The 69,987-nt window shown below is 51.2% G+C and overlaps 3 protein-coding genes and 3 non-coding genes across 6 annotated transcripts; 4 read left to right on the forward strand and 2 right to left on the reverse strand.

Moving 5' to 3' along the window:
- Positions 1 to 2,824: 2,824 nt before the first annotated feature.
- TRNAT-AGU (transfer RNA threonine (anticodon AGU)) lies at positions 2,825 to 2,898 on the reverse strand. Its single transcript has one exon. It is a non-coding gene; the product is annotated as a tRNA-Thr (tRNA).
- Positions 2,899 to 7,205: 4,307 nt separating this feature from the next.
- Positions 7,206 to 7,288, forward strand: TRNAS-UGA (transfer RNA serine (anticodon UGA)). Its single transcript has one exon. It is a non-coding gene; the product is annotated as a tRNA-Ser (tRNA).
- A 2,087-nt stretch (positions 7,289 to 9,375) lies between these two features.
- LOC132247475 (perilipin-3-like) lies at positions 9,376 to 14,891 on the forward strand. Its single transcript, XM_059720205.1, has 6 exons — positions 9,376 to 9,493; positions 10,580 to 10,667; positions 11,481 to 11,766; positions 12,571 to 12,770; positions 13,189 to 13,317; positions 13,426 to 14,891. The coding sequence occupies exons 2-6, from the start codon at positions 10,605 to 10,607 to the stop codon at positions 13,792 to 13,794; spliced, it is 1,047 nt and encodes a 348-aa protein (XP_059576188.1). The 5' UTR covers positions 9,376 to 9,493; positions 10,580 to 10,604; the 3' UTR covers positions 13,795 to 14,891.
- A 10,507-nt stretch (positions 14,892 to 25,398) lies between these two features.
- On the forward strand, positions 25,399 to 25,470 carry TRNAA-CGC (transfer RNA alanine (anticodon CGC)). The gene has a single exon. It is a non-coding gene; the product is annotated as a tRNA-Ala (tRNA).
- Positions 25,471 to 38,977: 13,507 nt separating this feature from the next.
- Positions 38,978 to 42,325, forward strand: LOC132247476 (olfactory receptor 2B6-like). Its single transcript, XM_059720206.1, has one exon. The coding sequence runs from the start codon at positions 39,392 to 39,394 to the stop codon at positions 40,427 to 40,429; it is 1,038 nt and encodes a 345-aa protein (XP_059576189.1). The 5' UTR covers positions 38,978 to 39,391; the 3' UTR covers positions 40,430 to 42,325.
- Positions 42,326 to 56,292: 13,967 nt separating this feature from the next.
- Positions 56,293 to 57,296, reverse strand: LOC132247474 (olfactory receptor 2B6-like; the record flags this gene model as incomplete). The annotated part of the gene is made up of 1 exon (XM_059720204.1): positions 56,293 to 57,296. A coding segment is annotated over one exon (1,004 nt), but the record flags the coding sequence as incomplete, so codon positions are not given.
- Between the last annotated feature and the right edge of the window lie 12,691 nt (positions 57,297 to 69,987).

A 69,987-nucleotide genomic window follows, 5' to 3' on the forward strand; every position in this document is an offset into this window, starting at 1 on the left:
TCTATGACATAGTTTGTTGTCCGCGAACTTTGCGCTTAATAGTTTGCTTTTAATGGTTTGCTAGTTTGCTTTTAATACCCGAATGCAAATCATTGATGAACATGTTCTGGTCTGAAGACTGAACCCTGAGGGATGCCACTGCTCTCCCTCCACCATGATGACTCAGTTCTGTCAATCAATACGCTCTGGGTCCTACCTCGTAGCCAGTTACCTCTCCACTGGACTTGAATGAAGTTGAGGCCACATTTTCCCAATTTTTTCATGCGGACTTTGTGGGAGACCAGGTCAAAGGCCTTTTTGAAGTCCAAGTATATGACATCAACCTCATTTCCCCCATCCAGGTGGTGAGTGACCTGATCATAGAAGGAAATGAGGTTGGTCTGGCATGACCTGCCGTAATGAAGTCATGCTGGCTGTCCTTCGGCATGCTGCCTTGTGCTAGCCTGTCTGCTATGGATTCTTTGATAATTTACTTCAGGCATTTATCAGGGATTCAGGTCAAACTCCCTGGCCTGTAGTGGCTTTGGTCCTCCCTTTTCCCTTTCTTAAAGATAGGTGTCAGAAAGACTCAGTCTCTCATTCAATTGCTCTCTCTTTCAGTCTATTTGTAGATGACTTTTCTTCACAGTGGTTTCCTACCCATTCTTGATCTGTGACCATTAAATGCATTTGGAAAAGTCCAAAGCAGAATGCCTCTTTCAGAAATGATGCCCCTGGGATCTGGATTTGGGCTCTCAGTGCTGCTCCTGGGATCTAGTTTGTAACAGACTGCCAATGTGGGCTCACCAGATTGGCTTGAGATACTTACCCTGGGCTAGAAACAGTGCCAGTGAACTCGGAGCGACCCCAAGGGTGGAGCAGGGCAGCCCTGCTCTTGGAAAAGGAGAAGCCAGTCAAAAGAAGGGGTTTTCAATCCCCTCATTCGCATGGGAGGGGGTGGCTGGGATTGGGGACCTGCCACCCTGAGCCCTTGTTGGCCGGTTTGCAAGCCAGGGAGGGACTGCCGGAGGGGATAAAAGCAGCCACTGAACTGGCATGGGAGCTGCTGACAGTGCCCTCTCTGAAGAGCTTTGAAGGCCCTGGGAGAAGAAAGCAGGGGCAGGTGGCCGAGCCTCCAGCCCTGCAGCAGAGAGGGAGCAGCGGGCAGGGCTTGGGGCAGACAGCTGGCGCCCCAAGCCCTGGTTATGTGATTGAAGTTCACTGGTGAATAACCTTTCCTATTATTCTTGTTTTGTAAAAAAAGTGTAAATAGTTAAATCAGTTAAGTGTTAGACCTTCGTGGGACCATGGGCTGCTCTGTGGGGAGCAGGGGCCGGCTGGAAAGTAAATTGGTGCTGGCTGGAAGCCCTCCTCTACTCTTACCACACTATCCCTGATATTGGGCAGGGGTGGCTGTCACAGACCAGCTGGGCACTGTGAGTGTTCGGTTCAGTTTCGGATCAAGGAGGCCAAGTTGGGAGTGAAGCAAAGGCAAATTTATTATAGCTTACACACACAACAGTTAACAGAAAGATAAATGCAATAAGCAGATAATGCAGTATTAAAGAGCTAATAGTAAATAATAACAACAGACAATAACAACAGATAGATGGATCGATTCTGTTGCAGGCCAACTGGGCACTGCGAGGGAATCAGCCACTGGGCTGTTTAAAACAACAGAGAGACAGACATGGGTTGGTAACTTATCGATAGTCCCTCGATGCCAGGTCCCTCGATGCCAACTTATCGATAGTCCCTCAAAGTCAGGCGTCCTCCATCGACACTGTCAGAGGAAGATCCCTTGATCAGGATCCGAATCTCACTCATACTGGGAGTCCGGAGTCCGGGCTTGGAACAGCAATGACCGTTCTGTTCCCTCCTTCCTTCCTGCTGGTCACCTGATGCACGTGCTTTTTATACCTAGTCTTATTCTAATCTGCTGGTTTTAGAGCCACTCATAATCTTGCCCTATAGCTGTTACCCTATGGGATTGAAAGGTGTTAAAAATTACTACCCAGACTTGGGTTTATCCAATAAGCAAATTACATGCAGCATCTTCACGTTTGAAATTAACATTACTTTGTTTAGCCTAACCCTTTTAGGTGTCTCAGAATATGCTTTCTTGGAACGTGCTTTTCTGGAATGTGTTGGGTGTGCCAGGTGGCTGGATCCAGTTTTTATCGTCAAGGCTGAACCCTGAGCAAAAACCATTAGGTCAGCTAATCTTGCAGCTACAGCTTTGCCTTTGAGGCCCAGTCAGTTCCACAATTAATACAAACAGTTAGTTTTATCGTTTTGGTTAACCTTATGACAGACAAGTTACATTTGTGGGTTACAAGCTCACAAGCTTTATATTAGCTAAAATTACCTGTTAGGAAAAATACTGAACGCGTTCAAGAAGCACATATTTATTCATTATTAATCCCTCTGGTTAGGGCCGTCACAGGTGGCAACTATTGGGCTGCCACCCGGGTTACAAGTTGAATTTCACTTGGGTCTTCCTGCATCAACCAAAGACAACCTTTGAAACATGAGACGGTCTCTTGGCAAGAAGAAAAAAGTCAGACCCATGGATTTCCTATGAAGAATGGGGGTTTACATTGCACAGGGCTGCAGTTCTACTTAGAAACAGGGAAGGGATCCCACTCTTCCTGATGGTTCCCCACTGTAAACACAGCACTTGACCTACCTCTCAGCAGACCCCATTTCTTGTTAATTGGAGACAGCTTTAGTTGTCAATCAAAGTCCCAAGGGGTGGGAAGATGGAGCCAGAAAGCTAGTATTGACTCTAGGTTCAATCCTGTTTTGATGGTAAGAAACCTTCCATTGTGGTGAGAAAGGAAGCAGATACTGCTGGGATTTGAACCCAGACTCCCCTATTTACTGAACAGGTGCTTTTACCAACTAAGCCACAGTGCCCACACATAGGAAATGCTCACCCACCCCTTTGAAAATCACCAGTTTGCTTTGGGAATTAAGACAGAAGTGTTTCTCACAAGTTAAAGAAGTTGGTGGTGGGGGCAGGTGGCCTGAGTTTGAGGCAAGGTCTTCACAGACCTGACCTGACCCCAGGGCCTGGCCCCAGGGAGTCAACGTGACTTCAGCCCAACCTGGCAGCTGCACACCCAGTGCCAGCAGGGCCCCGCTGTCTCCTCTCTGCTAAGCGGTTCCCTCCTCCCAGGCCCCTGCACAAGGTGCATGCTCCTGAATCCATGCTCCAAAGCCGGGCAGTATCCTCAAGAAGCCATGCATGCTCATGGTGTTGTCCTCACATCTGGCATAAATCACAGAGTGGCCCATTCCTGTGTCTTGATGGAGGATGAAGCGCTGGCTCAGGTTTCACAGGAGCTGTAACTTCACAGGAGGAGCGTGTCGTCACAAAAGGCACCAGGAGTGGGGGTGCGGGATTTGATAGTGTCAGAACGTGGTGTGCCTGGACCAGCAACAGAAGTTGCAACCTGGTCCCCGAGGCAGACAAGTGAGTTAGTCCTCACTCGAGCAAGCCACTAAGGGCTGCTATTTCCAGGCAATACCTTGCAGCAGCCACAACATGCTGTATGGCTCTTCTTCACCAGGCTTTCCTCAGAAGATGGCTTCCTTCGTCAACACGGGCGTAGCTTCTTATGAAGTCAGCTGCAGCCAGGAAAGCTTATGCCTCCTTGCATGAGTTACTCCCCCAAGTATTACCCTGCCCTGCCTTCTGCCAATATAGCCATACTGTCCCACCATCGAAGAGGGGACCATCCTGTCTGTGAAGCAGGCTGGGTTGAAGGTAAGTCACAAGCATAAAGGAGATGAAATGCAGCCATATGAGGAAAGGCTGGGAGAACCAGGTGAGGTTGGCTTGGAGAAAGTTCAGGGGGCACGTGAGGACAGTCAGTGATTTTGGACAGCTTGCCATAGAGAGGAGGGAGGAGAAGTTTCTCCCCCCACTGCAGAGGCTGCCGTCTGCACTGAGCGCTGAGACAGACGCTCCGCAACCCCGTCATAACAGCAGGGCCAGGGAACAAGGTGCCCATGGCACCCGTGGGCTCTGTTTCATCGGAGGCGGGGTAGTGCCTGGAGAAGGGCGGGTTTCATCCAGTGCACCCTGCATTTGCGCAGGATGTAGGAGTAGAAGACGATGGTCCTTCCCAACCTCACGACTCAGAGGAGACGCTGACTCCATAGAGCTGATTCATTATTGGCACTTGCCTGGTCCTGGCATGGGCAGGGAGAAGCCCCCTGCCACTGACATGCTGCTTCAGCCACGCGGTCCACACTGGACTGGAAACAAGTTGTTTTGGCCCACGGCTTGTAAAAGGTCGCCAGTCCATGCTCCAAGTCGTGTGGAGGCAGAGACAATTACATGTAGTTAGAAAAATTCATTTTCTTGAGCAGCTGTATCTATTCAGCCCCACTGGCCTAATAGCAAAGACACTGGTGTCTTGGATCAAAGATTCTGGGTTCAAATCTTCTCCCACCTTCTCCCCTGGGGCAATGCAAGGGAAAGCTTCTCCTACAGAAGTACTTACTGGGTCCTCTTCCTGTCTCTGTTGGGGTAGTGGAAGAGAGACCTCTGTGTCCATGTAGGTGGTGAGAGGAGTGTCAAGGGCTAGAAATATGTGGGGGTGTTGTGGTGCAGTGAGAGCATGCTTGGGTCTGTGACTTGTCATTGGAGCTTCTAGTTTCCAGGGCCTTCCTCACAGCTGGTGTGAGGTGAGCATAGCTGGGGGCTCTGCTCTTGGACCGTATTCATGCTTTTGCACGTATCTAGACCTGCACCATCTGCCTTTCAGGTTTCTTCCCAAATTTCCCCTTGCCTCATCTTGGCATCCTACAGGGACCTGCCTGGGCTCTTTCTGCTGCTGCTCTGAGCCAGGCTCCTTCTGCGGGAGCAGCTCTGGTATGTCTCGTTGTGTTTTCCTTGCACTGTCCCTTTACGGCTAACGCCCTCATGCTCAGCACCGCAGGGTTCGCTTTGCTTGTGGCAGTTTTGCAGCACTGGGGACTCCACGTTCTCTGCCCTGAGGATCCAGAGACATTTCTTGGTTCTTCTCTCTGCACCGGACTGGACTCTGTCAAGTCAGAGGCAGAGCAAGTACAAGATCTGCATACATCTACTGAGGCAATTGTTGAGATCCACCCTGGATATGATCCCAGAGAGTTATAATAGGAAATAACTGCTAGTTCAGCCCAGGAGTGCCCAGAGCATTGTTGCTGAACTCACAACATATTAAGCTCCCAATGAAATGCAGCAGCACAGTCTCCCAGCCCGAGGGACTGGGTTATCTCCTGGCTTCTCCCTTTTGTCAGCATGTGAGAGGAAGGCTGTGGTGGGTGCTGCAAGCACATGTCATCACCTGCCTCCTTGGGATGGGAGTGCAGGCAGCGATCAGGGCTGTGGCTGCTCGGCTCGTGGTGTCCCTCCATGGTGTGGGGTGGGAAGAGGCTCTGCCTGTTTGCATTGAAGGCAGGGAGGGGAAAGACAAACCTGATGAATAGGGGGTGAGGGCAAAGACCTTTCTCTTCAGCCACAATCCTGTCAGCTGCAGTATACCAGCTCTTGTCAGCTTTTAGCTGTGTTATGTGTAAGTTAGGCCATATTAGCAAATGAGGCAAAGGGAAGTAGAATAGAAACTGAGTCGGGGTAAAAGAAATTTCTTAAAAAGAGGAGCCAGTGTTAGGACATGAAATGTTAATTAAGTTTTCAGGTTAGCATCCTCTATCTCAACCAACAGGATGATGCAAGATCATCCCCTTTCTCCCCCAGATTGGCAAAGGTCTGTCTGGTAATGCTGGATGAAAGGAGGATAAAAGGAGTGGGATGGAAAAGGGATCCATTCCCTGTGATATGACACCCTCTGGTGTCCTTTGTTGAGGTTCCCACCTGCAAACCTAAGTGAAGATCTAATGCCTCTTAGTACTTAGTCTTCAGATTTCATAGTGTAAGAGTGATGTAGCCGTGACAGTACAGAGATGATGTGGGAGCCAAGGATCTCTCAGGGTGCTCTATCTCACTACACCTGCTGCATAGTTGGGATAGAGTTAGAGAAGCTTTCCAATGCAGGATATTCTTGATCTAAGGAAGACTGTCTAAAGATTCAAAAGGTGGTTTCCCTGTCTCAGCTATGAAGTTGTTCCAACGTAAGATATCGCCCTAAGAAATCCTTGCCTCTCTCCAAATCTGAGTAACACGTCCCCAACAAGCTGGACGGCTCTAGAATTTTTCGATTTTTGAAGATGTAAAGATTTTACTTTGTAAGACTGCTTATTTCTACTTAGATCATGAAGTCTATACACTTATGAAATGCATGTATGTGTATTTGTGTATGTGATTCTGTATTGGATAGCAATACTCCAAGATTTGCTAAAAGTATTCATAATTGGAGACTTGCAGTAAAGATTGCTTCCTCATTCACTCCATTGAAGGAGGCTAGTTTTGCAGGAGAACAGAGGCTGTCAAAAGAAACCCTCATACCCTGAAATCGCCTTTAAGGGCCAACCAGGCTTTGTGGGAGTTGGGAGGGAATAAAAATCCCTCTGGGCAGGAAACAAGACACACGCTTCCAGAGAGGTCTGGAGAACCACGGGGAACAAGAAAACCGTTGTTTGTGATCCGATGGTGCAATGTCAGTGCACATGACCCCACCTCCGAAGGCTGCGTCTCCAAATCATAGTGGGCTCAGGTGTTTCTCCTGGAGTTGTTCAGATCCTGTGAGGGTGCCACCTGGCAGTGGGGGCAGCAAGACACCCTCCACAGGATCTCATCATTCCCCACCGTTGAGAAACTCTGACCTAGACATGCTCTCCCTTGCCCAGCTCCTTTAGCTCCTTTGCTCTCCACACGTCCAGGGCCCTGTCTCTCCTTGGGTGTCTGCAGGTGCAACAGGAAGAAATGTCACATGTTCACCTGCTGTTGGAGTCCAACAAATATCTGTGCAAACGAAGCAGAGGTTTTCTGGATGCTTGACATCCTGGTCTGAGAGAGAGCACTGAAGTGAAGTGACAGCAGAGAGCTCTGTCTTTGCCCCCGCGAGAAGCAGCCTCTCTGGTTGAGGACAGCAAGATCGCTGCCCGGGTAACCAAATGGATGTGAAGTCGCTCCATGGCCACAGTGATAGATTTTGTTTCCAGATTCTGGACTTGGAGCGAGGCTTTTCTTCATCATTCATTGTCATCACTGCTGTCTTCTGCCTCTGGTCTTTCTCTTTTCCATGGGTTAGGGTTCCATACTACAAGACCCAGCTGTGGTGGCCGAGTGGTTAAGGCGTTGGACTTGAAATCCAATGGGGTTTCCCCCACGCAGGTTCAAATCCTGCTCACAGCGTCTGTCTTTGTTTAAGTTCATTCTCCATGCAATGCAATGAAATGTTCAGTTCTGGCTATACAATAACTTCTCAGAGGATGTGGAGAACTATCCCTTGGGCTCTTAAGGAAGTAAGAATATAGTCTTCTACCTGAGGTGGAAAGCAAAATTCAAGCTAATGAACTGGAAAAAAACAAAGTGATTTCTAAAAAAATACAGTCCCAAATTCAAAGACAGCACTGGGTCTACTATCCTCTGCCTTGGGGTTTTAGACTCCCCTTGTACTTTACAGCACAGTAAGATTCTTTTCACTCCACAGGCCAAGGGGGACACTGGGGAGGTGAGGAGGGAGGAGGTATAGGAAGATGGGAACTACCTGCTGCAGCCAGTGATGTCCCTGGCTCACCCCAGCTCCCCATGAAGGCAATTCCCACAGCTGGACTCCTCTGGTCAGTAGGGGAACTCCAGGACAAGACTACGAAGGACTTATTACAGCATGCATCCAACGCAAAAAGAAAAAAAATGGAACCAGTTTCTACAGGACCAACTTTACAAGCCGCAAAACAACCGTCAGAAGAACATCACCAATACGGTACACCATGTTAACATCATACTCGATGATCATCATTTGATCCAGTGGGAGCATCTACGCCAGATGCTTACCATGCAGCAGCCTAATTAGCTCTGCAGTAAAATCTCAGGCAGGACCCACGCGAGAAGCAGTTTGCCTTTTTAGCAACACAAAATGTGGCGGCACAAATCTGTGCCACTGTTTGTGCCCCAGTGCATGCCCCTGCCTGGGTGCTTTGCAGTAGGGCACATTGTCCCACTGTTCCACCTACTGCAAGGTGGGAGGAGGGGTGGTGGGGGCACAGGGTGCCTCGGCAGGCGCTATCTCTAGCCTGCACTGAGGCACCCTGTGCCCCAGCCACCCAGGCAGCGGCACGTGCTAACAGGGGAAGCAGGCAGCCCAGTGCTGCCTGCTTCTCCCTCTCCATGCACTGTGAACCCTTGCGCTGAGGCACCTGCACCCCGCGCACCCCGTGCAGCCGGTCCCCATCTGGCTGCTCCCCTGTCTCAGCGTTTCTCAGCGCAGGGACTCCACATGTCTCAGCGCGGGACCTCCACTGCGGCGCCTCGGCACTGAGGCATGCACAAACGGGAGCAACCAGCCCAGGGCTGCCTGCTCCCCCATTTGGAGGAACCCTGCGCCCCAGTCAACCAGGGACCAGCTTGCTGGGGCGCAGGGTGCCTCAGCACGGGGGCTCGACAGCGCACGGATATGGGAGAGCAGGGAGCTCCAAGCTGCCTGCTCCCCATCTCTGCGTTGGCCCTGGCACGTGACTTTGGCTTGGTTTGCACCACCTTTTTTCTATTTTGTGGCAAACGTTTCAATGTCTTTTACTTTCTCCTCCCACCACTTGTTCTTTCAGTCTCAAATTTTGCTCTGGGTCTCAGCTTTAAGCGGCGTAATATGAAAGCGAAGCAATTTAAAACATCTCGGAGTAGTGTTAGTTTAAGGTGCTGAATGGACTTTAAGGCAGCAGGAAATCCCGGGTCATGCAAACACTAACACAGTCGCGTTGACGTAAACAGGAAATGTTGTTTCCTCTACACACGGCCAAAGTGGTCACAAATTAATTTGCTTCTGTTTGAAGCTGATGTCATTCTGCCAATGCCTAGTCTCCCTCAACAGAATTGTATCAGGTGAGTTAAAAACCAGAACAAACAAGTCACAGTTATGACAGGCACCGAGGTGTGGGAGGCAGAGACAAATTAGATAGCACCTCTTTAGGAGACCAGGAGTTGCACATGATCGGTTACTAAATGTGCCATTAGGGAATGCACCTATTGATTGGCTTAACTATGTGGAAGGCTTTGGATCTGTGTACCCTTGCAGCTCCCTGTTCTGTTACCCAGGCTAATCACCTGGCTGAAAGCAAAGTTAATTAATTTATAATCACTGTGCCAGGTAGGAGAGGAGGGCCCCTTGAGAGCAACACCTAATTGGTCTGGACAGACAGTACCTCTTTCTGATTGCTCTGCAGAGCTGTCTGTCATGTGGGCCCTGCCTGCTGCTGACTTTATCCCAGGTATATAAGGGCTGGGTTGAGGCAGGTGGTGGTGTTGCTGCATGGTGAGAGATTTTGGGTTTGGGTTGTGTGTGGTCTGCTCTGAGCTGTGAAGGTGTTTATATCTTTCCAGTTGCTTTTCTTGGTTTCTGGGGTAAGAATATTTCTTGTGAGGTCTGTTTTGCTGTTCCATTTTTTTAGAAGATATTGGCTGGGCTGGGCTGGGCTGGGCTGTGCAGCAGAATCTGTATTAATAACTCTTAAGGGTGCAAGTTATTAGTTCTTCCTCTAATCTAAAAAGAGCTGATTTGTGCCTTGGGCTGGGAAAAAGTCTCCCTAGTAATTCCTTGGGTGAATTGCTGCTTGACCTAGGATAAGAGCAGGATCCTGGCTCAAGAAAAGAGCCTTAGTACCTAAAGGGGATAGTCTCCCTTGGTGGCTCTGCTCCCTGGGAAGAAGGAAAGCTGTTGCACTCAAGATGCAATACCCACCTGGGCTGTGCCTAGTCACATGGAAAACCTGTGTGAGAGGCAGGCTGTGCTTCAGCTTGTGGTGTGAGGTAATGGCCTAGTTGCCTATGCTCATGCACTAGGCAGTGCTGGTTGAGGTTTCCCAAGAGTGCTGATGACTTGGTGGAGAGGGCAGGCAGGGCTGTGCTTGGAGAGAGGGCGGCCACCAGGAAACCGCAGCTGATCTAGAGAAGGGAGCTGAGGGGTTGGCTTTCCCTCCCCTTCTAGCTCTAGGAGTGGGGGCAGCAGGTAGCTCTTCCATCCTGGCTCTCTGGGCAGCAGTGAGAAGAGGCTACCTTGTCTCATGTGCAGAGGCTGTGTTCCCCATCAGTGTGTCCTGGCCCTGCACCCCAGTGGGGTGTGCTGTTGCTCCTATGTTTCCTACTATGCAGTGGATTCCTGAGCAACTTGCTGTGCTGGTGAGCAGGAGTGAAGGCCCAGGCAGTAGTACTTGGCTTGGAAATGAGGTTTTGTCATCCCTGCCCTCAGTGCAGCTGGGCCAGGCCTGAGTGCTTGGCTGGAGTGGCTCTTGTGGTCCGCTGTCTGGCTGCTGGGCTGTCCTACCCTTAGCAAGCTGCATGCTTAGGATAGCCCCCACTCCACTTCAAGGCAACTACTTGTACAAACAGCTGTGCAGCTCCTGGAAATGCTGGGTGGGGGGCAGGGAAGCTGCAGTCTCTGGGGTACTAGAAGGTATGCTGCCTGCTTAGCTCCTCGCTGCTTTCTCCTAGTTTTCAGTGACTCTATTCCCCTGCCATGGCCTCCAAGGACAGTGATCCCCGGGCTGCCATCTCTGAGCCCCAGGGGCAGAAGCAGCAGGTAGGTGCACCCTGCAGTGCTGGGGCTGCCTGGGGTGGGTGTGGTCCTGCTTGGGACTAGGGACCCTGCTCCCGAGCAGCCCAGCCTGGTGCTGGTGCCAGCTGTTGTGAGCCGAGAGTGGGGAGCAGGCCCACCCTTGGCAGGGAGTGGGCTCTGCTCGGCAAAGCTGAGGGACTGGATGAGTCCCCCTCGGCCCCAGAGCAGTCAAGTGCTGGCTCTGCCCACCCTGAGACCTCCTCTTCCTGTGGGGTGAATGTGTGACCGTTTGAGCTCAACGGTGAATAAGTCAATGTATATGCCTGAGGGCAGTTGTCCTATCTGGCCATGTGGAGAAGGAGGGTCCTGGAGGTCCAGTTCCTAAGGTAGCCATGAAAATGGAGTCGGTTGAGGGTAAGTGGAGCTGAGCAGGAACTGGGGCGTGTAATCCTCCACAATGAGTCTGTGGCCAGCTTGTTACAAGGCTGGAGACTCAATGGCAGGACCAGTGAAGGCTGTGAATATTTTCCACAAGCCTTGGAGGCTGCAGCGGCAGGGGGCTGGTCAGCCCTGGTCCAGCTCTGCTTCCTGCTGCAAGGTTGGGAGGCAATGTCCACAATAATCCCTCTGCCCCATGGGAGTGAGGACCCTTTCTGAAGCCCTGTGGCTCCGTGCCACCTGTAGAGCCTCGGGAGGAGGCAGCCGTGAGGTTATTGCTGACAGAAGTCTTGGCAGCATCTTCAAGGAGGCGGACAGGCCCTCCTCTACCCAGCTCCTGTCATCTTCCCTATGCAGCCCTGTGCTTCCAATGCAGTAAAAACTCTCTCCCTCCCCTAGGTGCCTGCAGAGGCCAAGGACCTGGATGCAGCTCCAGTGGCAGTGGCCAAGGATGCTGTCTGCAGCACAGCTGCTGGGCCCAAGGCTGCAGTGTCCAGCATGGTGGATGTAGCCAAAGCAGCTGTCCAGGAGGGTGTGGAGAAGACCAGATTGGCAGTGACCAGCAGCGTGGATGCTGCAGCGGGCTTGTCTGTGGGCCAGAAAGTTACAAGTGACCTGGACCTGGTGCTGGGGAAGACAGGGCAGTGGGTGGACCACTACCTCCCCATGACGGCTGAGGAGCTGGGTGAGGAGACTGGTACCAGGGAGGGGGAGCTTGGCAGCTGGTGGCTCCATAACCAGGGCAGTGGGCATCCTACCCTTGTGGTCACTGAAGCTACTGACCTTCATGGCTTGAAAAGCCTTTCCCAGTCTTGTGGGATCTCCCTCTGGCTGCTCCTGGCACACATGGGGGAACTGGAGGACGAGTGAGGAGCTGGATTGATTCCAGCCTGTTCTCCTTCCCTCCAGGAGGGCTACCGCTTCCAGCGGGCAGTGCTGCACAGCCAAAAAGCTGTGCAGGAAGTGGCGACCATTGCTTTTTGCTATTTGAAGTAGTACAGTTGGGTTAGTGCAACACGAAGCGGCCACAAACACTGGGCAGGGGTGTCCTGGTCCAGGTTGCCCCAGCTCCAGTTATGCCATGGTGAGCAGAGCCTGGAGGCACTTGTGGTTCAGAGGCTGCTACTTGAGCCCTCTGAGGGTCCCACAGGCGGGATGACACTATGCAAGCCCCTTTGTAGGGCTTGGTTGGAGTTAGATTGTTTCACTGGGGTGGAGGGGTCCTCAACACTTTGGGGGCAGGGAGGCTGTGCCAGGCTTTGGAGGCATCCTCCTAACCCCCTAGCTTACACCCTCTCCTGCTCCCCCCCCTAATGCAAGGCAGCTGTGCCATACTTGCTTTCCCATGGGTTCACTGTCCTCACAAGCTCCCTCAGGGGCCCTGACCCCCCTTTTTCTCCCCCCCCCCCCCCTTGCCTGGGCTAATGCTTGAGTCTGCAGGTCCTGACTGGTCCCCACTGATGGGGTGGTTTCTCCTGCTTTCTTCCAGCTGCACTTGCTGCCTCTGTGCAAGGGGCAGAGGTGGCTCCACTGGAGCAGCAGAAGCAGCAGCAGAGCTACTATGTGTGCCTGGGCTCCCTCTCTACTCGCCTGCAGCAGCGAGCCTACCAGCACTCCCTGAGCAAGATGAGGAGTGCCAGGCAGAGCGCCCTGGAGGCCCTGGTCCAGCTGCAGCAAGCTGTGGACCTGGTAGGGCCTCCCTTCCTGCAGCACCCCTTCCTCCTCCCAGGGTTCAGGGCGTTGCAGGAGTTGGCTTGCAGGAGCTGGCCAGCCTGGATGTGTACCTGGACAAGCGTGCCGGCAGGGGCTGAATGTGCAGGGTTTAGGTACAAAAGGATCCTGAAGGACCTGTGGTTCGGGTGTCCCCTCCCTGCCCCATTTGGGCATGGGATCAAGTGGTCCCTCTTTCCCTAGCCCTTAGCTTGCCTGAGAACCTAAGTCTCCAGGGCCTGCTGCTTGGGGAGGACCTGCCTTCCAGTGAGGCCCGGTGGTATCTCTGCTCTAGTACCATTGGCTCCAGAAGGCATCTGTGGCTGCCTAAGTGGAGGAGGATGCTGTGGGGGTGTTGGCACTGTCCTGCCTTGTAACCTCATCTTGTGTGCCCTAGATTGGCTCAGCCAAGCAGACTGGGGATCAGATGGTGCACGACAGCCAGGAGAAGCTGCAGCAGCTGTGGCTGGAGTGGCGCCAGGGCCAGCCAGGAAGCCAGGAGGGGGACAGCACCCCACAGCCTGAGGTAGGAGTGCCCCTGCTCCAGAGCAGCCTGGCCATGCCCTGGGGCAAGTCTTGCCCCTAGGGAGCCTGCTGAGGCTTTCTCTCACTCTGGCTCCATCTCTCCCTGCAGGAGATGGGATCCCAGGCTCTGGCCACTGTCCAGACCCTCCTCCAGCAAGAGCAGGATGCCTGGCAGAGCCTGATAGCCAGTATCCAGGGGCTGCCAACCAGCATGCAGGAGCAGGTCCAGCAGGGCTGCCAGCACCTGGGGGAGCTCCAGGCTGCCTTCTCCAGTGCCCCGTCCTTCCAGGAGCTGCCTGAGGGGCTGCTGAGCCAGAGCAGGGAGAAGCTGGCCAAGGCCCAGGAGTGCCTGGATGATCTGCTGGAGTATGTGATTAAGAACATCCCCCTGACCTGGGTTGTGGGGCCACTTTCTCCTGCTGGAGGCTCTGCAGAGCAGGTGGAGGAGCCTGCAGGGGAAGGGAAGGTGGAGCCCTGAAGAACTAAACCCCTCTTGGGTTATGCCTAGTAAAGGGGTCCTTTCTCTCCAAGGGATTTGATTCAAGCTGTGAAGGTGGGGTAGTCTCATCATCTTCCTTCTGATGGGCAAGTCTTTTGCCCTCCCCACTGAGCTGGGTATTCACTTGGGTGTCCCAGAAAGGGCTGCCTTTCCCTGGATGGCTCTAATCCTGCTGTACCAATTGGCCTGTCAGCTGCCTCCTGATCGAAGGCTTCTTCTGCTCCAAATCCCTTGCCTGCCTTGTGCCTGTTTGGTTGCTGGCTTAGTGTTGATCACTGTTGCATTCACAGCCTGTCCTGAACATGTTCTTCCACCAAGTTGCAGGGAGGAAAGGAGTCCTCCTGAAGCAGTTTTGTAGAGGGGATGGTTTCACCTGCTACTAGAATAAATGCTGCATTTGAAAAAATGCTCTCCTAATTGGCTTCTAATTTGTTGGTCCCCAGCAACTCCTGTTCCTGCAGTGTCTCCCTTCCCCAGTTGACTTCCTCATCCTACTGCTGGAAAGGAAGCAGCTCATTCTCTTTTTTTCCTCGTGGCCTTGTCTCACTTGTTCCAGCTTCCTGCGTTCTATTATTCCTTGCTCCTGTTGTGCTTCTCACTTCCTCCAGTTCGTTACAGGAAACAGGAGGAGGAAGCAAGGCACCTGGTGTCCCTCTGTGTTTTGCCCACTTCCAGGAAGCCTGCAGGAACTATGTATACTTTTTGCCCTTTTCCCCTGCCTTCCTTTCTTCCCTAGTGCAGCAACTCCTTTCCTTCCTAAGAAGTCTCGGGGCTGAAAGCAGGGCATGTGGCTGAGAAGCTGGGTGGGGATCTGCATCTGAGGGCGGGAGGGCTTGGGGCTGGGACCAGGATGATGGGTTGGGAGAGCATGGGGCTAGGGCCTGAGCAGGAGCCGTAATCTCCTTGTTCCATCCTTGCCTGTTGAACTGATGCTGGTTGCATGGTGGGCCGCAGCTCTGCCCCAATCCAATGCTGTTACAGCCCCATAATCACAACTTCTGGTCTCACTTCCTTTCCTGCTTCTGACTGCAGTTCTCCACCTGGCTACAGCCCTATCCTAATACCCCAACCCATCTGCCTCACACCCATGGCTGGGGGTGAAGCCTGTGTGGGCTGGGTGATCTGTCCAGTGGAGCCAGGCTAGGCTTCCCACCCATCCCTAATTGGGTGGGACAGTCCTGGAATGAGAACACCAAGTCCTAGGCTGCATGACTTGGAGATGACACTTGTCTGGGGTTCACAGCATCAAGCAGGGATGTGGGGTTTCTGCTCACCACAGGAGATGATGGGCTTCCTCTTGTAGGCTGGCAGTGTTCTAGTTGGCAAAGGGCTGCCAGGAGCAGGCTGCAGGGGGGCCACGTGCATGTGTGGTGCATGGGGTCTGGGCATGGAGTGGGTGGAGCCCTGGCCAGTTTGCTGTCACTGTGTGCATTCCCCAGGGTGGGGTATGGAGGGGACATGTGCCCCCTCCAGATTTCTGTGCAGGGTGGGGGTGGATGCAGGCTGCCTGCTGCAGTCTCAGGGTTCCCTGCTCTGCTGTTGTCCCCTGGGAACCCCACATAGGCTGTACCACCATGGCAAGGTAGTTGGAAGGAGCTATTACCAGGGCTGCTGGGAAACGGAATCAGGTAGCTGTACTGCCCCCAGCCTGCTGCACAGGTCGGGGTGGCAGGGCTGGCTACATGTGCCAAGGCCTGGGCTGCTCTCCATGCCTGGACTGAGCAGGGCTGAGGGCCCCATTGTGGGCTGGCCAAAATGCCTTGACACAGCCCACAGTCCAGATGCAGTGTGACTTGCCTATCCCTATTCTAGGAGCCTCATCTCTTTCCATTGCTCCCGCCTGCCTCTCTTTAGAGTGAATCCTTCTCTGGTGCTGCGGGGGGCCTGCACTGCTCTTAGGTAAGCAGAAGGATCTCGGGCTGAGTTGCCCTTTTCTTGCCTTGAGACCCTTGTATTGCCCCCTGTCCCTTCCTCGTTTTTGAGGAAATGCTGAACTCCACCCTTCCCAGCTCACTTTAACCATGGGCAGTTCTCGGGCTCATAAAGAGATCAGATGTTTTACTCCATCAATGCCAATGGCCACAAGGGGCAACCTGTGCACTTTTGCCTGCCTGGCAACACAGGGACCTGGAGAGAAGGGGTGGAGCTGCCAGATCTCTTCTTGTAACCTGTAACAAATGCTTGCTCCAAATTACTCTTGTACTGAGCTGAGAAGAGTGCAGTGACTTGATGTTTCTGGCTCTAAGCTGGGCCTACCCTGAGAATTAAAAATGCATCGGACCAAGGGAGCTGCTCTGAGCCCCGGTGAGAAGCAAACAAGCCTGGTCTGTGATGGCACCTGGCACTCGCAAGGAGCAGTCACGCTGGCTTTTGGGAGGACAAGACTCCCTAAGGAGTGGTGTCTCTGCAGCCACCTGGTGCTAGTGTTATGCTTCCCAATCATTATGGCTTCCCTTCCCCACCTCATATGCCTGTCCTTTCCTTGTCTCAAAATACCCAATGGCCATGTGAATTGATATAAGCAAATCTCTTCCTCCTTTCGGTGGTTTCAGACCCCAAGGAGCTAGTGTGTGTGTCTCCAGCATGGAAGCCAAGGCTGGCTGCAAGGGCGATGGTGAGCAACAAGGTAACTCAGGGCAGCTCTAATCAAAGATGATTCCTTACCCGATATAGAGATGACCCTGGCTGCAGTGAGCAGCAGTGGAAGAAAAAGCGCTTGGAAAATCTTCTGGTTTGACTTCACCTTTCTGTTTAGATCCCATCCAGATTTCTTTCAGAAAATAGCTGCTGATACTGGAGTGAGTGTCACCCAAAGCCTCCGGTAGAAATGGGGGATCTCTGCAGTGCTGTATGCCACTTTTCATCGATTTCCTCCTTATCCCATGAGGAAGAGGAAAGGGAACAAGAAGCATTGTCGAATGTGCCTAACACCAAAAGGAGTGCACTGCAGATGTCTCTATGTGGCCAACTGCTCGAGGCAAGCGTGGTTGTCCACCTAGTACAGGGGTGGACAAATGGCAGATGTGGCCAGTGGCTGGACTCCACTTCCTAGCAGCCCCTGCCTGCACCCCTCCTTGCTGGTCTCAGTGGAGACCCCGACAGCAGTGGGGCCACAGGGCCTGGCCCTGTGCTGGCATAGCCCCACACTGTCAGGGCCCTGCCACTCCTGTGGTCTTCATGGAGGCCAGCTAGGAGGGGCATAGGCAGGGCCCGTGGCAGGGCAGGAGCTGGGCAGGGCCCAGGCCAGGATCTGGCAGTGGGCATGGTGTGGGTATGGGGCTGGAGCTGGGGTGGAGCTGCAATGCATTCCCTGCATGCCTCCGCCTCTGGAGCCCACGCTCGTTGCAGGGGCATGCGGGCAGGGGATAGCAGCTCTGCCCTGACCCTGGCTTCCCCAAAACTGTATTCTCCCCATCCATGCCTGTACCTCTTGCTCCTGGATACAGCCACATTGTAGCTGCCTAGCCATGCCTCCTGCTCATGCAGGTCCCACCTCTGGCGGTGGGTGTTGCAGGGGAGGGAGCCAGGGCAGCGGGGCTGGGTCCAGCAGGGACAGCCACAAGGAGCTGCTGCCATAGGCACTGCTGGGCAATGGAGTCTGCTGTAGAACAGAAGTTACCCACCCCGATCTAGTAGCTTTGCTTGTGCTATCCGTACACCTAGGAGCCCCAGACATAGGCTGGGACTGCGCTGGGGTTAGTGCTGTGAAGGCACCTGGTACAGAGGTGGTCCCTGGTACTTGCGTTCTGTTCTAGTGAACGTGGACCTGTGCACATGAATGTGTCCCCTGAAAGGATGGACCCAGGCATCTTGGTACCCATGATGCTTCGTGATGTTCTCAATAAAAGAAATCAGGGGTAAAACTCCCCCAAACGAGGATGGTCTGATTCACACGTTCCCATTGATTCAAATTTGCCCACAGGCAGGTTTGGCCATACATGGGTCCATCAAGGTGAAAAACTACAGCACTGTCTCTACCAGGATCTTACTTTCCTAGTCCCTATTGATGTCCTCCCTGGAGTGTGTGATCTCAATGGAAAACCCACAGCTTTGTGCAGTGGAGGCCAATTTTAGCATGATCCAACATCTGGGGCACGGTGAGAAGAAGAAGAAGACGCAATGGGTTATGGAAAACTGCAGAAAATAGAAGGGAACCATAAAGAGCAAACAGGTTCATGTCAAGGAAGCAGCCACAGCTGCCCAGCAGCCCCAAGAAGACTGCAGCTGTCTGCTGCCACTATTTGTTCAGTGAGGGGGAATCCAGTCTCCATGCTCCAGGCCTCTTTGGGTGTCAGTCATGTCACAGATCAGGGCATTTTATTTGCAAATACAGGTGAGTTTTCAAGCTGAAGATGATTGGAGGGTGTGTGGGCAAGCAAGGTACTGACTTGCAGGGGTGGAAGATGAGAGACTGCTGTCCCTGTCCAGAGCACAGAAACTGCTTGTGGGGCTTCTGGATGTTACTGTCCCTGTTGGAAAATGATAGGTGCAAAGACCTGCACCCACAGGGCCTAGGGAGGGTCATCCTCACCCTAATGGCAGTCTGGGGGAGCTGGTATAATAAAGCATGGAGAGGAGCCTGTTGGCCCATCTCCCATGTTGGGAAGACCCTCATGTTTCTGCGAGATGTTGATTTCTCTTTCAAAAGCTAGCTTGCAGTTGGGGTGTTTCAAGGTGGTAGATGGAGTTAAGATATCACAAGAACTGTTTCGAAGTGGGGAGTGGAGTGAAGATGGTGCAGAGGCAGCTTTGATTCAGCGATCAGAGTAGAAGCATGATCAGAGTAGAGGCGACAGCAGCTTTGCTGAGGTGCTCCCCTGAAGGCCTCCCTAAGTGGCACGTGAGCTGGGATTGCTCTGGCTGGGAGAGCCCCCAAGGCAAGATGTCCCTCAGGGGTGAGAGAGAGTCTGGCCCGGACTTCAGGCTCCATCATTTTGGGCAAGGAACAGAGTAACACAGGACAGGAAGAAGTGACTCTCGAGCTCAGGGGCCACCCACAACCCGGTGAGGAAGATTAATTTTAGCAATGTGTTCAGCTGGCTTCCCTGAGTTGGTGCCATGCTGCTTTCCTTCCCCTCCTAGTTCAGCCCTGTTTCTTTGAACCCTTAGACTCATTTCTGGCTAGTGGAAAATGTTGCTTGTTGATAGCCTTCTTTCTGTCCCCCATAACCAATGGTGACATTTACTTTCCCCGGCTCTGGCCAGCACTCAAACTGGCACGTGGGTTTGTCAGGACGGGATGCCTCTGGTTGAACAGGGCTTCATTCACTGCCACAGGGTGCCCAGCAGGAACAGGAACTATCTCTGCCCAGGCCTGCACTTCTGCCCTAGTGCAGAATATGTGCCCAATAGGCTGTGTGCTTGTTCCCCTGCCAGCTATAGGGACTATGCAAATGGTCTCCCTCTGCCCCCTCTCCCTGCAGGGTGGCGCACACTGTCACTGAAAAACACACTCGACTTGTTTTCTAATCTCACCGAATGCTGTTGGTGCCTCAGGCCTGTCATTTGACTGGCCTTTCTTCCTTCCTTTCTTGAAGATTGGCACCGCATTGGCATTGGCATCTCGACACAGACTCTATGCCAAAGTGTGCAGGAACATCTAGCGCAAGGCTTGAACTGGCACGCTGGTCACTAACAGCGTGTTGCACTTTGGCAGGGGAGTTCTCTGGTTACAACTTTAGATGGCTTCTAAACTGGTGCAGCAATGAGCAAAAGATGATTAGCAGATCCCCACTTCAAAGAAGTGGTTAGTTGAAAATCCTGATGAATGACAATATTATAAGGGTTCTGATGGAAACAGGACTCAATCCTCAGCTGCTATAAATGGGTGCAACTCCGCTGAAGTCACTGGGACAACAGCCAACCAATTTAAAAAGCATCACTGGTTACCTGGTCAGAGGAGCAGGGGCTTTTCCCTCCCCCACCCAGGTGACCAGAGGGACCACACTCTCGGCACCAGGCTTTTGTCACGTAGGCAGGGAGGAAAATTCCCCCCTCCCTTACAAATTCGACCCCAGTGTCCCAAGCTGACCGGCACAGATTTCTGGAGGGAGATGCAGACGGTGGCATTTCTGCCACACTTCCCCTCCTCCTTTAAAAGCTCGGGCACAGGGCTTCTCAGGGCCATGTGCCTGGGTGTGTTAGGTCAGGAAGTTCACATGGGATGCCTAAAGAAAAAGAATACCTGACACATGAAACGAGTTATAGCAATAACCTAAAAAAAACATAAAACATGTTGGGTAGTCCCCACACTAGAGATCACTAGAGATCTCTCCGGTAGTCCTGAGGAGCCGTTGCCCAGAGTCCTTTCATGACAGGGCAGCCGCTATCGCATTCTGGCTCCCCTTGATGTGTTCAATGGTGAAGTTGAACTCTTGAGGCTGCCAGGCCCATCGTTGAAGCTTGGTGTTGGTATTCTGCATCGTTTGCAACCATTGAAACGGAGCATGATCTGACAGGACGATGAACAGCTGCCCCCACAAGTAGGGCTGTAGCTTGTTCAGTGCCCAGACAATGGCCAGGCACTCCTTGTTGGATGAAAGGTTCTGCTCCTGCGAGATCAACTTCCTGCTCAAGTAAACCACGGGGTGTTGGTTTCCCTCGTGTTCCTGTAAAAGTATTGCTCCCAGGCCTGTGTCAGAAGCATCCGTGGCCACGGAGAATGGTTTCTCGTGGACTGGTGCCTTCAGGATCGGTTGCTTGGTCAGGGCAGCTTGTAGGGTATCAAATGCCTCTTGGCACTCCTGTTTCCAGGTCATGGGGTCAGGACTGCCCTTCTTGGTCAGCTCATGCAGCGGAGCTGCTGTTGCTCCAAATCCAGGGACAAATCTCCAGTAGTAGCCTGCCAGGCCAAGGAAGGCTCTGACTTGCTTCTTTGTCTGTGGGGGTGGCCAGTCTCTAATATCCTCAATCTTGTCCCGCAAGGGAGCTATGTGGCCTCTGCCCACGTGATGTCCCAGATAAACCACCTCAGGTAGTGCCAGCTGGCACTTCTTGGCCTTCATGGTAAGACCAGCTTGCTGTATCTTACCTAACACAGTGGCCAGATGAGTCGGGTGCGATTTAAAGTCCTGACTATAGACGGCGATGTCATCGATGTATGCCATGGCGAACTGTTCACAACCGTGCAGCAAATTGTTAATCAGTCTTTGGAAAGATGCAGGGGAGTCGCGCATCCCAAAAGGCAAGACGGTAAACTCATAAAGTCCCACAGGGGTGGTAAAGGCAGATTTGGCCACGGCATCCAGGTCCAGTGCCATCTGCCAGAACCCCTTGGACAGGTCGAGGGTCGAGATGATGTTGGCTGGGCCCAGGTGATCAAGCAAAGAGTCCATCCTGGGCATAGGGTAAGCATCAGGGGTGGTAATGGCATTCAGCTTCGTGTAGTCCACACAGAGCCAAATGGTGCCATCCTGCTTCCGGACGAGTACCACCGGGCTAGCCCAGGGACTCATTGAAGGCCGGATCACCCCCAACTCCCTCATCTCTGCAAGTTCCCACTTTATCTCCTCCATCACCTTTGCATTGACTGCGTAGGGTCAGGATTGGATAGGGCAGTGACTACCTGTGTCTATCGTGTGCACGGCCAGGTCCGCTTTACCTGGCTTGTTGGAGAACACCGTCTTGTAGTCCTTGAGTACGGTGAGCAGCTTGTCCTTGTCCTGGGACGGCAGATGATCCGGCAGGCAGGGCTCCTTTATCCCTGCCTCTCCGTCCCAGTCACCATACATGACCGGCTCCTCTGGGTCCTCGGGTGAGCAGTCAGCTGGGGAAACCCAGAACACCATCTCCCCTCGGTCAATGTAGGGTTTCAGCATGTTCACATGCACTACCTTAGGCTTCTTGTGGGACCCGCTCTTGCTCACCACATAAGTCACATCATCCAGCCTGTCCAGGATGAGCCGGGGACCTTCCCAGGCCGCTCGCAGCTTGTCTGATTTTAGTGGCAGGAACACCGTGACCTTGTCGCCTCGCTCAAAGGTACGTAAGCGAGCCTTTTTGTCATACCAGACACTCTGCTTCTCCTGCGCCTGGGCCAGGGAGTCTCGTGCCACTTTCGTCATGTCAGTCAGTTTCTGACAAAAGTTAAGCACATACTCCACCACAGAGGTCTTGGTGGAAGAGATTTTCCCTTCCCACTCCTCTCTCACCAAATCAAAAGGACCTCAAACTCGCCTCCCAAACATCAACTCGAAGGGCGAGAACCCAGTGGGCTCCTGGGGCACCTCCCAATAGGCAAAGAGCAAATGCGGCAGTTTCTCATCCCAGTCATTGGGATTAGAGTCCACATAGGCCTTTAGCACCCCTTTCAAGGTCCCATTGAACTTTTCCACCAGCCCATTTGTTTGAGGATGGGAGGCTGTGGTCTTGAGGTGTTTCACCCCACAGCACTCCCACAGGCACTTCATCACCTCCGCCAGGAAGTTCCCACCCTGGTCAGTCAAGATCTCGGAGGGAAAACCTAGCTGGGAAAAGATCTTAGTCAGGGCATCTGCAACTACAGGTGCCTCGGTAGAGGTTAAGGCAACTGCCCCTGGGTACCGTGTCGCAAAGTCCACCAGAGTCAAGATATATTTCTTCCCTCTGCAGGTCCAATGTCTCAACGGGCCCACAATGTCTATACCCACTCTGTAGAAAGGTTGATCAGTGATCGGGAGGGGCTGTAGGGGCTGTTTGTCCCCACTCTTGCCCGTCGGCTGACACGTCTCACAAGTGTGACGGGCTAGCTGGCAGTGACCTAGCCCAGGGGTTTTGAAAGGGCAAAAGATGATTAGAGGACTTGGGATTCCCTTTCCTCACCAATCAGGCCCCAGACACTAGCCCCTCGTGTCCCCTGATAGGTCCTTTGGGTCACCTGGAGGGGGATAAAAGGGGCAGCACGGCTGACTCAGGGAAGAGACCAGCGAGGGACCACGAGGAAGGAGCTTCAAAGAGCTGGGCCAGCGGGGCAGAAGCAGTTGTCCCAGAAGAGCCTGAAGGAGCAGGACCTGCAGGCAGCAGTTGGACTTTCAGCAGCACGGCATGTGGCTGGCAGAAGAGGCTTCCTGCTGGGCTCCAGGATCACCTATGAAAGGCTGTGGCCAGCAGGAGAGGCTTCCCTGCTCCAGCAAGGATCTAGCAGTGACCTGAGAGGTTCCCAGCTCTGCTTCCAGCTCCTCCAATCAGAGGCCAGGCAGCCCTGGGGCCAGGGCTCCAGGAAGGACAAGACGCCTAGCAGGCTGGTACAATACTGGCGCTGGTGGCTGTGTGGCAGTGTTTCTGCTTACCACATGGGAGATCTGAAGTTCAAGTCCCAGCTTGGGTGACTGGGGGTGAGTGAGATACCTAGGAGACCTTCCTCTTGCAGTGGGAAGGGGGACTTTGAGTTTTCTCCCCTTCCAAGCACCTAGGCCCTATATTTCTTTGTCCTTTGACATTTGTATTTTGTGCCTTTTTATATTTCCCCAACCAGTATTGTTTGCTCTGCTGTTTGTGTTTTGTAAACCCAGTCTTGTGTCAATTATTGTAAGTGTCTAACCTTTGTTGAATCCTGCCCCTTGAGGCATTGTGGTGTCCACTATACCCCCTAATTCTGCCTGTTATATTCCCAGTATTGTTCCCTCATTAAAAGGTATATGGTTAAGTCCCCAGTGGTGGTCTGGCTCTGCTCTATAGGGGGGGGGGGAGAGTCCCTACACCTACTTTACAAGGGATTCTTGCTGAAGAAGCATCCTGTCTTTTAATCTGTGTCTGTAACTTCGGTCGGAGGAATGTTTGCCTCTAAAGCCAATGCCGGATCAGTTTATGCCTGGGTACTTCTCCAAAGGGCTCTAACTTTTACTGAAGGCAAAATAAAAAACATCCATTCTCACAGTCAGGCCCAAGCAGGTGGTCTCATCTATCTAGTTATGTTATGGAGCCCTCATTTAAACCAACTCCAAAAAAAAAAAAAAAATTCACTCAAGTTTGAGATTGCACTCTTTCCCCTGTGGCTTCCCCCCATCCTTATGCATGCTAGAGGGTGCAAGTTCCTTGGTTGTTCCTCTTATGAATCCCTGTTAATAGCTGGGGAGTCATGTGCAGGCTGTTTCCAGGTTTGCAGCAGAGAATGATGGTCAGAAATATTGACTGACCTTCTCTCCAGCAGATCCTTGTAAAGTAGTCCGTCACGTTCTGGGCAATCCTGGGCCAATAGAAGTTCGGCTGCAGCCACTGGCGAGTCTGATCCCTGCCCATGTGACCGGCACAAGGTAAATCATGAGCCAAGGAAAGCAACTGTTGCCTGAACTTTCGGGGTACTATGAGCTGCCAACAGGGCTCCCAGGTCTGGGCCTGGTTCTTCGGTATCCACAACCGATAAAGGAGTCCCTTGTCCCAGACCACCTGTTCCCTCTTTTCTGGAGTGAACTCCGTCTCTGACTCCTGAGCCATCTGCCGGAGCTCCTCCAAGCTGAGGTCCACTAGAACCTCCTGCTTGAACTCTGCTTGCCCCGGTAGGCAATCAACAGGGAGTTCAGGTGCTCCTGCAAGGAGTGCACCCCCACCCTCAGGGATTGCCTCAGACTCCTCCCTGGGAGCCTCAGTTTCCTCTGCCCCTGACCGACCAGACTCCTCCTGGGGACTGTCACTTAAGTCGACCTCGAGGTCGCCGGTTTCCCCGATGGCTGGGGGCTGCTTGCAGTCAGAGGGAGTCAGAGTCTCTCCTTCCTCCCCCTCTGCCTCAGGAGCCAATTGGGTGACCAGGCCTTGGGAAGTTTCCACTCCTCCTGCCTTAGCCTTTCGGCTCTGTTGACGAGTCACCACATTAACACGGTAGGGCTCTAGCTCTAGGAGGTGGCCCTCCTCCCTGTGCAGGTATTCTAGCTCCATAATATCACGTCCCACCAGGATGGGGACAGGAGCCCCTTCCAGCACACCCAGTTCTATGCACGTCCCACAGCCTCTCCACTTGATGGGGGGACGTGTTACTGGTACTACAAATGGCGGGGACCCCACCCCTTGAATGGGAAGGGTCCTCCCGGGATTATATCTGCAGGTGACACAAGGTTAGCATCAATTAATGACACACTGGACCCCGTGTCCAGTTCCCCAACAAGGGTTGTCCCGTTTACCATTATCTTAGTCTGGTGGAAGGCCGTCACCTCCTCTGGGTTTGTAATCCTGTAGCAACAGGCACACTCCTCAGAGTGGCTTGGGTCTCCCCCCTCACTGCTTACAGCTGTTGCATGTCTGACAGGCTTGGGTTTGGTGCTTAGCTTTGGGCAGTTGGGCTTGATGTGGCCTGACTCCCCACAGTTATAGCACCCCCTCTTTTCCAGATTGGGTGGTTTGTCTGAATCTGGGGCCACCTTGCTCTCAGCAGCAGGTGGCCCTCTTTCCCCTTTTGACAGTCAGTAAATTTAGGTACAGTTTGCAACCCTGACCAGGACTCAGCATGGCCTTGCCCTACACCTGGGCAACATTCAATGCAGACAAAGGCCCAGGTCAATAGGAAGGTGAGCGAGGACTACAGCTCTCCAAACATGGATTCTAGCACGTGGCCACTGGGCTACAGGTGGGGGAGAGTGAGAGCGAGTGAGAAGCAGAGCTCAATGTAGGTGGAGTGGGGATGTAGCTCAGTGGTAGAGCGCATGCTTCGCATGTATGAGGTCCTGGGTTCAATCCCCAGCATCTCCATTTTTTCCGGTAGACAGGAGGTCCCTCCATACCGGGCGGACAAAAACTGTCTTGCAGACAGATCTGGCCTTTGGAGGGGCTTTATACCACCCATAGGGGTGGAGGAGACCCAACACATCACAATCCCCCATTTCCACCTGCACTGAAGCTTTCTTCTCTGTAAGTGCATCTACATGAGACATTTACTGTGGAGTTGCCTAGGTAGTTGTGCAGTAAATGTCTCTTGTCTACACATGCACCCCTATTTGGCTGGACTAAATTAACTAACTCTGCAGCAGAGTAGTACTTATAAATTACAGTACAGTCAGACCCCGAGTTACGCGGGGGACACGTTCCTGAAAAACACCGTGTAAGTTGAAACCATGTGTAACCCGGGCGGTACTCCAAAAGGTACCCCCTCTCCAATTGAAGGGATCAGAGCAGGTGCACAAGCGCTGTGGGAGGTGTAGGGATTCTCCTCCCCCTATAGAGCAGAGCCAGACCACCACTGGGGACCTGAAGAAGCTGCTGCTGCCATTGGTGGTGGTGGCAGGAGATGGGGGTGGGTAGTGAGCGGCTGGACGTGGAGCCTCCGCTTTGCCCAGCTCTGTGCTACCGCTGCTCTGCCCAGCTCCGCAGGGCCCTGCAAAGCACAGGGCCCAGGGGGGTTGCCCTGATTTCCCCCCTGCTCTCCCCCGCGCCCCCCCCCCCCCCCAACCGGGACAGCCCTGCTCACCGATCCTCGTTTTTGGTATCCTAGGCCAGGAGCTTCACACTACACTTCTGCCAGATGGGGATTTCACATGGGAAGATGGTTGTTGCATCAAGAAGCAGGAGCTGCAGGGAACTACAAGGCTGGTGCTTGGTGGCAAATCATGGTGACAGCCCAGGACAAGGACATTTCCTTGGGAGCCCAGGTCTTTTCTGATTCAAACTCCCTGGGTTTGAAAAAGGGAAGTGTCCTTAACTTCCCACCAAGCATCCAGCAGTGCTAGCACATTTTGGATCTTTTCTTCATCCCTTCTTCACATCCTTTGAAATACTCCAGTTGGCATTTGTAGGCATGGGAATCTGCACTCAGGGGGTTTCTGAATTCAAAGGAAAGAGCCTAACTTGGTAATGGCAGCCTCCCAAGAGTGTCTAACTGTTTCCTCTGAGCCTGTTGGTAGGCCCACCCAGAATAGGCACCCAGTGAAAAGGATGGAGATGCAGCATGGCAGAAGAGTAATGCTGTTCCTCCAACTCTACAAGAGCTCGCAGTTGACAGTAGCATGGCCTGGCCCGTTGGACAGGTGCCTTGGATAGCCCACAAGGGACGGTGGCCTCAGGAAGGGGAAAAAGGAATTGTCAATCACTGCCCTGAAACCTTGGTTACAATTATACCTTTACCAGTGTGTTTTCAGTGCCAGGCCCCAGGGGACAGAATGAGCCGGACATCCTGCTTCATGGTTCAAGGGTTTCCCCGTTCTGCAGGCATCTCCACCAAGTGCTACAGAAAACCATTCCAAGGGACAGGCGACCACTGCCCAGAGCAGCTCCATGCAGCTGAAGGGATGGTGACAAACAGCCAGTGTCCATCTGAGAGACCAGGAGGAGTCCCTGAGTTCTGGGGACTTCTTCAGAAAGACGGCCATGGGCTGTCCCTCAAGCCACAGTAAAACAGTGCGCCATGCTGTGTGGTGCTCTGTGTCCTGTGTTGGGGAGCCTTGGGGACTTTCTGTACAGTTTCTGATGCCTGCCACCATGTATTTTCCCCCAGAGCCCCATAGCTCATTGGCTGTCAAGGGACACAGCTCCTTAGCTTGTGGGTGTGGGGACTGTTCCCTTACCCTGCTCCCACTTTGGGGATTCCAGCTTCCTTGATCCCACCCACCTCTCTGCCCACATTGCTGCTCTGCAGCCACTGCTTGTGCCCTCCATCCATCCTTCTCTCTTCTCCAACTCCAGGCATGCTGCTCTGGCCTTGCGGAGCTCTTCACGCGTCCTCTTTCCCTACTTCCTATTCCCAGTCCCAGTCAGTGTACGGGCTCCCGCTGACCTCATGCATGACTTACTTGGGGTCGGCTGTGCTCCCCTGTCACAGTCCACCCAGCTCATGCCCTGGAGCCCCATTCTGTGGGTGGTGCCATTGCAGGTGGCAAGGAGTGAAGCCCTTTGAGGACTGTGTTTCGCACAGCCATGGGGCAGAGGGTACCCTCTGCTAGGTGGTATTGGCTAAATGTGAACTGAGGTCCTTTTCAAACCTGAAATGCTATGTTTCTTTCAGGCTATGATTCTACAGAGGAAGGCAACCTCTCCACCCAGGCCATACCACTGAGCAAAAAGGAAGGCCCTCTTTCTGGAGCATGAACTACCAGCTTTTTCAGCAGGTGCATTGGCACTGTGGCAGAATGCCACCTCTGTCTCTCCCCAAAAACTCTGCTATGTGACAATTTGGTTAACATGGCCCTGGAGAGGGAAGACATCCCATCTCTTTAGTTAACCCTGAGTTGTAACCTGAGCTGGATACATTGCTGAGGGAGTGGGGAAACCTGCTCCCTCTGCCTACATGGCTGGCATCACATTCAGGGCTTAGCCTCCCTATTGTTCCAAGCAATGCCAGTCTACCTGGCCACCAGTGATGCATTTCAAATTCGTTGGCTGGCAGCCAACAGGTGCTGGCCTCCATTGGACCGTGTAAATAAGGTCATAAGGTTTACATAAGTTAAGGACAGACCAGGAGAAGGGGCAGTAGTCATTATGAAAGAACTCAGAGAGAAAAGCTGGACCATCTGAAATTTGCTCTCTCTCTTGAAACTCACGATCAATGAACTGCCTGCCTCCAGAGGGAATCCCCACCTGCCTCTGGATGATACTCGTGAGTAAGCTACCTGAGATCTAACTAGATATATACCTTGCAGTAACTCAGATGCGTGATCAAAGGCTACAAAGCCACCCCGTTTGCTCTATGGGATTTCTTTGATATGACTCTAACCTGTATCCTATTCCAAACCTACTCCTTGTCACCAATCAAGTTCTCCTGTATACCTAGCACGGGAGACTTAATGGGACAGTAGCTAGATTTCTGCTGCAGATGAAGGGAAGCACCCCAAGTTCTTGAAGTGGGTCGAGTACCCTCAAGGGCTACTAGGCCTGTGTTTCCCAGGGGGCACAGAGCCAGGATCAGTCCAGACCCTGGGTGGTGGCGGCGTTACCCCCAGGGTAGCGGCTGTGCTCCAGGAAAGGGGTCGGCCAGACTTGAGGCGCTCCCAGGGAGGCACTCGGAGCCTGGAAGGTGATCGGGTGCAATGAGGTGGGTGGCTCAGCACAGGAGCTCCCCCTACTTGCCTGCCACAGGCACATCCATCAAAATCCCCAGCCTTGGCTCCAGTCAATACGTAATACTTCTGAGGAAGGCTTAAAAATGTCATGAGACATGTAGTTGAGAGTGGGGCAGGAGGCAATGAGCAGAAGCCTGGGAAATACCCATGGTACAACATAGGCATAGCTTTTCCTCGATCCTCTGTGAGGAGTTGCTGCACAACCTCTTGAACAACTCCACTGATGCAGAGTCCACAACTTCCCTAGGCAGGCTCTTCCCCTGTGGAGAAACTTTCCCTGATATTCAACCTAATCCTCTTTTGCTACAGCTTCAGAGCATTGGCCTGCATCCTCCTCTCTGCAGCAAGAGAAAAACAGTGCTTTCCTTCTTCTGTATGGCAGCCCTGCTAGTACTGCAAGACTGCCATGATATGCCCTTGCTTCTACAGCCTCTTATTGTATGATTTGCTGTTGAGGTCTTGGACCATCGTAGCTGCCCACCTCTGGACCCTCTCTAACTTCTCCCTGTCTGTTTTAAAAGACAGAAGCCAGAACTGTTCACAGTCCTCTGGACAAGACCAAACCAAGTTTGAGCCAACATGCACTAAACACTCCCTAATCATGCCCACCTCTTTTTGGTGAGGCATTTGAACTTGCTTGCATGCTTATCCCTGCAGACTCACAGGCACTCTAGAGATCTACCAAGACATCCCAGTTATTCATCCCTTGTTAGCATGCTCAGCCTTCTTATACTTGTATTTATGATGTCCTTTTTTTTTAAAGTTGAAGTTCCTTGAACTCAGTTCTTAAAAATAAGTACAGACCAGTTTGCCCAACTCTGACAAGGCCAATGAGGACATACTTTTCTTTTCTGCGTCTGGGTTAAGGATTAGATCACTGCACCTCAGGTGGGGCATGATGCCACAACCCCTGGCTTTAAATGCAAGTATCTTATCCATTAGGCGACTGGGGCTGAGGCTCTGGCTGCCCCTACTACATAAAAATTAGTTTCCTGGGTCAAATCACAGATCCCTCTTGTTCAGCATCCTGTGTCAAGCAGTGCTTGACTGTGGATGCTGAAAGGCAGTGCAACCAGGATCAGACCAAGGTATTTTGCAATTTTCCTCTCCGTCTTGCAGCCTCCAGGGTTTGCAGTCTAGGAAGCTCTGATTCAGAGGCTGCATGCTTTAGAAGCAGTTGCTGGGTTGCCACCATGCTCTCGAGGAGGGGAACATGTCTCTCTTGAACTACAGAAGCCAGGTTCTGTGGTTGCTGGACATCAGCATGTGTGTCAGCCGTGTTGCGCTGATCATCCTCTATGCCATCCTTGGGGAAGCCAGGCACCTAATCAGGGACAAGGTAAGCAGAGGGTTGGGCTCAGGGAGTGGGTGGGGGGGGCATAGGGCCCCTCACCTCTAGGCTACTTCATCAGACTGCCACTTGGTGGCCTGGGGAAACAAGTGTGAAAGCAAATGCGAACCTTGGAAAGTGCCTTTCAGAAAGGAGTTTGTTCAGCTGTATGCTCAGGATGGCACCAGTCTGTCCCCTGCACAAATACAGCCCCTTCAGCTGCAAATCTCTAGGCAGGACCTATGACAACACATAAAACTCCATCAGGAGAAGCTGCCATGGCCTAGGTAAAGGGGGAGGGTGGCGTGGCGAGCGCTGACCGGGGTCGTGGACCACCCGCAGATGCTGCCAGCAACATTGGCAGCCTCCAGCAGGGATCGCGGACTGCCCGCAGATGCCGCCAGCGGCGTTGGCAGCAGGGTGGGGAGCGGCAACTAGCCTGCAAGCACCACCGACAGTGTTGGCGGCACCTTTCTGTAGGGGGTGCACCGCCACACTCAGGGTTTGTATGTACAGCCACATGCACCCACTACGCGTCACCCTTGACTCAGGCAATACCTTGTCAAGCTGGAGGACTTCTGGAAACATGCCACAGATGTCATCAGTTGTGCTGAGACATGCATCCCTGCCTGTGCTACAGCTCTGCCATGGGCATGATCCACTGACACAGGCTCTTGTCTCCCTATGACTGGAGCTCCCCCTGCCCCCCTACTCTCAGGTCTCCTGCCCTGAGGGGAGCACTCCCTGGGGTCCCTGGAAAGCTCTTCCTCAGGCAGGAACAGAGCCTGAGACGGGGGTGGGTCCATGGTGCAGAGCAGTGGTGTGTAGGGGCTGGTGAATGCAAGTAGACATAGTTTTGTATATGAGGTCATGGCTTTTTGCCCCCCACCCCCAACCCTCTGTCTGTCCAGCTATGTCCGTGCTCCACCACCCCCTGCTCTAATGACTAGGCCCTCCTCACCTCCCAGACCTTGGCAGAGAGCCCAGGAGTCCAAGCACCCAAGCCCTGCCTTCTCTAACCTCGTCCTTCTCCCCAAGACCATTTTGACCTAGCTCACTTGGCACTCACTGGTCTCAGTACAAGTTGATGCACACTGAGTCCACCCGCCCAGGCTGGCCCTGGCAGCCCAAACCCCAAACCCCAGGTCCTGGGCTCCTGCCCTTCCTCACAGCTGCGAGGGTCCTGCCCACTGGTGTCAAGTGGCAGCACTGCAGGGTGTGCAAGACAGCAGACAGTCCCCAAGGGTGGCCCTTCCCTCCACTCATGCCGTGGAGACCGCCAGGAAGAAGCCGAAAGGATTTGGCCATGGCCTGCTGCAGAGTTGAATGAACTCCGTGTGCAGATGAGATGGGATTGTGGTCTGGGGGCAAGGGTGGTGACATTTGATTTAGGAGGCAGCATCAAAATGCTTCACAGAGAAAATCCCATGGGACAGGGAAGGGAGGCCAGAACCGGAGAGCGACCTCTGACCCACACAACAACTGACCCCAGAGCAGAAGGATCCGACTGCCTGAAAAATACCAACAGTGCGGGGCCAGGAGTGAGGAAGTGACCCTGCAGAGCAGAGGGGCAGCCCCACACCAGATTGGGGTGCCAGGGCTGACACAGGGAGCAGTGACGTGGACACGCAGTGCATCCCATCTTCATCATTCAGTGCTGAGGAAGAGCTCTGCATCTGTGATAGAAACACGTGTGCACATTAGGGTGAGCATTGTACTGGGGTGTAGCTGGGAGTCCTGTGGATTTGCTTGACAATACATTTTATCAGTCAAACCCCAAACTTAAGAAATGCAGCTGACAAGCTTTTGGGCACAAGATGCCCTTACTGAATCTGCATCTTACTTCTCCACCACCTCTGCCCAGATTTCAAGTCCCTCCAAGAAAAGATATTCTCAAAATTGTTTTTGCTCCTAGTGTTATTGTTCATATTTAACAACGCAAACTGAATGTCATTGGAAATATACAATTTAGTGATTACTTATTGATAACACTTAAGCAGTCATTGCTAACATGTTGATTAATTGTTGGTGGTATAAAGACTGGGTAATGCAACAAGTTCCATGGCCTTGTAACATCTCTCCCTACTCTTTATAGTTTCTCGCTGTTTTGTCCTCACTGTTTTGTTGGTTCAACCTGGGCCTTGAATGGGGACTATTTCCCCACGTGGAGGGAGCCTGGAGCACGAGGGTGAGAATCACGTCCTCTGGGGCAGGGATCTGCGCTGCTGGCCTCACCGCCCTTTGTTGGGAGCTGGCTGATGTCACAATGCTGCCCGGCTGCCCTGGTGCCCACTGCGACCTGGAGTGCCCAGGCGAGGGCAGCAGCCCTGGTGAGCTCCTGGCAGTCTCCTTTCTTTAGTCTGCTTGTTTTCAGGACTGATGGATCCGTCTGGGCACACGGTGCCCCCAACCGAGTGTGAATCTGTGGGGCAGCCTCTGGGTCCATTTCCAGCCCACAGACTGTTTCCTCTCGTCTGTGACCATGATCCATCCATGCCCGCACGGCCCAAGGACTGGAAAGAGCTGGCCCCTAGGGCAGCCCTGGCTGAGGTGAGGACTAGAGCCCAGTGGCCCTGGTGTGAGGAAGGAGAAGGGCAATGCCAAGGAGGGTGGAAGAAATGGCTGTGATGAGAGAGCCGAGTGGCTGTGGAGAAAGGGGCAGGAGCTTTTGCCCCCTAGGGGACCCCAACTCTGATCTGCCTCAGGGGAGGGCATTGCCTGGCTCTGGGGCAAGGCATGGGGCGAGGGGCCTCCCCCTCCTGGGCTCAACTCACCCATTCTCTACATACAACATCCTCTCCTCTCTTGTCTGCAGAGACTTCAGGATTTGTTGTGCTCTTGGGCTAGACTGTGCAGAAACAGTCATTTTTTTCCACTCCTGGGACCCAACTGCTGGGAATCCACTGATTTTCCTTAGGAAAGTTGCAGACAGAGAAGGTACTGGGTGGAGTAGGGGTGGGACATTGCATTTACTTACTCATCAAATTATAGGCCTGGAAGGACCCTCAGTATGTCCTTTATTTAGAGCCCAGCCAGGTGTGGGGTGTGCTGGATTGAGGCTGTGTGCACGGGTCCCTGTTGTGACCTAGCCAAGTGACTATCTAAACTGCTCTTCATTTGCACACTTGCTAACTGCGCACTCAAATCCTTCCGCCATGTTCCTGTTCCCTGACCATTTCTATCAGCCTGCTCCTCTTCGCTTAAGTCTCCCACTCTTCCCCCACCCCATTTGGGGTCTGTAAGAGACACATTGTGACATCATCCCTGGTGTCCTTCCCTCCCGCTGACTGGTTAAACTCCCATTGCAATGTCAATGTCACCGTTTCTTTTCCCAGCTTCCCAGTTTGGAGGTCTCCAACACACCCATTCTGACATTGTTATTTCCCCCTCCCCGCAACTCCCTGGTTTGGTGTTTGTCATAGCGATGCATTCTGACATCACCCGTGCAGTCTGCCCATCCCCCAGGCTATTTGGAGGTCTGTAGTAATTGTGCATTATGACATCATCCTTGCTGGTCCCCATACCTGGATTTGATGGGCTGTAATGGGCACAGGTTATGGCAACACCCTCTCTCTTTTCCTCCCCCCATTCCCTAGTAGGACATCATCCTTGTTTTTTTTCCCTGTCCCCCATCTGGTTTGGTGCTTTGTAACAGATGCTCCTTCTCATGTTACCCATGGTGCACCCTTCGCCCCACACCCTCCCGCCCCTCCCCGCTTATGTTTTATCTGCTGTAATTTGTATAACCTCCTCCAGGTATGTCATGGCTTGTTGCAATGGAGGGAAGGGAAAAGGCATCCATTCAAGTTAAGAAATTGAATAGGTCTGGGCCTAGGCAGTGTTGGCTCTAGATTGTCTACCAATTAGAACCGCTCGAATTGAAACACCCTCCCTCCGTACCCAAGCATGTCTATAGGCAGCCTTTGTGGTTTTCTGACATTTTGAACACTTGATACTTTGCCATATGCTGTGGTCATGTGCAGCTTAGCCACAAGTTGGGGGCTGGGGGCAGGAGTCACAGGATGGGATTCTCTGGTCTCTGTTACATGGCAAGTCAGGGAAGATGGTGACAATGGGACCTTCTGGCCTAAATGCTGGGGAAAGGGCAAGAAGGAAGAACATCAGGTACCAGCTTCTGTTCTCCATCTCCACATCAGCATAACAAAGCACCAAGACACGTCCTTTGGAGCGCAGAAAGAAGCCTTGGGATGCTGCCTTGCTCTGCCCCTCTGCACTTCGTGTCTGAGACAGTGAAATCAAAGTCATCAATTGTTCTGCTGCATTTCTCAGTTTGCCTGTAGTACTCATTGTTATCTTAACAAGCCCCAGTGGAGCTCATTTATAGGACAAATAATAATGCCAAGGGCCCAGGAGCTGCTCCTTTTGGGTAACCGGTTCCAGGTGGAAGGAAAAGGAGAACAAATGCTGGAGAGGAGTCTGTTTATTAAACTTTTTGGCAAACTTTGCTTCAGTGTGCCAAATCTCTCTCTAGTGCTTCCTGGCCATTGAGATCAGGGATGGGAAGTAATGACAACATCCTGCCCGCCCCTTGGCTCTGCCTAGATCCTCTGCTCAAGAACATTCCCAAATGTGTGGTCTTGTCTCCTAGTGAATGATGTAGCTGATGGGACAGCCGGGATTCACCATCTTCAAGTCAGAGAAATTTTCACCTGGTAAAATCAGGAACAAAACTCCCCCTGGCTTCAGTAGGAACCTGATTCCATACCCCAGCCCCAACGCCCTAATATTGTGGCACCCGTCCATCCTTAATGCAAGGGACATCATAAAACTCCCAGCAGGCAGCAGCCTGATATTTGTAGCAATGAGGACCTGGGTCCCAGGGACTGCTGGAGGCCACGTGGGACGGTGGACACTGACTGAAGGGGCAATGTGCAAACAAGGAGGCCCTGCCTCTATTGGGAAGCCAACCAGCTGCTGCTGGGAATTGCTGCTGCCTCATGCACTACCACTGTCCAGTGCACAGAGCCGCCCTCTTAGGCTCTGGTGTAAGGGGCTCAGCTCCACTGACGTCCCTAGGGAATCATCTCCTTTTGCTACCAGAGAGCATGACTCTGTGACACATTTGACCTATCCCACTTCTTAGGTATTGCACACTCTTGGGCCAAAGTGTTCAAACACTGGTGTCCAGAGTTAGTTGCCCAAGTACAGCCTGTGACACCTCCATAAAAGTCACCTGGTTTTCAGGGTGTCTCAGGCCACAGTGGCAGGAGGAGAACTGCCCTTCGCACAACCATGTCGTCTGGTGAAGTAGCCTCTGGAAAGGTTTAGTTACCCAACTCCAGGCCCCCAAGCTGGAGGGTTTCTGCAGGAGTTTCTGCACTCCCTGACCCCTTCCTTGTCACACTTTAGGCAAACAAGTGCTCTTCACTTGGGCTGTTCTGCCCAGCAAGCCAGGTGCCGTGCGCCGTGCAGGACACAGCGCCATGGGCTGCCCAGCCTTACCAGGCTGCTTCACTATTCCTGTAGCTCCCATGAGACAGCCGGATAATTAATTTTGGATTAGCGCTCTGTGCACGTGTGTGCTGGGTGGAGCTGTTAGGGTAGATTGTCACATTTCTGCTTGAGGTTGCACCTGCCTGAATGCGCATTATAGTATTATTTAAACTTTTGTTTTATATTTAGCCTTACTTTACCATTGCTTAAGTATTGTATAGCCTTATTATTATTGGAACTTGTCATTTTCCCGCTGTCTGCAATATCAGCTGGCCTTGAGCTGTTCTCACATTACAGCCTCTTGCAGGAAGCTGATGCCCTTGAGTTTACTTGCATGTTGTTTCTTTCCTTTTTATCACTGAGAAGTTTGTCTAACATAACATAGTATTAGCCTTGTTACCAGCTCAGACTAACTGAACTTGGCACTAACCAGCTGAATCAGAGGGTTGAAATGATTGGATGTGTTAATGAAACGTGATGAGAGGAGACCAATGGACAGCAGGCAGATTGGGACACTGGAAAAAGACCAAACTGAGATGTGGACATGTGATGGGTCTGTTGAACCCAGTCACAGGATGGGATTCTCTGGAAGCAAAGAGTCATCAGAGAAGTGAAGTTGAAGAAAGCATAAAATGGGGCAGCAAGAAAGTTAAGGGTGTCTCATCATAAATCCAGCCTTCAACACCTGTCTGAATTTTACCAGCCATAAAAACGTTCCACTGATACAGCCTCTGCCTTCAGGAAGTGACGTGCCACCGTTTCTCTGGAGCAGGGTTACCATCTGGAAATTGGGTGACCTCATTGTACTAAGTGTTTTTCTCTCTCTTGGATGGCACCAAATTATGGGGAAGCGTGGTCACACTTGAAGATAGGCCACAGATATAGGTGGACCTAGATAGGCTGGCAAGTTGGGTTGATCGGAAGCACATGAAGTTCAACATTGAGAAATGTAAAGTGCTCCATCTGGGGACGAACAACCCCCTACACACCTACAGGCTTGGCGGCACCAAATTGACCAACACTACGAAGGAAAGGGACCTGGGGGATCTGGAAAAACGTCTTCACAGTTAGGGTGTCCGGACTGTGGAATAAGCTCCCCCCAAGAGGTGGTGCAATCGCTTACCCTGGAAATCTTCAGGAGGAGACTGGACAGTCACCTTGCTGGGGTCACCTGACCCCAGTTACCTTTCCTGCTTGGTGCAGGGGGCTGAACCCGATGATCTTCCAAGGTCCCTTCCAGCCTTACAATCAATTAATCTATGAACCTCTCACTAGATAATGCCCCCCTTAGGCAAGAGGTCACAAAGAATGCCCTCCATGTCTATAGCATACTTCGGAGATAAAAATTATGATGCAAACTTTCCGATTCACCCTCATACAATATCAGCATACGTGCCCTTGTCCACCAGAGGAAAAAGGCCATTGTTTGAGACGGGGCTATGTTGGAAAATAGCTGTGCGTTCAATATCAATGCATACCTTATCTGTGCATAGTTAATTCTTTTTTTTTGATAATATTAAGAAAACAGGAGGAATTACTTTTGGACTGACCATTGTAGTAATGCATGAGACATTTCTATTCTGTCCATTGTGTTCCCAGCATCAAACCCAGTTATGTGGCTACCTCACGGTATAACGTACTGTGAGTTCACAGCTTATCCCGTGTTTGTGCTGCAAATTAACTTGGAACTATCTCTACTCAACGTGCAGTTTACAGCTGAGTTAAAAAAAGAATGATTATATCTTAATGTGCCCTAATACAGAAAGCTCCAAAAGAGGTTTCTGAAAGGAGAATAAAGTGAAAACAACACACTCCCTTCAATTATGGGGTTCACAGTAACCCTAAAGAGCTAATCCAAAAGAACTGTGTCGTCCTAAGTATGACGTATGATGAGAGCTATCTACCATCAAAACTATGCCTTGATTTAATTCTGTGTTTGGGACACCATCCCTGGAGCATTCTGCATCTCTCTGAGCCTAATAATACAGAGCTGCATTAGCAGGTGCAGCCTTCTTTCAATGGAGACTCAAATGGTTAATCCTTTGGAGTCATTCCAGTAAGATTTTCCTTGTTTCATAGCATCAGCCCTTTCAGACAGTTGCGGCATCATTAGTCAGTCTGCTCTGAATCTCCGAGTTTCTACTTAATCTCTGAGTCGACCCACTGTTTATGTTAGGTACATTGTAAGCCCATCATTTCGGCCAGATGAAGCCGTCTGCAAACCCAGGATTGTAAGTGGCTTTCACCCTGCTCAAATGCTGACATCTGAACTAGACTGCATGGTAGCAGGTGAGTTGAGATTCCCTTTGATTACCTTTTTGTGCCTGTTTCTGTCTCTGCTGACTCTTGGGACTTCCAGGGCCGGCAGTCTGCACAGATGAGGGGCTCTGTCCTGGCTGGCACTGTTCTCCCTCAACTCCAAATGACTTCCCTGGGACACAGCTCAATGAGGGGCTGAGCCCACAGCTTGTGGTCCTGTGAGTCTAACAAATCCCAAGTATACAAAGAGCTATGCATGGCCAGGGTGTGTCCGGAGCAGAAGTGAGATCCATAATCTTTTCCAAGATTGCTGTGTGAGGCTTTGCTTTCTGTTCCTTACGAGGAGCACCGAGTCTCACCAAGTCTCCTCCATACTGCAGCAAGTGCTCTCGTGTGTGTGCCAGGCACATCTGCAGGGGAACAGCACTGCCATGATCCACTTCAGAAACCAGAGCTATTCTGCTTTTCTGAATCAAAAGTCAGACTTGCTTTGGCAACATGGTCCTAATGTTACTTGAGACATTCGAGTGATCAGTCACTTCCTGCTCTTGGCTTTTCCCCTAACGCTGCACAGAAAGCACTGGCAGACTCTTCAAAGTTAAAGGCAGAAGAAGGATGTGCAGTGTACCTTCACAAACAGGTCACCTTTCTGCCTAGGGTCCAGTCCAGGATATGGGATGCTCTCTCATCTCTGGTCTCTTACAGTCAAATTTGGATACCCAAACTCATTCTGGATAGCCCCTTCCTCCATTGAGGTGCATGGAACAGTTCAGGATGGCAGGGGTGCTGAGTGTGTGAGGGGCCATGGCAGTCTGGCACACCCTGTGGTGTGCAGAGAGGAAAGTGAGAAGAGCAAATCACCCCACTAAAATATCATCAGCTCTACAGAGCTCCCTATGTTCACTCACTGTGAGCCAAAATCTCTCACCCTTCCTTACTTTGGGAAGTACCGCTGCAGGTAAATGGCTGCTCCACGTGTAAGCAGGAAGTCATGGTCCTGCGGAGTGTTTCTTGGCTGGTTCGTTTGGTGATCTAGAATGAAATTCTCAAAGCATGTACTCCGGGAAGCTAGGGCAAGAGCAAGGTTGTTTTTTGATTGAGAGAAGACGGAGGAAAAAAATCAAGAGAGAATATCATACACAGCATTTGTTTTTTGTTGTGCTGAATGCAAACACTGCATGCATGAGCTAGGTATAATCTGGGGTCAGTTCTGATGCACTGGGCATATTATGCTTATGGTAGTCTTTGTAAATGATTACCACACTCAGACCTGGGCGTTCTTTCCACCTCTGGCCGTGTGTCACCGCTCAGTTCAACATCCACCAAGTCCCAACAGGATTTTTGTCTCCCTTTTCCAGCTGATATGCAGAGGAGGTCTCTCAAACTGCATAGTTAAAACCTGTGTGTCCAACTCAAGAGGTGACAGGTTCAATCTTTTCCCCTACCCGTCGTGCAACATTTAATAACATCAGGGTCTATTCCCATGCTGTCATTCTAACCCACAATTCCTTTTGTCCCTTTCTGCAGGCCTGTGCATATATGTCCGTCCACATTTGGCCTACGCAATTCTGGGTCTAGCATGGAGAGCAAGGTGGGAAAGAGGAATCACAGCATGGGCAGAGAGGTCATTCTGCTGGGAATTTCTGACCAGCGAGAGCTGCAGTGGCTCGTTTTTGTGGTGTTTTCCTTGGTCTATGCTGTGACTGTGCTGGGAAACCTCACTATAATCACACTGGCCTCCTTGGACTCTCAACTGCACACCCCTATGTACTTCTTCCTCAGCAACCTGGCCTTCTTGAACTTGTGCTATGTTTCTATTGTGGTCCCGAAAATGCTGACTAACATCCTGACAGGGAGCAAGAGCATTTCCTATGAGCTGTGTGCAGCGCAGGTCTGCATCACTTTGTTCCTGGGCTCCACTGAATACCTCATCCTCATGGTGATGGCTTTTGACCTCTATGTAGCCATATGCAACCCCCTGCGCTACAATACTGTCATGGACAGGAGAGTGTGCATCAACCTGGCAGCAGCATCATGGGCAATTGGCATCCTGGCAACAGCCATTCCTTCACCTTTCTTGTGGCCAGTGCTGTGTGGCCCCAATGTCATCAATCATTTCTTCTGTGAAACCCCAGCCCTGGTCAAGTTATCCTGTGCGGACACCTCCAGCACAGAGAAAATGATGTTTATAGGGGGTTTCTTCACCCTCATGTTCCCTCTCTTCCTTGTCCTGATTTCTTACATTGGCATCATTCGGGCTATACTGAAGATTGGCTCTGCTGTGGGGCGCAAGAAAGCCTTCTCCACATGCTCCTCTCACATGACTGTGGTGACCATATTCTATGGGACGGGGATGTTCATGTACATGCAGCCCCAGGCACAGCACTCCCCAGACAAGGACGAGGTGGTTTCTGTCTTCTACGCTGTTCTCAACCCCATGCTGAATCCCCTTATCTACAGTCTGCGCAACAGGGAGGTGAAGGGAGCCCTGGGCAGAGTGCTACAAAGGTACGAGGCCTTTACTGGGACGGAGATGGGAGTCAGCTGTGAAATCAGATTCAACTGCGCCCCCTATAAAACCTTGGGCGTAAGGAAAGGACAGGACAGCAGCAGTTAGTGTTGATCTCACTGTATGTTTGGGAGACAGTCCCTGCACATAGTGCAGGGGGGGGGTGCGGGATTTCTGCAATTGCGCGTCATCAAAGGGTCACCTGGCTCAAAGAGTTCATTACTTGGAATTATTCCACTGTCTTGTAACATCGGTCCTGTTAGGGTGCCGTGTCAGTCAGATGCGAGTGCTGCGGTCCTAGGATGAGCTGGTGGGCATTTTGGTTGTGTTTATAAGAATCCCACACTTTTGGCCAGGAGAACCCTCCAGCAGGCACAGCATAGGATGCTGGTTGTCCCAGCTCATCTGAAGTTGCAGGTGAGTTGGGACGCTTTCCAAATCCCATTTTGTATCCCCTCCGTCGTCTCTGTTGACTCACTCAACTGGAGTGCTTGGGACACAGCCTGTTGAAGCCACCAAAATGTTAGTCCCGTGAGTCTATTCTAGTCCTCACTAGCAACACCTCAGCATGAGAGCGGGGATTCCCTTAGATCTCCTTTTTGTGCCTGCTGCTCTCTCTGATGACTCTTGGACCTTCCCGGGTCAGTAATAGGTGCAGATGTGGAACCCCATACTGTGAGGGACTGGACTCCTGCAACTCCCACTGAATTCCCAGGCTGGGGACTGAAAAGTCAAAGGGACTGAACATCATAGCAGGATACTTTTTTCCACTTGGAGCAGAGAATTGGCTAATAAATAGATGTGAGACTGCAGAAATAGCGAGGGGCTTTGAGAAAAGCTGGGACTGCTCACGGTACCTGTGGGGGAGATGGGTAGAGAACTAGACAGCTGTGCCTGTACAATGTCCCTTTCTCTGTCTCCCCCTCTCTCTTTCTCTCTCTCTTACGATCTGTTTTGTCTGTCTGACTGTTGCACAGAGGCTGTTAAATCTCTGATCTTGTCCATCTTTTCCTTGGAGGAAACAAAGTCTGGGTAGGAGCAGACACTTCTGAAAACTGCCCTGGTGGGAGAGAGTGGGCAGTGTCGTGGCAGGAGCTGCAATTGAGAGGTAGCTCCAGATCAAACGTTGTCTGCAGATGCAGGTGGTGGACACCCTTAAAGACACCGATTCCTGCCATGGAAGGTGTCTTGGAGAGAGGGTGTGAGAACCTTGAATTGGGATTATTGTGGCAGTAGCAGGTTTTTCTTCTAGCACCTCTGCTCTGCTCACCAGGGCACTCCAAGGGAAGACAAGATCCAACAGCCACAAACTCCTGGAAGACCATTTTGAGCTGGACCTAAGGAACAACTTCTTTACTGTCTGAGTCCCCAGGGTCTGGACTAGACTCCCCTCCAGATGTGGGGCAAACACCCGCTCTGGACACTTTCAAGAAACACTTGGATTCTTGCTGGGATCGTCTGACCCCAGATGACTTCCTGCTCCTTGGGTGGGTGGCTGGACCAGGTGATCTTGCGAGGTCCCTTCCAGCCTTAATATCTATGAAATCAATGAAAACCTGTGCCTACACCATGCTATAGCAAAAACCTCTCTCTTGCACCATGCAAGCTGGCTGTAGCAGAGCACCTCTGCTTTCAAGCAGCTTGACCTCATACTTTTGGGTGTGCAAGATGAGGTGAAGTGTCACAAGGCCTGGGCTGTGCCCTCCTGTACACGTCCCAGTGACCCTGCAGCTCCACCATTTTTGGCTCCATCTGGCAAAGCTCACAAGCTCTTGCTTCACCTCTCGCACATGCTCTGTGGGGTCTGATCTGAGCTGCACTAACGCTGCAGCTGCAAAATGGTGCCCTTGTTGTGTCTGGGTGCAAATGGCCTATGAGCACAGTCCCTCTTTTTTGGCATAGGCAAGGGTCCAATCACATTTCTCTTGCCCTCTCTTTTTGCACCCTGGTCTCCCAATCTAATAAATGCATTGTGTGCGCTCTGTGCACCTTAGTGTATTTTTCTGTGCATGTTTTCTCCATTAAACTTGTTATAGTGTTTGGCAGTTGTTGTTTGTCTTGATCTGTACAAGGGTTGCTAAATCTATACTACACCAGTATATCAGGCGTTTAAGAGGCAATCAGCTGTGTGGCAATATCAATACCATATTTACTCAAATCCAAAACAAGGCTTTTCCCCATTCAACATGGAGACTGAAAACCCTCACTTGGATTCAAGTACCAGCTCGAGGCAGGAGGCTGCTGCAGGTCCGGCTGCCGGCCCGGGTCACGGACAGGATGTCTCATGCAGCAGGGGTAGTGCAGGCGTGAGCGCAGGGTGGTGGTGGAAGGAGAGAGGGAGAGATCGTGTAGTGTATGGCCCGGGTGAGTGCGAGGGAGGGGGTGTGTGGTGGGGTTGTTGCACAAACGGCTAGTTTCGTGCCCCTGGAGGCTTTTCCAATATACCTCAAGGAGAGAGTCACACACACTCAGGCTGGATCCATCTTGAGTTTATTTGTTTGCAAACAGATCGACAAGGGAGTTCAATGCTCAAAGCCGAGTCGACGCCTAGCCACGCCCGAAGTTACATTTTTATACCTCTCATGAACAAGATTCCATTGTGGCAATCTGTGATTTGCTACGTTTTTCTGCAAAGTTTAGTACATGCGTAGTCCTAAAACGAGCAAGTAACAAGGGTTGCAAAATTTATGTGCAAAGCAGGCAGTAACTAATCTTTGTGTTCCCACAGGAATCAGCCTTATCGCAAACCGAACATTTGTTCGGACTGTTCCTTATTATGCTACTGATTATCTAATGCAGGAAGAAAGAAGAGAAAAAGAAACAATTTTCAGTTCTCAGCTGTGAGGCCTTTTGTGTAGTGAGATCATGAGACATTTTTGCCACAGGGTGACCCTGGCAGGAGACGGTGCAGGGACAGGGCAGCTGCTGTGGCTCTGGCTCCTGCCACAACTCTGATCCTGACCTGGGCCCCAGGCCACAACCACAACTGTCCCGCAGGGGCCGGGGTTGGAGCAGCCATCACTGGTGGTGTGCCGGGAGAGTGGCTGAGTTGAGCCCAGGAGGGGGAGGCCCCTCACCCCATGCCTACTCCAAAGCCGGGCAATGCCCTCCCCTGAGGCAGATCAGAGTTGGGGTCCCCTAGGGGGGAAAAGCACCTGCCCCTTTCTCCACAGCCACTCGGCTCTCTCATCACAGCCATCTCTTCCACCCTCCTTGGCATTGCCCTTCTCCTTCCTCACACCAGGGCCACTGGGCTCTAGTCCTCACCTCAGCCAGGGCTGCCCCATGGGCCAGCGCTTTCCAGTCCTCGGGCTGTGCGGGTAGGGAGGGATCATGGCCACAGACTGGAGGGAGCAGCCAGCGAACTGGAAATGGACCCAGAGGCTGCCCCACAGATTCACACTCGGTTGGGGGCACCGTGTGCCCAGACAGATCCATCAGTCCTGAAAACAAGCAGACTAAAGAAAGGAGACTGCCAGGAGCTCACCAGGGCTACTGCCCAGCCAGGTGGGGTTTGGGCCAAGGCCTACAGCGCCCCAGGGAGAAGCAGCACAGGGCCGTGGGTGGCTCATCTGGGGGATGGGGAGGGCCGCTGGACTTCATGGAGACAAGGAGACCCTGGAGTGAATCTCTGATCCCTGTCATGCCAGGTCATGGGGCAAGGAAGCAGTGCAGAGCGGTGAGCAACCCTGCTGGTCCCTGCCGTGCAATTCGGTTCTTCAGGGAGCAGAGATCTGTGCCGGGGGTCTTCTTGGTGCCGCTGCCCACCCGCTGATCTCTGCCCCCTGCGGAGCCAGGTTCCATCATCTAATCCAACCCCCTGCTCATCCCCAACTAGATCATCCCAGCCAAAGGTTTGTCTAGCGGGGTTTTGAAAACCCCCAAGGTTGGAGATTGCACCACCTCTCTGGGTAGCCTGTTCCAGTGCTTTACTACCCTCCTAGTCAGAAAATTCTTCCTAATATCTAACTTAAACTTCCCTTGCTGCAACTTAAGATAGTTGCTTCTTGTTCTGTCAACTGACACCACTGAGAACAGGGAACACCTTACAGTCCATTCATCCACCCTCTTTCAAACCCCACTTCAGGTAATTGAAGGCTGCCGTTAAGTCCCCTCTCAGTCTTCTCCTTTCTAGACAAAATAAGTCCAGGTCACTCAGTCTTTCCTCATAAGTCATGTGCCCCAGCCCCCTCACCCTTTTTGTTACCCTCCGCTGGACTCTCTCCAATTTGTCCACATCCTTTCTGTAGTGAGGGCCCAAAACTGAACACAGTACTCCAGATGTGGCCTCACTGATGGTGAATAGAGGGGAATAATCACTTCCGTTGACCTACTGGCAGCACACCTAGCAATGTAGCCCTGTATGCTGTTAGCCTTCTTGGCAACAAGGACACCCTGCTGGCTCATATTCAGCCTATTGTCCACTGTAACCACTAGGTCCTTTTCTGCAGAGCTGCTGCCCAGACAGTCTGCCCCCAGCCTGTACCGGTACGTGGGGTTCTTCCGTCCTAAGAGCAGGACTTTGCATTTGTTCTTGTTGAACCTCATGAAATTCCTTTTGGCCCAATCCTCCAATTTGTCTAAGTCACTCTGAATCCTAGCCCCACCCTCCAGTGTATCTACTACTTCCCCGAGCTTGGCGTAATTTGCAGACTTGCAGAGGGTCTGCAGACTTGCAGACTTGCAGAGATGACTCTATGCCATCATCCAGGTCATCGATGAAGACATTGAACAAAAACGGCCCCAGGACCAACCCCTGGGGCACTCCACTTGATACCGGCTGCCAAGCAGACATCGAGCCATTGATTACTACTCTCTGAGCCCAATGCTACAGCCAGTTTTCCATCCACCTTACAGTCCATTCATCCAGCCCATACTTCCTTAGCTTGCCTCTGAGAATGCTGGGGAAGACCATATTAAGAGCCTTACTAAAATCAAGGTACACCACATCCACTGGTCTCCTTGCATCCACCGAGCCAGTCATCTCATCATAGAAGGCAATCAGGTTGGTCAGGCATGACTTGCCCCGGTGAATCCATGCTGACTGTTCCTAATCACCTTCTTCTCCTTCAACTGCTTAGAAATGGATTCCTTAAGGATCTGTTCCATGATTTTTCCAGGGATCGAGGTGAGGCTGACTGGTCTGTACCACCCTGGATCCTCCTTTTTCCCATTCTTAAATATGGACACTATGTTTGCTGTCTTCTAGTCATCTGGGACGTCTCTGTATCACTATGAGTTTTCAAAGATCATTGCCAGCGGCTCTGCAATCACATCAGCCAACTCCCTCAGCACCCTTGAGTGCATCCCATCTGGCCCCATGGACTTGTGCATATCCAGCTTTTCTAGGTAGTCCCCAACCTGTTCTTTCATCACTGAGGGCTGCTCACCTCCTCCCCAGACTGAACTGTGCTGCCCAGTGTGATAGTCTGGGAGCTGACCTTGCCTGTGAAGACTGAGGCAAAAAAGGTATTGAGCACTTTAGCCTTTTCTGCATCCTCTGCCACAAGGTTTCCTGCCCCATTCAGTAAGGGATCCACACTTCTCCGATCTCCTCTTGCTACCGACATACATGTAAAAACCCTTCTTGTTACCCTTCACATCCCTTGCAAGCTGCAACTCCAATTGCACTTTGGCCTTCCAGACTTCATCCCTGCAGGCCTGAGCAATACTCTTATATTCTTCCCTAGTTATTTGACCAGGTTTCCACTTCTTATAAGCTTCCTTTTTGTGATTTAGTTTACTAAAGAGTTCCCTGCTAAGTCAAGCTGGTCTTCTGCCATACTTGCTAGTTTTCCTGTGCATCAGGGTGGTTTGTTCCTGCACTCTCAGTAAGGCTTCTTTCAAGTACAGCCAGCTCTCTTGGCCTCCCCTCAGTCAGGCTTCCCAGGGGATCTTGCCCATGACTTCCCTGAGTGAGTCAAAGTCTGCTTTTCTGATGTCCAGGGTCCTTATTCTACTGCTCCCCATCCTTCCTTTTCTCAGGATACTGAACTCAATCCTCTTGTGGTCACTGCTGCCCAAGTGGCCATCCACTACTACATTCCCCACCTATACTTCCCTGTCTGTGAGCAGCAGGGAAGAATTGGTGGGAAAGGTAATAGTGAATGGCAACTTGGGCAACAATTGTCCCAGCTGCCTGTGGAGGGTTTGGGATTGAGAGTATGGTCTGGGGTAGAAAGGTAAGAAAGGTTTATTGACTTCACAAAAACAGGACTAAGCGTAGTATAATAAGACAGATAATGACAGACGATAATAATTCACGTTGGCAACTTATTGGTAGTCCCCTCTGATTCCTGATGTACAAGTTTCTCTTTCCACAAAGCTCAGCGAAGTCAGGTGTCCCCGATCAGCGCTGTCTGAGAAGTGCTGGGAAGGACCTTGGTATTCAATCCTTGGGCTCCTTGAGATCCGCGGGCCCACTGATCCAGGTCAACAGCTAATTAGTAGTTCCTTTCGCAGAGCTGTTTCTTCCTTCTAAATGATTTCCGGATGTGCCAGCCAATTTATAACTTCTGAGCAGTGCTGATAACTTACAGCCATTCAGATTCTTTTTACTTCATCTCTCCTTAGACTGACCCATAGCGGTACAAGCCTTGCATTCTTCTGATAAGGTTAATTTTAACTACGCCACAGAGCCTACCATCACTACTTGTATAAGGCTTTGCTAAATTTACTAGGCCTCATACTACATCTTAGACTTTAATTAGGCTCTTAGCACCAACATATAGCTTAATATCTGAACAAATGACAGAAAAACACTTGGTCTAATCTTCAGAGAGCCTTCAGCAAGCACCCTTATCACACAGACGTAATTTTCAGCTGTCACAACAGTGACCACGAGATGATGTACTTCTGCCTCAGGACCCCACCACTACAATAGAAGGCTGGCTGCCTCCCAGGTCTCTTATGAGCTTAATGCCATTAATGATGGAAATGTGCCCTGCTGTTATGGTGATAGGGTTATTAATGAAATCTTTGCTGTCCTGAAGTCAAGGTGAGTTTTGTCACTGTCTTCACACAGGCCTGGAATTTTCCTCACATGTGTACTTGACAACAATGTTGACTCTGCTGGACAGCTAGCACCTTGCTACACAATGGATACATCTAGATATGCATTGATGCACTGTGGTTGCAGTGCATGAAGTATAATACCTGTAGTAACAGGTACTAACTCAATGTGTAATAACTGACACTACTGCGCAGTAGCACCAGCGAACGTGTTTTAAGTGATGCTAATGCACAAAAGACTAATTGTACTGCACATTGGCCCATTCACATGGCTTTTACCATGATATGCTAATGCACAGTATAATTACTCTACTGCACATTTTGTGCACTGTGTAGACATGTTCAGTTCTGTCTCGTACATGGGATCTCCTAAGGCCAAAGAAGGCTTCTGATCAGCTGCACAGAGCACAAACAGCATCTGAAATGACTGGAAGGCTGAGGGCATTTTCAGCAGGTGCAGCAAATCTGCTCTGCCTGACAGAGACCTGAGCTAAATTGTGATGTCCATTCCCCACCCATGTGAAGAGACACCATTTCTTAAAGAGAACAAAACTTCACCCACTGTTGATTGCCATTAAGCCTCAAATCTTTTTTTTCTGATCTCAAGATGAAAGATGCACAGTTCTTCCATCTCCTGTCTCACTCCCCGGAGACAACATGGGTAGTTAACTTTCCTGTTGTGGATAATGTGGGCAAAGCCAAAGGATGCATAGGACACGTTTCTTCCCACCCCCAATTTCAATGAAACTTTGCATAGAGAGCACAAAAGCGAGGCTTACATCATTACAAACAAAATTGAACCAAAAGTTAATTCATTTGGAAACTTACTCTGTGTTTGTTATCTTTTTCCTTCCACCTGGGATCCGTGTCACCTAAGAGGCTCATCTGTTTCCTCAGCATTAATTATTTGCCTTTTAAATGAGTTGCCCTGGGCCTTGTTAAGAAACCATTAACACGCACCAATGCATCAAAACAATCACTAACTTTAGTTTACTGACATTGCTGCTTTCAGGATGTGGCCATAGATAATTTGTCTTGTCGAAGTGAATCTGTGCTTTCAAGACCTTGTTTCACCCAGTAGAGGGTGATGGCTGGCTTGTGCATCCCCAGATCGTGGCTCAGAGGGCAGCTGAGATAGTGCCCGAAGGCAGGTCAACACCCGCAGAAAGGTCACCACATCACTGAAAAAGAGTTGTCCCCAGGAACTCACATACGCACACTCACCCACCACTAAACAAGGCAAACAAGGACAGGCAGCTCCCAGAGCATGCAAGGAGCTGCCATGACAGTTTACAAGGCAACCTGCTACATTGGCCACCAGGACACTTTGGCACCTCCCTGCCCCTATGTGGGGTACCTCAGCACACTCTCCCCCACCCCCAGCAGCTCCGCCTACGGGGAGCAGGTTGAAGACTGGAGGGTGGGGAGTGCTCAGTTGCCAGGCCGTGCGTTACCAGTCAACCCCATTAATGTTGCAGACCTCCACAGGCACTTCACAAATGCAGCCGAGGCAGAGGGACAACTCTGCAGTTACTGCCAGGCAGCAGGCCCAGAGCTCACTGAAAGTACCCAGCAATTCATCCAGGGGCACAGTCTTTCCAGGCAGGCTCTGCCCTCAGCTGCAAGCTCTGCACACACTGCTGTGCACCGTAGCCCATTCAGAAGCAGCACTTACGCAAGTAATGCCACAGCCAATTCCATTGCCCTTTGGCCGGGGAAGCCATAGTTAAGTAAGTGCAATTCCAGCCTACCCACACATCAGGGAGCTGCCTAGGGACACTCCTCTGACCTCATGAGCTCCAAGCAATGCTTAAAGGGAAATGGTTCTAGTTAATCCACTTCAGGCATCCAGCCAGCCACAACCACGCACAGGCCAGGCCACGCAGCAGACGTTGGTCCAGGCCACCACTGAAATGTCTACCTTGCTCCATGACATTGCAAGAGGCCTATCAGTGGTGGCTGCAGTGTACTTGTGGTCTACAGAGGGAGCTCCTGTAGCCATTGGCATGAAGGCAGCCCACAGCTGGCACTCGGCCTTAGGTGCATCAGCTGCAAGCAAGAGAAGGAATCCAGGCCCTGTCCTGCCTGGAGCGCCCTCCTAGCCAGGGTCAGCAGGCAGGGAGGTTTTTCTCCAACATTATCTGCCACCACCTCTTACCCTGGAAGGACCCACTTGGCAGTGGAGATCTGACCCCAGAGGTGAGCACAAGGATGGGGGGAAGTGCAGGGAAGGGGAGCCAGCAATAGTCGCCCTTCCAAGTGTCCCTGACGCTTTTGATAGAATTTCAGGTCCTGAGAGGGGGAAAAGGACAAGGTCAGCACAACTAGGCTGGTAGAGTTCAAAAAGGAAGATTTCCCCCAACTCGAGGAGTTAATAGCCAAGGTGCCATAGGGAGACAGGCTGAATGGTAAAAAGCACCCAGGAGAGCTGGGAGCTTCTAACGGCCAGAGCACTGGAAGCCTCCCAAAAATGGGAGCACAAGAATGTCAAGGGACTAACGTGGCTGCACAAGGAGCTTTTAGGATGTCTCAAATGCAGAGGGAAAGCATGCAGGCAAGGCAAGAATGGGCAGGTCACCAAGGAAGTGTATCAGGAAATAGCAAGAACCTGCAGGGACAAAGATGGGGAAGGCAGAGGTAAAGAAATGAGCTCTATCTGGGGAGGGAGGTTCAAGACACCAGGAAGAAATTCTAGAAGTATATTGGCCATAAAAGTAAGACCAAGGAACCTGTGGGTCCTCTGTTAACAAGCCAAGGGGGAAGTCCTAACCAAGGGGTAGACAATTAGTTTGCCTGGAGGGCCACTTAATGAGTCTTGGTGAGCTGTCAAGGGCCACAAGGGTAGCTCTGTCCCTTGACAGGCACCCCACCCCGGTCAGGATCTTGGGACCAAAAGTCCCACCCCTAACCCCTGACCTTTGTCACCACAAGTTTCTACCCTGCCTCCGCCCTTGCCCCAGAAGTACTCCTCCTGGGAGGCACTGGGAGGGTGTGGAAGGGAGGAGGGGAAAGGTAGTGATATTTTGGAACCAGAAACCTCGCCCCACAAATCATATGCTAAAAATCAAAGATCTACTATAACATATTTTAATTTTATTTCAATAAATATTTTTGTCCTGGTTTATGCACATTTGCATAGTGTATGTTGAGGCAATTGCATAACAGCTTAAAACACAGTCTTCCTCTTTTATATTGTGTTGGGGAGTAGGGGGTGAAAATGAGGGGAGTGGGTGTGTGTGTGGTGGGGATGGGTTATGTGCGTGGGGGTGTGTAAGCCTCCGAGCTCAGGCCTGCAAGTAGGATGCCCGCCAAAGGTTTTGGGAATACCTGAAGCCCCAGATGGGGGTGGAGGATGGTTGCTGGTGGTAGGGCCACTTACGGTTCTGGACTGACTCTCGGATTTGGAATTTGGCTTGGAATACAGAAAATTTAAATAATAAGAAAACAAACAAAAAACCAAACCTGTTCCTCAGCGAGGAAGCCCTCTTAGGAGGCTTCTTCCTTGCGGTGTATTTTGCCAGCATTCTGGAAACTTCCAGCAAGAGAAAGGGATTGGCAGATTTCTACCTACTTGTCCTTTTAAAAATGAAACATGGGGAAAGGGTTTGCAGCCAATTTCTGCAACCGCTCTTTTCCTGCCCTCGCCTGAATGCAGGCTTGTTAGAATCGTTCATGTAAAAGCAAAGGGTCCCAACACTGTGTTCCCAAATTGGCGCATGCCACTGAATTCCACGGCGCAGTGAAGTGAGAGGAACAGCAAGAAACAGGAAACAGTCACTTGGCAAGAGAGGCAAGCTGAGCACTGCACTACTGTTGCACAAATTGCTAGTTTCGTGCCCCTGAAGCCTTAATCCAAATACCTCAAGGAGGGAGTCACACTCAGGCTAGGTCCATTGTAAGTTTATTGATTGCGCGATCGATCGACAAAGGGGTTAAGTAACCCAAAGCAGAGTCGACCCCGGGGTACGGTCCAGGGGTCTTTTATAGCTTACCTAAACAAAGAACCGTAGCATGCTGTGACCTATGCATTTAGTGGCTGTTTTACAATTTCTACAAGCTTCTATTCCAGACGTCACAGTTTCCATGATCATATCTACGTCTCCACAGGATGTCGAAGTTCAAAGGTAGCTATGCTCAACTTATTATGGGATATGTTGCACCTGCGTGTTTTGCACAGGGGTACTGCGGTAAACTTGGTGCCCTTTAGTAAACCCCTGGCTTCCTGTAACTCTAGGTCACTGTGCTAGTTCTAAGTGTTAAGCAGTCTTTAACTTATATGCAGAATCTGCTTGCAAGCCATACTGGATACAGAAGCACATTTGCCAAAATAAAGCATTAGGTCTAAAGTTAGGCATAAAATCTAGCATATTTGTACTACACTACCTAGGGTTATACCAAGAGATATAAAGCAAAGGCCAGGCCAATGTGGGGGATTACAACCTTGTCAGGGCTCGACCTGGGGGAGACCCGGATTCCCAGGTTCTGTATGAGACTGGAATGTACAATCCTAGCTTTGCTGGAGCTGCATTTCCAATGCTTCTTACCTGGCACATATGTTGTAAGTCTTAAAAACAAAATCTTTTTAATAGGGCCCATTCAGGCCTGTTACCAGGCAAGATCCAAGCCTGCAGGAGTGGAGGCACTGATTCCCATCCCCACTGCTACCTATTGGTGCATTGCATGACCTTGTACTACCTGCACTGAATTCACAGGCATTCCCTGGCCACCTCCCTGTACTTGCTAAATTCTGGGAATTAGACATTGCTGACATGTCTGGGTGCTTCTCTAGCAGTCCCTGAAATAAAGTTGTGCGAGCGTGGCAGAATCTTGGCTCTGGAATTGATTTCCCTCTCAGCCCAAAGCTGCATCTCACCGATCCTCAATGCACAATGGGAGGCCTAGGATTTTACGCAGGCACTTGTCAGAGGTGCTGCTGGAATGAACAGTACCTTTGTTTTCTTTCTGGATATTGCACAAGTTTCAAGGGGCCAGGTTTAAACCCTTGCAAGTAATTGTCAGGACTGAAAAGGTGACATGCATTTACAGAGAAGGAGCCATGTCCCATTAGCTTTCCTAAGACGAGCAACATTTTTAGAGATAAGGCTAGTTGCCAAACTAAGGTCAGCAGGATTTGCTGTACCTGCATCATGGAAAAACACATATCAACTCTGTATTTCCACAGTTCTGAGAGGAAACAGCTTCAATAGCCTGCCTAGTTCTGGGCTTCCATGAAAACCTCTGGACTGTTGACCAGCGAGTGGGACAACAAGCACAACCAAGAGCCAGGACCAGACTCAGATGGGCTCACCTCACACGGAAGACACAAGGTCATGTAAGATCTTGAAAGAACCACCTTGGGCCTCGAGAGAAGGTTTCTGTTAAGCCCACAGCCCCCTGCACCTTGGTTTTGACTCTGGGCACAGCGGGAATGATAGGGATGGGATGGGATGGGATAGAATCCCAAGGGACTGCTCCCTTCAGGAATCAATAGATTCAGAATTATTACATCCCTTATGGACAGACAATGTACGGGATCATCCTTCCTAAAATTGCTCGAGTCTTCACTGGCATTTGTGGGATAGAACCATTAAAAAATAACAAAGTAATAATCACATATTAAAGCATAAGTGTCATAATGGGTAAACTACCTGTCATAGATCATGTTTAGGAGCATTTACATACAGATCCATCCATCCATCCATCCATGCATCCCAGAGAACATTTCCATACTTCCTTTACCTAAATTTATTGAGATTTTGAAAAAGAATATCAACTTTCAACCTTGGGTGAAGAGAGGCTGTCTTCACATACATTTTTACATTTAAGGTATTTTTCAAAGTAGCCCATGGACAATAATTACTTTTAAAACACAAGTTGTTAAAAGGACACTGAAATTAACAACAAGTTAAAGGTTATCGCCATGTAGCATGGTTTCATGTAGACTGCAATGTTCATATTTTTGCTAGGAGAATATAGTATGCAGTTTAGACCACCTGATCTTTCTGCTAGTTTTTACTTTTACTCAAGTGCAAATGCAATAGGGTCTTGTCTCTATACCATTTGCCATTTAATGCAGTGTAAGCAAGATAAGGGTATGAGCATGCTTTATTTCCTAGGGCACCCCCTGGAGTAACTAGGAACAAGGGACACAAATTGACAGACAGCAGATTTAGGTTGGACATTGAAAAGACCTTCTGCACCATAAGGGTTGCCACAATCTGGAATTGGCTCCCGTGGGAGATGGTGCTCTCCCCTACCCTAGGGGTCTTTAAGAGGAGGATAAATATGTACCAGGCTGGGGGTCATCTGAATCCAGCGCTCTTTCCTGCCGAGGGCAGGGGGTCAGACTCAACGACCTACTGAAGTCCCTTCTGGCCCTAACATCTATGAATGTATGACACGGAGCTAGGCAGTCGTAGCTTGACTCCAGAGCAGGGACAGGCAATTATTTCGGGCGGAGGGCGGCTTACTGAGTTTTGGCAATCCATCTAGGGCCGCATGACAGGCAGCCAGGGGCAAATACATATTAATTTTCTAAATTTTTTAGGGTCCCCGCAGGCTGGATAGAATGGCCTGGCAGGCCACATCCAGCCCGCGGGCCGCATTTTGCCCACCCCTGCTCTAGAGCAGTGGTTCTCCACCCATGGCCCACGGGCCACCTGTGGCCCAATCAGCACACTGCTGTGGCCCATGTGACATTCTGTTAAAAAAAAAGGAAAGATTGCTGCCTGCAGCTTGTTAAAGTCAGGGATCTGGGTTTTCCGATTGCCATGGAAAAATGTGGAAAAATGCAGATTTTCCCATTTTAAGGAAAAAAACATGGATTTTCCCCTTTACAGGAGAAAAAGAAAATGCAGGAAACAGCGGGTTTCCCCTTGCAGGATGACAGATTTCCAGCCTACAAGGGGCGATTGGGGTTGCAGGGAGTAGGAGGAGGGTGACCGGAAGCAGGGGGCACCATGTACATGTACACAGCTGCACATGGCAGCTAGGCAGTAGGGAGAGAAGCTCCCTCCAGGTAAGCCTATGCAGGGGAGGGGAGGGCAGACTGAGGCCCCCAGTGAGGGAGGGCGGGAAGGAGGGAGTGGGCAGAGTAGGACAGGGACTGGGGACATCACCCAGCCAGGCCAGCAATGTGAGGTTGCGGGGCCAGGTCAGGGAGTGGGATGGAGCCACAGTTGGCTTGTCTGGGGGGGCAGTGGTGCGGCCAGCTCCCCACTGTTGCGCGCACACCCAGCAGGGTATGGAAGGGGGCACATGCCTCCCAGATTTGTGCGTGGGGTGGGGGTAGATGTGGGCTCCCTCCTGTGGGCTTGGTGCCCTGTTGCCCTCCCCCCAGGGGATCTTGAGGGCAGAGCGGTGCAAGGAGGCTCAGTGCCACTGCATGGATCCCCCTGCCGGCTGCGCCACCATGTTGATGCGCCCCCTGCCTGCCTGGCAGCAATGGGGGGCACGAGTCCACACTGCAACTGCTGCTGAGCAGGCAGGGGGCACCTTGCCATGGCGCTGCGGCTGGAGTAGGGCTCCTGGCATTGGACTGAGCCTCCCCACCCACCAGTGCCAGGTTCGTCCAACTGAGTGCCAGATGCTTTAGTGGGAGGGCAGCATGGTGCGAAGCCCTGAGTCTTCAGCGGGCAGTCTGCATCCACCTCCCCACCACAGCCTCCGCTCCAGCCATGCCACCTGTGGGGAAGGGAGAGTGGGGGCAAGGGAACCCGGCTCCGCGCTCCACTCCATCCAGAGCAACCATCACCTCCCACAGACAGCAGCTGGGGCTCGGGCACTGCTGGGGGGCAAGGGGCTGTGGGCCCTGGCCCCATATCCCTGGCAGCTGGACCCCTTCAGCTGTGGGGTGTGGCCCACATAACAGGGACTCCAGAGCAGGCAGCTATATCTGTACAGGACCAGGACATGAGTGCAGGGGCAGATGAGTGGGGTGGGGGTGCACTTGCACTTTTCTTTCATTGCTGGCCTACCCAAAGTTTAAAGAAACTGCCTGGGAGTGGCAGCATCATTTCTATTCTGGCAGCAATGAGGAAGTCACTTGACTTCATGGCTCATTATAATCCACTTGATTCCTTCCCAACTCTTCATTTCACAGGTGTTACCAAACCGCTGTCCTTTTTTCCACCCCTAAATAAATGGCCTTAATGTCCCACTAATAAAACTTCTATTTCTTCTGCAATTCTGCTGTCTCCTCACTGCTTCTGGCAGTATAGCTCTGCAAACTGCTTTTAACTCAGGTGCAAAAACAACATGCATTGGATGCACTATCAAGATGGCCAAAACTTTATTTCGGTTTAGGAATGTGAGAAAGACGTACATTTAACACTAACGGCTCCAAGAATAAATAAACAATGGCTTTTGAGCATTTCTGAGCATTTTCCTCAGCCCCTCATGATTTCTGCAGTCTCACTGGCTCGGTCCAGTCTATCTATTCATCAGCAGCCAATGCTCTGCCCCGAGTGGAAGAAAGTATCCATGCATGCTGCTCAGTACTTTTGTCAGGCTGGCAAAACAAGGCTGCATCTTCATTGCAGACTGGATAAAAGCTCCTTCAAGCTGACTGTTTGGCCCGTTTCCATTCCCGTATGGACAGGGGTGCTCCTCTTCCTTTCCTTTTTGTCCATGTGACCTCTACTATACTAGAGCAGTGTGTCCTTGTAAAACTAAACCTTTACAGCCCCATAAACAGTGACTTCTGGTCACAGACTAGGCACAGATCACTGTGACAGATAAATTTCACATGTAGTGAAGGGGCAAGATCCCTGCTGGGGTCAACTTCTTTAACTGACTTCCATGGTTATCACACAGACTTTGGCAGTTCACTGTGAGGTGCTATCTGCCCTTTCATGACTCCCCCTGGCCTGCTTATAGGCAGCTGGAAATGGCCAAACAATACTGTGTGTGTCTAAATGCCCTTTACATGACACCGCATTGCATAGATATGGAAGGGAAGGCTATATTCTTCCAAAGGCCTTGTACCTTTGCAGCACTCTGCCCAGGGCTCCCTTCACCTCCCTGTTGTGCAGACTGTAGATAAGGGGATTCAGCATGGGGTTGAGAACAGCGTAGAAGACAGAAACCACCTTGTCCTTGTCTGGGGAGTGCTGTGCCTGGGGCTGCATGTACATGAACATCCCCGTCCCATAGAATATGGTCACCACAGTCATGTGAGAGGAGCACGTGGAGAAGGCTTTCTGGCGCCCTGCCGCAGAGCCAATCTTCAGTATAGCCTGGATGATGCCAATGTAAGACACCAGGACAAGGAAGAGAGGGACCATGAGGGTGAAGAAACCACCTATAAACAATATTCCCTCTGCGTAGGAGGTATTCTCACAGGATATCTTGATAAGGGCCGGGCTTTCACAGAAGGAATGATTGATGACATTGGGGCCACACAGCACTGGCCACAAGAAAGGTAAAGGAACGGCCATTGCCAGGAAGCCAGTTGCCCATGAAGCTGTTGCCAGGTTGATGCACACTCTCCTGTTCATGATAGTATTGTAGCGCAGGGGGTTGCATATGGCTACATAGCGGTCAAAAGCCATCGCTGTGAGGATGAAGCATTCAGCAGAGCCCAGGAACACAGTGACGAATGCCTGAGTTCCACACAGCTCGTAGGAGATGCTTTTGCTCCCTGTTATGATGTTAGTCAGCATTTTAGGGACCACAATAGAGACATAGCAGATATTCAAGAAGGCCAGGTTGCTGAGGAAGAAGTACATAGGGGTGTGCAGTTGAGAGTCCAAGGAGGCCAGTGTGATTATAGTGAGGTTTCCCAGCACAGTGACACCGTAGACCAGGGAAAACACCACCAAGATGAGCCACTGCAGCTCTTGCTGGTTAGACAGTCCCAGCAAAACAACCTCTATAACCACACTGTGGTTCCCCCTTCCCACCTTGCTCTCCCTGCTAGACCCAGAATTGTGTAGGCCACATGTGGACGGACATATGCACAGGCCTGCAGAAAGGGACAAAAGGAATTGTGGGTTAGAATGACAGCATGGGAATTGACCCTGATGTTAGGAAATGTTGCACAACGAGTAGCAGTAGAGATTCAATCTGCCACCTCTTGAGTTGGAAACACAGGGTTTAAGTAGGTGGTTTGAGAGACCTCCTATGCAGGTTTGCCTGTAAAAGGAAACAAATATCCTACTGGGACTTCAGGGATGTTGAACTGAGTGGTGAAACAAGTCCAGAGGTGAAACTACACCAAGGTCTGAGCGTGGTAAAAATTTACACAGAGTAGTATAATCATAATATGCCCAGTGCATCAGAACTGACCCACAGATTTTACCTAGCTCTATAAATGCAATACCTGCATTCAGCACAACAAAAAACAACGGATGCATTCCCTCTTGGTTTTTTTCTGTCAATCCTAAACAATCTTGTTCTTGTGCTAGCTTCCCAGAGCACATGCTATGAGAATTTAATTCTAGACCATCAAATGACCAGAGAGGAAACACTCCTCAGGAACATTACTTCTTGCTCATATGTGAAGCAGTGATTAACCAGCAGTGGCACTTCCCAAAGTAAGGAAGGGTGACAGATTTTGGCCCACAGTGAGTGGACATAGGGAGCTCTGTAGAGTTGATATTTTGGCGGGGTGAATTGCTCTTCTCGCTCTCCTCTCTGCACACAACAGAGTGTGCCAGATTGCCATGGCCCCTCACACACTGAGCACCCATGCCATCCTGAATTGTTCCATGCAGTTAACTCATTGTGAGTTTCTGGGGAGGAAGGTGCTATTCAGAGTGAGTTTGGGTATCCAAATTTGACCGTAAGAGACTAGAGATGAGAGAGTATCCCATATCCTGGACTGAACTCTAGGCACAAAGGTGACTTGTTTCTGAAAGTACATTGCACATCCTTCTGCCTTTAATTTTGAAGAGTCTGTCAGTGCTTTCTGTGGAGCATTAGGGGAAAAGGCAAGAGCAGGAGGCAACTGATCACTGGAATGGCTCAAGTAACATTAAGACCATGTTGCCAAAGCAAGTCTGACTTTTGATTCAGAAAAGCAGAATAGCTCTGGTTTCTGAAGTGGATCATGGCAGTGCTGTTCCCCTACAGATGTGCCTGGCACACACACGAGAGCACTTGCTGCAGTATGGAGGAGACTTGGTGAGACACGGTGCTCCTTGCAAGAAATGCAAAGCAAAGCCTCGCACAGCAATCCTGGACAGGACTACGGATCTTAGTTCTGCTCTGGACACACCCTGGCCATGCCAAACTCTTCGTATACCTAGGGATTTGTTAGACTCACAGGACCACAAACTGTGGGCTCAGCCCCTCAATGAGCTGTGTCCCAGGGAAGTCAGATGGAGTGGAGAGAGAGCAGTGCCAGCCAGGACAGAGCCCCTCATCTGTGCAGACTGCCGGCCCTGGAAGTCCCAAGAGTCAGCAGAGACAGAAACAGGCACAAAAAGGTAATCAAAGGGAATCTCAACTCACCTGCTACAATGCAGTCAAGTTCAGATGTCAGCATTTGAGCAGGGTGAGAGCCACCTCCTATGAGACAAGCTAAATCTTACTGGAACGACACCCAGAAATTAAGTCTTTGAGCCTCCCTTGCAAGAAGGCTGGTAATGCAGCTCTGTACTATTAAGCTAAGAGATGCAGAATGCTCCAGGGACGGTCTCCCAAACACACAATGACGTCAATGCATAGCTTTTACTGTAGACACCTCTCCCTGTATTTCACTTTTAAGATGACACAATATTTTTTGGATCAGCTGTTTAGTGTTACCGTGAACCCCACAACTGGACACAGTGCGTTGTTTTCACTTGACTCCTTTCAGAAACTCTTTCCAGGATTTCTGAATTAGAGTATGCTAAGATGTAAATGTTTTTTTTCCTTAACTCATCTGTATATTGCATGTTGACTAGGGATAGTTCCAAGTTTATTTGCAACACAAACACAGGATGAGATATGAACTCATGGTGTGTTATAACATGAGGGAGCACCGCATGTTATGGATTTGGTGTTGGGGAACACAATGGACAGAACAGAAGTGTCTGATGCATTACTACAAAGGTCAGACCGAAAGTAATAGCTCTTGGATTTTTTAATATTATTGAAAAAATACTTAACTAGGCACAGATACAGTGTACATTGATGTTGAACACACAGCTATTTTCTAACGTATCCCCCTCTCTATCAAAGGCATTTGTGCACTGGCAAACAAGGACATGTATCCTGATATTGTATGAGGGTCAGTCAGAAAGTTATGCATCATAATTTTTACCTCCTAAGTATGCTGTAGACATGGAGGGCATTCTGCTTGATCTCTTGCCTAAGGGGGCCATTGTCAAAACAGAGATCTATGTCACGACCCTAAAGAAACTGAAATAGTGCCTGCAAAGAGCCTGTCCTGATAGAGATGTGCCCCTGGTGCTGCTTCTGCATGATAATGCTTGTCCACATACATGTCTTGGAAAAAGACAACTGATGATGAAGGAAACTGTTGGAAAATAACTTGTGTGGTCAGCAATGCTGTAGAATTTTTTTGTGCAAGTTTATCATTCTTTCAATGATATTTGGCTGAGAAAAAAAGAGAAGTTATTGCTGTCTTACTGGCTCTGGTATTTTCTGGACATTTCATTGGTGCTTGGTGTGGTGATGCTAAACACAAGGGCATATACAAACATGCTGGGCAACTTTGCCAAATTAAAGCATGGGCCCACATAATTTTAAGTAGTCCTTGTTAGGCTAAACCCTGGATAATCCACCAAAGTGAGTGTATTCCACTTAGCAGAAAATGACAACACTTTGCCCCTGGTAATAAGGAGCCAGGCAGCTGTGAACATGCTATCCCTCCGCCTGCCCATAAGTCAAATTTCTACTCCTTACCTTCTGCTTCTATTTCACTCCCACTCTGCCCCACCCAACACACACACACACACACACACACACACACACACACACACACACACACACACACACATTGGCCATCCAAAATGATCTGGTTATCTCGTGGGAGCTACTTGGAGAAAACTAAGCAGCTACATAAGGCTGGGCAACCCATGGAGCTACGCTCTGCTAGGACAAGGGCAGGCAAAATATGGCCCGCAGGCTCAATCTGGCCTGCCAGGCAATTTCATCCTGACCACGAACACCCACCAACTAACTGCGCCCTGCCCAGCCTGTGTGCCTCATTCCCGCCCTCATTCAAGGGCCGTGGCCCAGCCAGCACACAAGGAAGGGAAGGGGTCTACCTCTTTATGTGAAGGAGCAGTATACTTCCCTACAAGCAGAGATTGGCACCCAAGGAGGACAACTTGAGACCCTCTGAGTTAGAATATGGGGAGTGTGTGATGAAGGGGATATAACTGTAGGTGTCTATTACAGACCTCCTAGCTGGGAGGAAGAGCTTGACCACAAATTTGCTAGGGAACTGGCAGAGGCTGCACGCTCTCAGTGCATGGTTGTCATGGGCGGCTTCAACCACCCTGACATCTCATGGGAAGAGCATTCAGCCAAATCTGATCAATCACGAAGCTTCCTCACTTGCATTGGTGAACTCTATTTGACCCAAGAAATCTACGGGCCGACAAGAGGTAAGGCACTACTGGATCTGGTACTGGCCAAAGGGGATTATCTAGTCAGTGACCTGAGGATCGAAGGAAAGCTTGGTGACGGTGATCATAAGTTGATCGCTTTCTCTATCCATCACAAAGCTGACAAATAAGTCAGCAATGCAGAAATCTTTGACTTCAGGAAAGCTGACTTTCACAAGCTCAGGAGGTTGGTCGTTGAGGCTCTGAGAGACCATGATCTGACAGGGAGGGGAGTCCATGACGAGTGGTCGCTCCTTAAGGGCGTGATCCTAACAGCACAAAAGAAGTCCATTGCAGCCCATAGGAAAGATAGAAAAAGGGCTGGAAGACCCCCTTGGCTCATTAGGGAACTCATGGACCTCCTGAATCTGAAAGAGAAGCTTCTAAAGGATGGAAGCTGGAACCACCCCTAAGGAGGATTATGCAGCACAGGCCCACACCTGTAGGGAGCAGACCAGAAAAGCCAAGGCTGAAACCAAACTCAAACTGGCAATGGGAATCAAGGACATTAAAAAGTCCTTTTTTAAATATATGGGAAGTCGGAAAAAAAAAAACAAAGGCAACGTCGGACCCTTGCTGAACCAAATGGGGCTACTAACAAGTGACACCCAGGAGAAAGCTAATCTCCTCAACGATTACTTTGCATCAGTTTTCCACCAGCCCAAGGGGATCACTCTACATGACAGGATGCAGGACTACCAGGGTAAGGGCAATCATATGCCTATAATTGGTGAAGATCTTGTGAGCAAACAGCTTGAGAGGCTGGACATCCACAAGTCAGCTGGCCCAGATGGAATGCACCCAAGAGTGCTAAAAGCCTTGACTGACGTCACAGCACAACCAATGGCAAGGTTATCTGAGATCTCGTGGTGCTCAGGAGAGGTTCCTGAAGAATGGAAGAGGGCCAATGTGGTGCCTATCTTAAAGGAAGGAAGGAAGGAAGGAAGGAAGGAAGGAAGGAAGGAAGGAAGGAAGGAAGGAAGGAAGATCCAGGGAACTACAGGACAATCAGTTTGACCTCAAACCCCGGAAAGATCTTGGAAAAAATCATCAAAGAAACCATTAACAACAAGCTAACAGAAGACAATGTTCTGAGAGAGAGCCAACATGGCTTTGTTGCGAGTAGGTCTTGCCTGACCAACCTAATTTCCTTCTATGCCCGGTGATGCATCACCTGCAGAAAGAAAAAAAAGGTTGATTTCATATATTTAGATTTTAAAAAAGCCTTTGACTTGGTCTCCCAGGGTGTCCTCATGATAAAATTGGGGAACTGCTGCCTCGACAACCTTATGGTCTGATAGCTGGGAAACTGGCTCTGTGGTTGGACCTAGAGAGTGATAGTCGATGGAACACAGTCAACATGATGCATGGTGACTAGTGGCATCCCCCAGGGCTCAGGACTAGGACCATTATTCTTTAATATAGTCATAAATGAGCTGGATTCAGGTGTCAGAATCAGACTGGCTAAATTCACAGATGACGTCAATTTATGGGGAAGTGCAGTCATGCTGAGGATAGGCTGGCAATTCAGGCCAACTTGGACAGGCTCACAAGGTGGGTGGATAAAAACCTGATGACATTCAACACAGAGAAATGCAAGGTACTCCACCTTGGGAGAAAAAACCCACATCACACTTATCAGCTCAGCAGTGCTACACGCACTAGCTCCACAACCAAAAGAGACTGGGGGGTCACAATTGACCACATGATGAACATGAGCCACCAATACGATGCCGCAGCCAGCAAAGCAAATAAAACTTTGCTTACATCTACTGATGCATCTCAAGCAAGACCCAAGAAGTCATCCTCCCACTTTACTCAGCCTTGGTGACGGCTGCAGCTGGATTGCTGCATCCAATTCTGGGCTCCACACTTTAGAAAGGATATAGAGAAGCTTGAGAGAGTCCAGAAGAGAGCCACAAACATGAGTAGAGGTCAAGAGGACAGGCCTTATGAGAAGAGGCTGAGAGGCATGGGACTCTTCAGCCTGGGGGAGCAATGACTCAGGGGTGATTTGGCAGTCTATAGGTATATATGGGGTGTGCATCAGGAACTGGGAGAATGCCTGTTCACCAAGGCACCCCAAGGGAAGATGAGGTCTAATGGTCACAAACTGCTGGAAGACCATTTTCAACTGGACATAAGGAAAAACTTCTTTACAGTCCGAGTCTCCAGAGTCTGGAATAGATTCCCCCCAGAAGCGGTGCAAGCACCTACTCTGGATACCTTTAAGAAACACTTGGATGCTTATCTCGCTGAGGTCATCTGACGCCAGCAGACCTCCTGCCTCTTGGGCATGGGGCTGGACCTGATGATCTCACGAGGTCCCTCCCAGCTCTAAAGTCTATGAAATCTATGAAACTTCTGGGTGCGGCTGCTGCTGACACTACTGCAGCCATTGGGGGACCTGTTCAGCCTCCCGTGTCCCAGCAGCTTCTCCTATCTCCTTGTGGCAGCACTTGCTCTGGGAAGCAGGTAAGGAAGTGGTTGGAGCAGGGGGAGGCAGAGTTACAGCTGGGCAGGTGTGCAAAGCATGGGGCTAGTGAGAATATGAAGCCCGCGCCCACTGGAGCAGCAGGAGTGTGGAGCTTGGGTGGGTAGAGTGTGGGTGTGAGGGAAGGTGGGGGTGTGTGGGGATCCTCCCAGACACTCCCCCTATGGCACACAGGCCCCACCGTGAGTGGCAGCAGCAGCAGCAACAGGAGCTTGGGGCACACGTGACCTGCGTAGCTTCTGCTGCCTGGCAGCGCACAGGTCTGGCCACCACTGCACATGGTGGCAAAGAGTGTAGCCAAGCCTTCCCGCCTCTATCGCACAAGGCTCCCTGCAGGGCACACGTAGCTCCCAGCACTCGTGCGTCACCGGGGGAAGCCACGTGCGATGGAGCCGGCTGCCTTCCCCGCCCCCTGCTGTGCAGGTCCCCAGGCTGCTGGGAAGTAGCAGGGCGGGACTCCCCCCCACTTCCAGTGGAGTTCCAAGGACTTGCACGGCAGCCAGTGGGGAAGGCAGCTGGCTCCATTGTACAGGTCTATCCTCGGTGGCACACGAGTGCCAGGAGCTGCATGTACACCATGGGGAACCCCCCACAATAGAGGTGGGCTGGCCTGGCTGTGCTCCTTACCACCATGTGCAGCTCTGGCTGCAGCCAAACGCCACCCGGTGGCAGTGCCTGTGCAGGCCATGAGTGCTACAAGTGCCTGCTGCCTGCTGCTGCTGCTGCTGCTGCTGGCAGGGGCTGTGAGCCATTGTGGGTGGGTGTTGGGGGTCACCATACTCTCCCACCTGTGATGGGCAAAGAAGCTATTACCCTGAAATAAAATAGTTCACATAAGACAAAGAAGCCATTGTTCTAAAGTACAGTGAACATGCACTCAAGAAATGTCTGTTGCTGTGCAGTTCTTGCTAACATATCATAATGTAACCATTGCCTAACTTTTGCTTTTGAGAAAGTATTAATTCAGCTAAAACAGAAAAATGCTGATAAAGAAATGATCGCAACAAGTATTGCTTATTTGTTAACCCTGTAGTCTTGCCTTGTTGTAAAAGTATAAAAGAACGCCCCACCCTTCAGTCGGGGCCATTTTGCCTCTTTGCAGGCTTATGGTCATTTGCTTGAGCAAATAAATTGCAGTAAAGCCTTTACTCGTGTTGCCTGGTTCCTATGCAGCTAGACAAGGAACTCCAGGGAGTTTTCTCCCATGACACACCCTCCCTCACATCCCACACACCCACGGCCTGCCCCCACATGCACCCCCACAGCATACCTTATGCCTCCCCATACACAGCCACAGCCCATCACCACTCCTCCCCCAACACCCTCCAAGCCGCCCAGCCCCACAACTAAACAAGAGTAACACTTTATTTTTGAGTAATTATGCATTTACCTCTATATACACCGTGCAAACACAAATCATTGGAAAAAAAAATTGTAATAAAATGGAAATATGTTAAAGCAGGTGTTTGACTTTTAGTATATGATTTGGTTTTCTTTGGGATCGAGATGGCACCTGCGCCTCCCAAAAGGAGAACTCCTGGAGGGCAAGGGAAGGGACTTCAGGCAGCTAAAGTCCGGGGTTAGGGGCGGGACTTCTGGTCCCCAAATGGCGACCAAGGGGCGGGGGAATCTGTCAAGGGGCAGGGCTACCCATGCAGCCCTCGACAGCTCACCAAAACTTGTTAAGTTGCCCTCCTGCCAAAATAATTGCCCACCCCTGTGCTAGGACAATGGTACCTGGCCTGCTGGGCAGAACAGCCCAAGTGAAGAGCACTGGTTTGCTTAAAGCACGAGAAGGAAGAGGTCAGGGAGTGCAGAAACTCCCGCACAAACCCTCCAGCTTGGGGCCTGGGGTTGGATAACTAAACCTTTCCAGAGGCTACTTCACCAGAGGGCCTGGTTGTGTGAGGGGCAGTTCCCCTCCTGCAGCTGTGGCCTGAGGCAGCCTGAAAACCAGGTGACTTTTATGGAGGTGTCACAGGCTGTACTTGGGCAGCTAACTCTAGACACCAGAGTCTGAACACTGTGGCCCAAGAGTGTGCAATACCTAAGAAATGGGATAGGTCAAATGTGTCACAGAGTCATGCTCTCTGGTAGCAAAAGGAGATGATTCCCCAGGGACTTCGGTGGAGCTGAGCCCTTTACACCAGAGCCTAACAGAGCAGCCCCATACACCAGGCAGTAGCAGTGCCACAATATTATTGCATTAGGGCTGGGCATGAAATCTGGTCCCTACTGAAGTCAATGGGAGTTTTCTTCCTGATTTCACTTTCTAATGCACCAAGTCTGCTTCCTTGGAAGCAACTAAGGCTGGAGAAAACTCCTGACTGCCTCCACTGGTTTCTGGGTTACTCTGAGCATGACCAAGTTCTAACATAGCTGGACGGCTGTGGGCATTTTCAGCAGATGCCATAAATGTATGTGCCACATGGAGAATGGGTGCAAATGCTGGGGGCTCCCCTTCAATTGCACCCATTCCACTAATATCCACAGCTGAATTTAGCCCGTAGGCTCCAAACCTTCGTTCTGAGATGAAGATGAGGAAGCACGGCTGTCCCATTGGCTACATCATTCACTAGAAGACAAGACAACATATTTGGGACAATAAATGACAACATCCTGTCTACTTCTTGGATCCAGGCAGAGCTAAGGGGGGGGACAGGACATTGTCATGACTTCCCATCCCTGATCTCAATGGGCAGGAAGCACTAGAGAGAGCGAGTCAGGTCACCACAAACAAAGTTTGCTAGAAAAGTTTAATTAACAGAATCTTCTTCAGTATTTGTTTTCCTTTTCCTTTTCCCTGGAAGCTGTGTCACCCAAAAGGGGCAGCACCTGGGTACTGAGCTCCAATTATTTGCCACTGAAATGAGCTCCATGGGGCCTTATTAAAACAACTGCAATTAAGACACTCTAACTGGGGAATGCAGCCAAACAACTGATACCTTTTAGTTTACTTTCTCAGCAAAGGAGTCCTGGTTGACACAGCAAGAGACGAATCTACAGCTCCTTCCAGTACACCAAGGGCCTCCTGTTCCTGCATGGCTGTTTCAGGATGCTAGTGTACATCACCCTTGTGCCATCATAAAGCACAAAGCTACACCCTGGATACCTTGTGCCATCATAAGCACTTTTTACCTGGGGACACATCTCATGGCTGGCATCCCAGTGTGAAATGTGTGCCCAGGGTGTCTCTTCCAGGGGGCTTCCTGCGGCGTGTGGTCAGCAAGCCGGAGAACCCCTATGGGGAGTCTGCTGCTTGCAAACACATACTCCAGGTTGAGGGTGGCACCCAGAGCCATTGTCCCACAGGGTTGGACCCCTGAAGTCCTGGGAGTGGCAGAAGCCCAACCCTGCAGGACAACAGCCCTAGTGACTTCTGTTTCTTCTGGTCAGTCGGATTAGCTGTGCTGGGACACATCCAGGCACAGGTGAAAGGACATAGGGCGGGCTCCTGTATGTCACAGGCTGGCAAGGATATGGCATAGGGCAATGCTGCCCAACCTTTTGGTCCTGAAGGCTGGATGAGTGCTTTGGAGTCAGGCATGGCCATGGGGCCAATCCAGCATGCGTGGAGCCTCGGCTCTGAGCTCGACCACGCCTTAGCTCCACGCACACACCAGATACAGCCCATTACCCCAGCCCCTGTCCTGGCTCCACCCCTACGAATGCGAGATCAGGCCCACTGCCGATCCCTCAGCCCCGGCCCCAACAATGCCCCCAGAGCTGCATAGGCCAGATCAGGTTGGGTGCCATACCCCCTGCCCCAGGCCCAGCTAGGAGTCTCATCTCTGATCCTAGCATGAACTGCAAGGCCCGACTGCCAATGCCCTCGTCAGCCCTGACACCGCCCTCCTACATGGATAACAAGACAGGCAAGCATGGACACCACCAATCAAATCCAAAGCCGCCTCCTCCATAGCAGCACAGAGATGTGAGTTCTTATTGCGACTGCCTTGGAGGCACTGGCCTCTGGGCCTTGGGCTCTGTCCTGGGCAGTGGGGGACGCAGCTTAACCGCCCTTCAGGATACGAAGCAGGAACCGTCTCTCAAGCCCACTCACTCACAAAGGACACCTCTGCCCACATGGCCACCAGTCAGCAAGGCAGGAGGCGGGCTGTGGTGCAGAATCGCAGACATGACCCTCACCATGGGGGCTCCTCCCAGCCTTCGCTGAAAAAAGGCAAAAGGTAAGCAGGTTCTTTCCATTTGGAAAACATCCTCTGACCTCAAACTAGCTCTTGTTCCCGTCTCGTGAGAACGGGTCACACGTGCAGTCTGGACCTAGGCAGCTACTGCACAGGGCTCCTCCTGCACCAGTGGTCGGGCCAAGCCAAACCCCTCTGCTTTACCAAACTGTGGCTGTGTCCACACGCAGCCTGGGCCCAACCCCACTGGTTGCTTGTATCCACCTATCCCCCAACCTGCTGCAGACACAGCAGCAGCAGCACTCTCTCCACAAGGAAACAAGACTGTTTACTGTCGTTTCAGGTCCAGTGACCATGGAGCCTGTCAGGGGATGACTCCCGGGAGCCCAGCTCTGTACGCTTTGTAGGGATCCTGCCTTTTGAAGAGGTCTGTTTCTCACAGGACGAGATTGAATCTAGCTGTGAGAAGCTGGTGAGACATAAGGCTCCAAAGGGTTGCATGATGGAGTTGTCCCCCTGTTGTAACCCTTGGCTCTGGATGACCGTATTATTCAAGTTTAGTCTGGTGGCTGCTACGTGTCAGAGCCACAGGCTGGAACAATCCTGCTGCGGGCCCAGGCAAGCCAGTGTTTCCACCTGGCCACTGATGAATCTCCCTGCTCCTTGGCTGCAGCACATCCCTGGCACAGCTCCTCCCTCCCCAGAGCTGGGCTGGTGCAGGCAAAGCTCCTAGCTCCCACACGCTGCTGGAGCTCCCTGGCTCCCTGCGCTGGACCTGGCCTGCAGGCTGCATGTTGCTGGCTCCTGGTGTAAGCTTTCCTGGTAGCTACTAGAGCTCCTGTACTGAACCTACTAACACCACAAGCTGCTCCTTCCCCAAACCTGGTGGGACAGAGCCCAGCAAGGGGCCAAGGCAGTTTCTGGCTTTATGCTGCCCTTGTGCTGATGGTTCAGCCTCCCACAGCCTGCATCATCTGCTTCAAGGAATAACCCAGGAGCGGGACACTTTGGTGACTTGCCTCTTTGCCTCAGCTTTGCAATTTTCTCCTTCCCATTGCACAGCTGAGCCTGCTTTAGCCCTGACCCTGAACGTTAGACAGACACTCTGTCAACTTCCTCTCCAATCCCGCCCCTCTTCCCCACACCTTTAGCCAAACTTGCAGGGTCAGGTTTATTGCTCTGGTGTCCTGCTCTTTCTATATAAGATACACACAATATATAGTGATCCAGAGCAGGACAGAGGGCAAATATCAGTGCCACTTTGGGCGCCTGTACACGTGCAGCAAGGCTGCTCCAATACACTATATTTACAGCACATTGGAGCAGACTCGATTAATCGTGTCTACTTAAGCATGGTAATTACCATGCTCTAGCAGACTCCAGTATCGTGTATCTGTTTCTTCATGCTGAAAAACGGTGGGGGGTGCTCTAGCTAACGCTCACTGGGCGAGCTTTAGTTAAAGCACCCCTGCCTCCATTTTTCAGCATGGGGATGCTGATACACATGAAGCTCTGGGCACTTTAATTAGAGCAGCTCTCGGAGCCACTCTTATTAAAGAGCCCCCCTGCCACCCGCAGTCCCAGAGCACGTCTATGGACGCCCCTGGTTCTGGCTTCTGCCTTTCAGTCTCTTGCAGGCTCTTCCCCAGGCTCCAAGACCCTCCAGCAGGAGCAAAGGGTGCCAAGATCCAGCTGAGGGGGCCTGTTTGCACCACACAGGTCTGCAGCCCATGCAGGCAGCCCTGGGCCTTGGACCGGTAAGACAAGCACAACCTGCTATAGCAGAAGAGCCCCTCAGGTTCGGGCTTTTAGGAAAGGCACTCACCTCCATGGCAGGACCCATTTCCTTCTCCAGGGCTAGTGGGGACACTTCAGTCCTGCCAGGGAGAAGCAGATTTTTTCAGAGCTGCTGCTTCTTCTAGCATGTGGCTCTTGGCCTCAAAATACTGCCCTTCACTGCATTGCCAAGAGCTTCTCACCACTTGTCTGTAGCCAGCAGCTCTCACGGGGCATCAATACACCAAAACTCACCTGGATAAGGTTCAAAGCAGCCCACTTTTGCCATGAATTTGGTGGGACCCTAACAATTCCTGAATGAACCCTCTCCTTGAGGGAGCAAACTTCTCCAAGAGAGAAACCAGCATTTGTCTCACATAATATTTCCACGTATATGAGACCCACAAGTAGGTGGCATGTGGCATACTCTGGAAAGAGTTTGAGCTGCCTTTAACCCAGAGGAAGGATATCAGAGAACCTCTGGCAGGCGAAATACCACGGTCTTCCTATTTAGCAAAGAAGCAGGACAGTCCTTCTCTGCCAGGGCAATCTTTCCTACACCAAATATCAGCAACAAAGATGGGCTTAACTTAAATACCCACAAAGTTTAGAGGGAAACAGTTCAGGGTAGGTATAACGGGCATGGGCAGGATAAGGACAGAAACATAAAAATCAGCA

Source organism: Alligator mississippiensis, unplaced genomic scaffold (genome assembly GCF_030867095.1).
Source record: "Alligator mississippiensis isolate rAllMis1 unplaced genomic scaffold, rAllMis1 scaffold_104, whole genome shotgun sequence".
NCBI classification, from domain to species: Eukaryota; Metazoa; Chordata; order Crocodylia; family Alligatoridae; genus Alligator; species Alligator mississippiensis.

What these genes read in the sequence shown, in the direction of transcription:
- LOC132247475 (XM_059720205.1), top strand. Translation starts at nt 10,605, where the DNA reads ATGGCCTCCAAGGACAGTGATCCCCGGGCTGCCATCTCTGAGCCCCAG. An exon ending in CATGACGGCTGAGGAGCTGG is followed by an intron (nt 11,767 to 12,570) that starts GTGAGGAGACTG and finishes GCTTTCTTCCAG; the next exon opens with CTGCACTTGCTGCCTCTGTG. An exon ending in ACAGCACCCCACAGCCTGAG is followed by an intron (nt 13,318 to 13,425) that starts GTAGGAGTGCCC and finishes CTCTCCCTGCAG; the next exon opens with GAGATGGGATCCCAGGCTCT.
- LOC132247476 (XM_059720206.1), top strand. Translation starts at nt 39,392, where the DNA reads ATGGAGAGCAAGGTGGGAAAGAGGAATCACAGCATGGGCAGAGAGGTC.